Below are 60,573 nucleotides of genomic sequence, written 5' to 3' on the forward strand. Positions count from 1 at the left end.
TCCCTATTTGGATGCTTGTTGGGTTGTTTCTTTCTAAACCAGAAGAAATAAAACTCTACGATTTCCAGGACACCATTGAAACCCTAAATTTATCCATGTTTTGAAAGAAAAAAAGGACTACCCAGTGGAAGGGGATAAGTTAGATGTCAAATAGAAACTTTAGTTATTTTGACTAATTGAGCTCTATAAGCCTAGTATGGAACAATAAGAAGAAATAATATTATTATAATATCACATTGTTATTATTATTGTTGTTTTAGATTGAAGTAGTGGAGAAAGAAATAAAGGGAGTTAAAATTTCGTTTAACTCAATTTTTTGCTCCACTTAAAAATTTGAAAGGTTTGAAGAAAAACAAAGAGAAAAGCTTTTCCAGTGATCAAAATAAATTTAATAAATTTATTTGTCTATTCAAAACATACAACGATTCAAATTATTTTATTTTTCTTCCTTGTAAAATAAATAAAGTGTCTTTCTACTTCCTCTTCTATGCATTAAAATTTCTTATCTTTTTTTCTCCTTCAAACTAAAGTACTAAACCATTCATTAGAACCTTTCAAGCTATTTCTATGCTCTTAATCCTATTTTGGCAGTGGAAGCCCATAAATTTAATATTTTGTACCCCTTACTAAACTAATTATTTTATTTTACCTTCGGGATAGATATTGTTTTTAGTTTTATAAATATGAATTTTTAATTAATAATTAAATTAAATATTTAATAAATTTGAATTAATTTTTTTTACTTGACCGTAAACATAATATTCACTCTTCAAGTATTTAATGCAGTTGAATATTTAATACTCTTAATTAAACTGAAATAATTTCAAATTAATTGATCCATATATTCAGAGTTTTGAGTTAGTTTAACCTGCATATAAAAAATTTTATTGAAATGTTTTATCCCAAAAGTAATTTTTAAATTTTAAACACACTTTTTCAATTTTCTCAAATATATAAAAAAAAATATTCATAATTTACTTTAGTAGTCATATTACCCATATATTATTTATTTCTAAATAATATTTAGTATGGTATCTAATATTTTTTTTTAATCAAAGTTAAATTACAATTACTCTAGACATTACTCTCACAATAGTACGTAGTAGGGAGAACATAGTACAACTTTTTTCTTTTACTAACGAACAAAAAATTTAAAGCCTTACAATTACCTTTATTAATGTAACATAATGTGCATTGACCCTTGGTTACAATATCATGTATGTATATTCCAATGTTTTTAGAATGGATTCATTATCAAACTAGTTAAGACACTAGTTTAAGGGTCAATGATGGAATTGAAGTCAAACATACTTTATTAAAATATTTTTTAAAATATTTTAATATAATATATTCCAGTAATATTGAATAAAAAATAACATAATATGCATAAATTAATAATAGCAAAAGGTAAATTTTCCTTTAGTGTCATAAGTTATAATATATATTATTTTAAAATCAAAATGACATTATTTTGAAAGTTTTTTTTTAAGAAAAAAGTTTTAAGTGAAAATTGGTAAAATTGATTAACTCATTAATTTTTATCGATCTGTGACCGGTTCAGCGGTTTTGAACCGGTATAAGGACGTATTGGTTTTTAGAAAGCCTTGCAAAATGAAACCGGCGTGTTCGGTCCGAGTTTCAAAATAGTAGTACATTCTAATATTTAAGTACTAATAATATGTTTTAATTACAATTTAAATCCAATTAGATAAATTAAAACTACATTAGAAAAAGAACCCAATTAATATCAAACCACTAGTGTGTATATAGAATTTCTTTTATAGCGATGTCGAACCTTGCTAACCTCCGCTCACTTGGGAGAGTGAAAAATAAAAGAAGATGGTTAGGTTGGTAAAATAATTAAATTATTTATACTCCTTCAATTAAAATTTTAAAATAATTAGTAGTTCATATGTTATCTGCCTTCCTCTCATTGAATTCCAATTACATGCAATTATTACCTACAATAATTTCTTGCTCAGATAAGTTTTTAAAAGACATAATAATTACATTGATTGTTTTTAGATAAACACAGGTTTAACCAACTTTTCCTTTGTATTTTTTGTTCTTATTTAGATCTCATTTGGTGTTTTTTTCTACTTAGATTTCTATGGGTGCCAACACTTCATTCTACTCGATCTTCTTTTCCTTTTGTTTTAAGACAACACAAGAAAATGAAACGAAGGATGGGTGGGGGAACAAGTCCATACCCGTTTGGTCAAGTGGTAATGTGCTTTGAGGAGGTTGTGAAACAAAGCACATGGAAACCCAAACAGAGTCTTGTGCCTCCTCTGGACCACATAGTGATGGACTCAGGGCCCTCTATGCCACTTTTAGCTTCTAGTAGCCCACTCAGTACTTGAAAATATTTATAATTATGTGAGTTGATTCAACAGAAAGTGAGGTGGGACTAAAGTAAAAACTAAAAAAAAAAAATCTTATACTTTAAACAAAAGAAAGATATGTGGTTTTTTAGTTAATATGTAATTTTTTTACTTTAAAAAATTAATAACAAATATTGATAAACATAAAATTTAAATTTTAGTTTTTTTATTCTTGCACCATTCACATTCACATGGTCGAGTAAATAACTTGCATTGATATATATTGAACCAGTTTCTTCATTCTTGCCCCCTCTTTCCTTCTTTACAACTACACCTCTTAACGGGTATGAATCAAAGACTAACAATTTAAAAGGGGGGGGGGGGTAGATGATCATGTCATATGTGCTCGTACTCATAAGTTTAAAAAAAATCATTAAAAAGCTAATGACAAGTGCTGGAATCCTGGTTGACCCTGGTCCATGATGGTGACCATACATTAATCGATTCAGCTTCTTTCTTTTCCATGTCTCTCACAAAAATCGAGTACTTAGTCCCACTTACCTAAGCTACGACTTTATATTTCACGTTTTAATTGCTATCGGATAAGATTGATCATCACTATAATTAAATTTTGTCATGTCCCACGAGATTATATAACTTTCATGGTCTAAGTATTTACAGATCAAGGGATAATTATGAGTGAAAATGCTTAAGTGGATCGATGTCTCTTCAAAGTGATCCATAGACATATATAACTAATCTTCACTGACTTGTTGAATGCTTACATATATAAAGTCCAATTTGACCAGATAACTCTCATCTCATCTCATTATGCTACATATGGTCTATGAGACTATATGTGACTATTATCTTGCTTTTTCTTTTCTTCCCTATCAAGGTGAAACTTGAAAGAGGGGTCCAAAATTCCCACCTAAATGGCTGACACGTACAAGATGAAATAACTGTTTCTCCATCAATTATTGAGTGGGTCATGCACCTTCTTTTTTTTCTTTTTTTTACCATCTGTTGTATATACCTAATTCCACTATTTCTTAGTAGGATGAGAACTGAACAAGAAATGTCATATAGATGAGAACTGAACTTGAAAGGTTTTTCATTAGCCATAATTTTTTTAGGGCGTTAAAAGTTTCAGTAGTAAACTTGTTTGGTCCAGGGAGTAGGAACTCTATTATGGAAACCCTAATGATGGGATAGACATCTAAATTAGGTTATTTAATTTATAATATATAATTTTTTTACCATCAATGTAAGACAACAAAGAGTTTTCTATTTTTTTTCTTTGTATGAAAAAAATGTAAGTGAGAAATATAAATGACAATATAAGATATATCATTTGCAGTGTCAATTCGCTAGGGATTCAATGGAACTTATATATACTAATATAGGAAATAAATTCTAGTGTATTTGAATTTTCATATAATTGTATTATATAATTTTTTTTTTACAAATTTCAGTAATTAAGTCCAAATTATTTGAAAATTATAAAGAGAGACGTAAACAAAAAATATTATTTTAATATATGTAGTTACATAAAAATATTTAATACATAAAACATTTTTTAATGTGTTGTATTTTTCTTTTCTTCCACTATCTCCCGTACTAAATAACTAAAAAAAATCTTCAACCCAACACAGGGTTAGAAATTGAAAAGGAATTTTATTAATAATTAATTATTTTAGTTTGTATTTGTTTGATTATTTAAAAAAAAACTCTTAATATATTATTTTCGAAGAAAAATGATAAAAAAAATAATTATCTCATAAAGATAATCTTTTATCAAACATATAGTTTATCTTTTTTTTAATAATTCTATAACTTCAGTTGATTTCTTAAGAAAAGAAAAACTCTAATGACTTTAAGTAAGACCTATTCAATTTTTACAATATGATGGTTGGCTTGTTTCTTTTATTTGAATTTATTATTTTTAAATTAATCAATAAAGAACATGATTTTAATACTTATTTAATAAAAATTTACATGCTCTAGTTTTTATCGGTTCAACAAAAACTTATTTTGTATAATTAAATAGCAATATAATTCTAATGCAATTGTTTATGTTGCTTCTAAAAGTTAAGCAACTTGAAATATTATTCAAGTAAGTGAGATTCTACAAAAGTTACTTATATATGTATTTTTTTTTAAAAAAAAAACTAATATATGTAAGTACTAGCAAGGTTGTCTAACAAATAAAAATAAAAAAACCTATTTTCTAAGTCAAAATGAGATCCTAATGTGAGTGAAGAAATAAAATGCAATCCACAGAAAATAAAGTAAAAATTGAAGTTGAGTTTTATTATGGGAGTGAAAATTAGTGAATATTCTTAAATTTCATGCAATAATAAAGAAATCACTTAAAAAAAAGTTAAGAATCTAAATTAAGTTTCGAGAAGCTCTAATAATAAGAACTCTTTTTGTGGCCCTACATGCAGATCAGGACAATTGGTTTTTGCCCCGTCTATGACCATTAATTTCATTAATAATATATATTTTATAAGAAATAATTTTACTCTAAATATAATTAATCAGATATTAAATTTGCATGTCTCTTTTAGACTTTTAATAGAGATTAAAAATTATGTATTACAATTAGTCTGTTTCGTGTTACCTTACTTGCATTGATTCTGTTGAACACATTCCTCTCTAGTGCCGGCGCAGTGTCGATTAATTTCTTGTCCTTTATGTTTATACCATTTTCCATAATGAAATGTTAGTAAGATTACCGACAATATTAACGAGTCTGCTCCAATTTCTGATTCTAATTAGTCAAAATGTTCTAGTGACCCGTGACTTACTTCTTTATATATTTTGTCATTTTGATGTGTTTAGAATTTGATATCCAATATCACTTGTTTGATGTTCTGTCTAATAATTTTCTTAGTTAACTTAGGAAAGATTCCTTTAGACAATTTTTTTTATTATTAAATGTCACTGAAGAATCTAATTTATGGGCTAAATTAAAAATTCAAAGAAAAAGAAAGGATTAACCCTTTGTTTGTTTCAATGAGGTTGAGAAGAGAAAACTGGGAGAGAAAACAATAGTTTTAATTTTTTATTTTTTTTGGAAGGCAAGTGTTATATATATATATATATATATATATATATATATATATATATATATATATATATATATATATATATATATATATGGGTTAGCAAGTTTTATGTTGATTGATTAAGGAGAAAAATGAAGAAAATAGAAAATAAAGTGTGATTTCATCTCAAAATAAAATATTTCCTTTGATAAGAAGAAAATGGAAAAATAAGAAATAAAAAAAGTGAAATTCACACAAAATTATGATTTTAATTTTGTTATTTCTTTTCTATTTCACAGGATCAATATATATTAAGGTAATATGTCTTTACAAGAAAACTCTTTTTATTTTTCTCTACTTTTCTAACCAACCAAATTAATGTAGAAAAAACTCAACTTTAGTCTTTTTTTTTTTTACTTATTTCTTATTCCTTACAATCGAAACACGTTAAAAGTATGTTCATTATTTATTCATTCTGTATTCTCTCTTATTTTATTTTTCTCATTATCCAAACAAAACAAGGAAGAAATGGCGATGAATGATGTGGGAACTTAACAGAAAAAGATATTATTAATTGATAGGCTTAAATATGAATTTTATTACATGTAAGTTCTCCTTTTTTTTTTTAATATTGATCTCTATAAGTTTTTTTTTCTTCATTTGCAATTCATATAAGTTTATATTTTTTCAATTTTAATCCTTGTAATTTTTTTTAGTCCTTGTAAATTTATATTTTTTTATTTAATTCAATTAAAATTTCATTTTTTTATTTTTATTCTTATAAGTTCATGCTTTAGGAAATAGGGACTCAAATTGAAAAAAAAAATTACAAAAATTAACTAAAAATAAAAAATAAAACTTACAATAACCCAAATTAAAAAAATATATATAAATTTACATCAGCTAAAAATAAAAATAAAGAAGAAAAGAATTATTCCAAAAAAAAAAGTGTGAACTTACATGAACTCATTTCATATTTAATCCTAATTATTATTATTATTATTTACAGTTTTGTTGTGGTCAGTCTTTATGATTAATTTAAAGTAATTTAAATTAATAATAATTGTTAAGAATATTTCTTATACTTCAATTTTTATTTTTATATTACTTTTAGATATCAAAGTCAATTTCGAAGACTGATGTTCATATTTTTCTAATATCATGTGGTTGTCCTTCCCTGAATACGACCCCACCATATTCAGTGATTATTCAGGGCATTTTTGTCCTCCCTGAATACGACCTACCATATTCAGTTCATTTCAATAAAATAAAAATAAAATATTTTGTTTATTATTTTAATTCACTCAAACAGTTAGCTAATTGTCCATCTGATTCTTTAATTGCGCAGATGTTGTATTTTGTTTCTTTATCCAAATACATGGCCCTTTGAGCAATCTCTACTGTGCCCATGGAATCGCATGCCGTCTATTTGGGTTTAAATTGATTTTGTAAAATGAAGTTTGACTAAAAATGAGTTCATAGAAAAGTAATTTATATTTTTAAAAAGATTTAAAGTAAGTTTTATTAAGTTTGCATGTAAAATTATTAATTCTATGCAAAAAATGAGTTTTTTTTATTATCTTTCAGTGGCTGTTTTATTTTACACTCTAAAGTCTAAAAAGTACTTAACATACACCAAAGTTAATAATTTCTTTGAACTTTTGTAAAAAAATAAATTATTTGAACTTAAATGTGTTTTAAATTCTTGTGAATGTGGTTAAAGTTTATTGTATTTTTAAAATTATTTTTGTTAGTTTTCATCTTGATAACTTTTACTTTTTAAAATGGTTTTTGTTACCATTTAATGATAATGTAAGATGAATATATTTAAATATGTTATATGAGTGACCGTTGTGAGGTGGCATATGCCGTAAAATATATATAGGAATCATATAAAAAAGTTTTAAAATTTATGAAAACCAAAATTTAGGGAAAAAAACTAAAATCAACTTAACCATATTTAAAAATATGAAAAATATATTTATTCTTTTTTTTATAAAAATAAAAAATCTCATATTTCATAAACATATATTTTTTTATGAAATTTCATATATTCTTTCTAGAAAATAATCTTGCTCAGGTTAATAAATTACGATAAGTAACAAAATGTTTTCTTAAAATATTTAACACAATTATATAATCAAGATTTGAATTTAAAATTATTAATTAAATCAAAATAATTTTATGTAAGTTGATTCACGCATTTAATAATATTTATATTTTGAAAAGGATATTAAATAGAATTGTTATGTATGTAGATAAATAAGGAAAAAACAGTAATAAAACATTAAAAAAAATTATTGAGTCAATGATCCATATAAAACATCATAATATGATCCATATTAAATTGTTCATTTGGTCTCTCTTTTATTTTTATTATTTAATTTGATCTTTTTATTTATAGAATATTCAATTTTGCTTTTTGATTTTTTTAAACAATATTCAATGTTGCGCTTTATTTGTTTTCTTTAGCATTATTAGTATCAACCTGGACGGAAGGTGTGTAAAAAAAAATGGACGGAAGGATAACTTTGGACTTTTTTTATAGAAAAATTACAAGACCAAATTAAAAACTTTAAAAATAAAATATCCAAATTGAATAATATAAATAAAAAGAGAGAAAAAAATTAATTTAACCTATAGTTTAATTAATACAGTGAGATTTGAACCCTTAATTTTTCTTTATAATATAAAAAATTAACAAAAAACACAAACTTATATATAATGAATTATTCTAAATTTTTTTATAAGATAAGTACTGAATGCATTTCATATTTCAAGACATTAAATATTTTTTTAATATTAACTATGAGGAGAAATTATAGAAAAATATATCATTACTCATAAAATTTAAGCAGGGCCGCCCCAATTAACATTCTCGCCTTAAGTTCCAGGAAAACATTCTTAATTAGTTGTTAATAAAATTTTAAAAAATATCAAGCCTCACTAAAAACAATGATATACATGATAGTTACCTAATTCGGTTGGCTTATGTTGTGTTTAATTTAAAAGATGAAAAAAAAAGGATGCAAATACATTTTTTTAATTAAAATAAATTATAAGAGATATGAGACACAATAATGATCACACATTTTTTTTTCTATTTATCTCTTCTCATTTCCTCAACCAAACACAGCATACATAAATGTGTCTTAAAGAAGCTATCCATTTGGTGGTCGTTTTACGAGCCACATTTATCTCTAAAAACAAGAAGTGTACCTATTGACAAAATATTAGATAAATTTGCAAGTTATTGTCGGACAAATTTTCAAACGCATGCATTCAGGTTAGGAGACAAAGTGTGTGAGCTGTTAGTATAAAATGCAAGTAAACAAATTTTGTAATGTACAACAAAATGTGCAGACATTTTTTTGCAAAAGTCATGGGATTTTAAGTTGGGAAAAAAAAACTTGCGGCTCAATAATTTTCGATAACAATTGCTTCTCTATTTTTTATTCTTTTTTTTAAGTCGACAATTGCTTAATTTTAAAGTTATAATATCGTCATAACATCCTTATTGTTTATATAATTGTATGCATGTACGTATATAGACATTTATATTGTAAATGCTTGTCACGTAGCAGATTAATGTAAATAATTTAGTTTAAAAAAATGAATAAGGATTGAAAACTGAAATGAAAACTTGATTGGTTTTGATTTTTTTATAACAATAAACTAATGTTCATAAATTTAATCTTGGTATCTGATTTCTTGAATATGATTTTTTTATAAATTTGTTTTGAATTAATAAACAAGAGATCTTTATCCCCATTTTTAGAGTCATGTATTGGTTTTTTACTACAATATAGTTTACCAATTTTGTGTTAAAAACAAAATTTTTTACTTGTTACCGAATTGAACTCCACGTATTCATAACAATTTTGTTTTCTCCTCTCAATGTTTACTTTAGAGTCGACACATATAGTGTCGGCGGCAAGATGACGCTAATGTTATCGTCGAATAGGTAGACACTAATATTAGTGCTAACAATTTTTAATTTGACACAGCTTTTAAACATAACGTCAATTAAAAGAGTCAATTTTTATTACTTAGCGTCCACTTTTAACTTATGTTAATTCACATTTTTTCTTATAATTTTAGTTGATGATAGTGAGTTAATAAGTATACCAATTATTTTTAAGTGAGGTGAGCTTTCTTTTTTAGAATTTCTTTTCAGTTACCAATTTACAATATTAACTATATGAATAATAATTTAATGAATTAATTGTATTTGTTTTTGTCAAAAATAAGAAATTATAAACTAAAAAATCACAGAGTAAAAGAAAATTAATAATTAATGCATCTAAAATTTGATATACAATTTGTCTAGTTTTTTTTTATGAATACGTTTTTATAGTTAAAGACAAAACAAAGTATCAATTTATTTATTTATTTAAAATTAAGCTGTAATATATCTTTTTCTAGTTACCATCTAAATTAATTTGTTACATCATTATTTAATGAATTAAAATTAATGGCATATAAACAAAATATTAAATCTTCACTTAACGAATTTAAACTAACCACATGCATCAAAATTAAAAGTTTGAATTTAGGTAATAAATTAAAAAAAATACATATTACTAGTATAAAAAATATATTTAAGTCAAAATATCTATAGGTAATAATATGTTAAATCTAAATAAATATTGAACAGTGGTCACTGCTAAAAAATATTAACTAGGAAAATAAAATATTCTTATTAAAATTATACATATTGTAGAAATATTAAATCCGTTTAACACTCATTCTTTTAAATAATTAAGCATAGTCAATAGTAGGAGTATTAGTCGTACAAATATGACTGAAAATTCAACCATTAACATAATAATAACTGCGGAAAGTGTATTTATTTTAATATAAGCTGCACTCGAACGGGATCCAATCAAAATAAATAATCTTGGAGTGCGTGTTAACACTTTCTTTTTCATCTCGTGTTGACCACCTACATATAACCTACTGTCCTACACTACAGTATAATGGTGGGTTAGGGCTTCTTCCTCTTCTTATTTCTTCTAACTAGCTTGGCACCAGCTGTAGTGTAGTTGACTAACATCAACGTCCCATTCCCACTTGCCCTAAATCAAATGCCAATCTTTTTCTTAATACAACAAAATCTTACTTAAGCTTAAATTATAAATAAACCCCCTCCACATTTTTTTCATTTCTTTCTAAAATAAAACTAAAGTGTAGAATTTCAACAAATTAGAAACAATGGCATTTAACTTAAGTACTTAACCATTAAAAATCAAAAGTGAATACAATTGAAGTACTAGTAATCTAGTAGTATAATTATAATTAAGTAGAGTTGTGTTTTGAATAAAATAAAAATTTGCTTTACGTGTCCAGAAATATCCACAAGTGTAATAAAGAAGGGGCGTAGGGAAGCAGAAAGAGATCATAGGACAGATACCCGTTCACATAAATAAATGAGAATTATAAAATCATCTAACCAAGACACACCTTCCAATTTTAAATATCTGAACCCTAATTTAATTGGGTGGGATCACAAGATAGTAGATCTGAGTGTGTGTCTTTCTTTCTCTGCCAAATGAAAGAATAATAAGATCCACCCCACTCAACCGAAGAAAACGCGTCTTCTTTTGGCGTTTCTTTGTTCCCCCAGCCTCTCTTTTTCTTCTTCCTTTCCCCCGCTATATATACAAACACAACCTGCGATACTCACATTCACACAAACACAAACACAAACATCATTATGCCTCCATCATCACTGTTTTCAAACATGCATTTCTTGTTCTTTTTTCTTCTCTCCTCCATACACCTCTCTGTACAACTCAACCACACCACCACCACCACTAACAACTCAACCTCATTATTCTCACTCTCTTTCCCTCTCACATCACTCTCCCTCTCCACCAACACCGCTCTCAAGATGATGCTACGCAACTCACTCATTGCAAACACAAACAACAACAACACACAACTTAAATCACCACCTTCTTCTCCTTACAACTACAAGTTGTCTTTCAAATACTCCATGGCTTTAATCGTGGACCTTCCCATTGGTACCCCACCGCAGGTCCAGCCCATGGTGTTGGACACCGGAAGCCAGCTCTCGTGGATTCAGTGTCACAAAAAAGCACCCGCGAAGCCTCCCCCAACGGCGTCGTTTGACCCTTCTCTCTCCTCTACCTTTTCTACCCTTCCGTGTACTCACCCTGTCTGCAAGCCCCGAATTCCCGATTTTACCCTCCCCACCTCCTGCGACCAGAACCGCCTCTGCCACTACTCCTACTTCTACGCCGACGGCACTTACGCCGAGGGCAATCTCGTCAGAGAAAAATTCACTTTTTCGCGTTCCCTTTTTACCCCCCCTCTCATCCTCGGCTGCGCCACCGAGTCCACCGACCCCAGGGGCATTTTGGGAATGAACCGTGGACGCCTCTCCTTCGCTTCCCAGTCCAAAATTACAAAATTCTCCTACTGTGTCCCCACCCGCGTGACCCGACCTGGGTACACTCCAACCGGGTCGTTCTACCTTGGCCACAACCCGAATTCCAACACGTTTCGGTACATCGAAATGTTGACTTTTGCTCGGAGTCAACGCATGCCGAATCTCGATCCTTTGGCCTACACTGTAGCCTTACAGGGGATAAGAATCGGAGGAAGAAAACTCAACATCTCGCCGGCGGTTTTTCGTGCCGATGCTGGTGGGTCGGGTCAAACCATGCTTGACTCCGGATCCGAGTTTACTTACCTTGTTAACGAGGCTTATGATAAAGTGCGGGCTGAAGTAGTTAGGGCTGTGGGCCCCAGGATGAAGAAGGGTTACGTGTACGGTGGTGTTGCGGACATGTGTTTCGATGGGAATGCGATTGAGATCGGACGGCTAATAGGGGACATGGTGTTTGAGTTCGAGAAGGGGGTGCAAATAGTGGTTCCCAAGGAGAGGGTTCTGGCTACCGTGGAGGGTGGGGTTCACTGCATCGGGATTGCGAACTCTGATAAATTGGGTGCGGCCAGTAACATTATTGGGAATTTCCATCAGCAGAATCTGTGGGTGGAGTTTGATCTGGTCAATCGCAGAATGGGTTTTGGTACGGCTGATTGTAGTAGATTGGCTAAGTAGAATGGGGGAAACGTTAGATATGTGTTGGTGCATGTAACTTGCGTGTGTCAGCTGTTGGTAACTAGAGATTTTTTTGTACCAAGGGAATATCAACGTGTCACGTGTGTGATCAGGCATATGATCATGATGATGTGGTTGAAATCCAACGGTCCAAGAGCGAGGAAGAAAAAGAAAGTTCTACAACTGTTGCCATGATGACGCCAACTGCTTTTGGAAGATGTGTGAAGGCACACAAGTTATATCTTGTACACTGAGAGACTATTGTATATAATGAGGATTAATTAGAGGATGTGTATTATTTACATATATTAATTAATATTTAATATATATGAACCATTGCTTTGTTTTTTGAGATATAATATAATAATGTATACGAGAATGTGAATGTCCTCCTTAAAACATTTTATTTGCATAGGCTGTGCAAATATTATGTAGTCCCATTTTTATATATGTAGTTAGGGTAATATTTTTAATTTTTAGCTTTTAGCTATTCTTATAGTAGTAGTTAACTACTAATTTGATACTCAATGCTCACATTCGTTTACAGAATGGAATACTATCAATCAATATTGGGTGGCTCTTTAGGCTAAAGCATGATTAGCATGCTAAGCGTGTTCTGAATGTCATGCTAAAGGATTCACTTTTCGCGACCCTCAAACGCGTGATTTGAATGAGGCGCAATTGTACAAACGGGTAACCTAATACTAGTACTACTTTGTTTGGTTTGCCAACCCTCGAACTGGTATCACGTTAACATTGTAATGCAAGTGTAATTATAATGCTCATTAAAAACAAATTAATGTTTTATGGCCTTTATGTTGAAAGAAAGCGAGTTTTAATAAAAGGAGTAATGATATATAAGATTGAGTAACTGAAGCACCCCCTCAATCTCTAATAGTAGTTGATACAATCCCTTCCATTACATTTATTTTTTGTCCTATGCAGTTTTTTTTTTCTTTCTCTTCAATGGCGTTGGCTTTCTTGAAATTAATAACATGTTTGGAACTGCGTTAGAATCATGTTGAATGAAAAAAATACACTTTCCGATATAAAAATTACAAGGAAAGAGTTGTTTTTGCATTGCGTTTAAGAGAACACAAACACACTATATATATAACATTAGCGAGTTATAAAGTGGCGGTCTTGCGGATTGAATATGACTCATCTTATTTATTTATTTACTATTTAGAAAAGTCTTAGGGAGACACCACCAGTAATAGGCATTTATACATATTAGGGTTCAACATTCATTCATACACACATATATATATATATATATATATATATATATATATATATATATATATATATATATATATATATATATATATATATATATATATATTAACTTCGGTATGATTATATTTAAAAATAAAAAAATAAAAACTTCTATATGTTTGTGTGGAATTTATTTTTTTATATTTTATTTTAGACAAGAAAAACTTAAATAAAAAAGGCCACTTTTTCCTTTAGTAAAACAACTGTAATTTAATTTGTGGGTTATGTATCTTTTCATTTTTTTAAATCTAATTAATTTATTTTATTGATTCTCTCTGTCTCTCTCATGGCACGTGCATGTCTCTATCATCTCAATCTTTAAGCCTTCAATTTCACGTTGCCAACACTTGCTAATTGTGAGTAAAGCCAAAGTTGTCATATATACGTTTTGTTTTGCAATTGTTTTTTTTTTAATGTATCTTCACAAGGAGGGAAAGAGGTACAACTGGAGCGAAAAAGAAAAAAAACTACTGTATGAAGAAAACTTGTACATTTTTTTTTTTAAAAGATGAAAGACTTATACCTATTATCTCTTTTACTTTGTATATTATTCTTATATGTACGTTGAGATATATTAATGTTAAAAATATTACAGGCAACTATCATATTTTTTGATAATTATCATCATGCTGACACATAGAAATGAAAGGCAGTGTAGCTTTTCAATTAAGAAGAGTGAAAATACAATATACCAATGTAAGAAAAAGTTAGTATAATGATTCCTTTTGTGAGTAAAATAATGTTTTTTTAATCTCAATTTCAATTTTATTAACCAAGTTTTCTCACAGAAGAAAGACCATGCCATGCCGTGCCGCCACAAAAAGTGATTTTAACAATACGAGAATAGTATAAAATTAAGATGTACCCAAAAAGGTAAAAGAATATTATTGGTTTGATAAGATGAAGACAAAAGCATTAGTACTAGAAGAAGGAGCAAAGTGAAGAAACAAGATTTTACGATTACGAAGAACTGAGCTGGAATGGGACAACAACAGCTGCTTTGTTCGCCGCCCAAGACACTAACTGCTCCTTCTAATTCCCGACAATATCTTTCGTATGATTAAAGTCGTTAACAAAATTGTTACTTATATATAGGAATACATAAAGTGGTCGTCGTCACTTGCATTTTTTACTATTTACTAACCTTCAATTTGATATAGGATTAAAAAATTAAAAATTAAAAATTAATATCATATAATATAATTGATAAATAATTTTTATTTTTAAATATGTGGTTAATCTTTATAGTTCTATTTATGTATTTAAAAAAATATTTGTTGAAAGAAATTAAATTTAATATCTTAAAAAATTAATCTTTAACTTTTTAATATAAATATAGTTTAATCATGATTAATTTAGATTCATCACTTTATTATTAGAATTAGTTTAGTTAGTCACAGATTAATTATTCTTTTCATACATCCATGTATTCTAATATAACTTTTGATATATTCTTATTAAAAAAATACTTTTATATGAACTTTGACTTTCCTTTTTATTTTTTACCCAAACAAACACATTAACTCTCATTGGTATTTTTTTCAGTAAAAAAATCTACCATTCGTATTTTAATTTTCATTAGTCATCCAATATACTTTAACTGTCCTTTGAGTAATACTTATGCCCAGCCTGTAATTATAGATAGAAAAAATAAAATTAAATATGAATTATAAGGGAAATACAGTAATGTTACCTACACGCACAAAAATCTCCTCACACATGTCCCACACAAAAATAGAATGAATGGTTGGTTTTATTTTTTGTTTATTTATTAATTAGTATTACCCTACACACCTAACTTGATTTTTGTCATCAAATCTTTTTTATTTGTGTACGTTCAATGTGGTTTTGCTATTGTGAAACAAATAATCCTCTAATTAAGCAAAATGCTTCAACTCTTTTTTTTTTTTAGTTCAATAAACCAATCTATATATTTTCTATTGCAATTATTGTTTTATTTTTCTCGTTATTATATATCAAGAAGCACATGCCTAGAAATACAATCAAACAAAAGTTAAGATAGCATTAAATTATTAAAAACATTAAGATAAATTATATTATTATTTTAGTATATCTCGAGTTTTAAATTCTATATTTATACAAAATTAATCGAACTCTTAATAAATTTCGTTCACGTGGTGCTTATTAGCATAGATTAACTGCATTTTTGGTTAATAAATTTTAATCTACACTGTAGTAAAGTAGAAACAAGGAGGTCTGGTAACAGTGGTAAGGATGGTAACAATATTAATTTACAATTAATAGCAACTAATTAGAAGTGGCACCACAACTCGTGAACTTGTGTAGCTCTTTGTTTTTTCCTGATGGCATCTTGTAAATAATTTTTGCAAATATTAATCATTATTTCTAAGAAAACTATTTTTACATTTCATTGTATTTAAAATGTAAATTTATTTATCAAAATGTATTTAATTCTTTGCAGGACCTATAACTTTTCTGTACTATGTATGTATTATATAGACTAAATTTGCATGGTACTACCACTAATAAACGAAAGATACTTTCCAACTGCCTAGTGTCCCTAGTATTTAATGCTTTGATTAAAAATGATTTCTCAAGAAAAAAAAATCTCCAAGGATCACCCAAATTAATAGTTATGGTGAGTGTGAAGAGATGTATTGGTCCGGCTTATATTTTTTACAGTCTTTTGAGTATTTTAATTTATTGTATGATATTAATTTGCTATTTTTCAAAAGTAAAGTATTAATTAGTTTTTCACTATATTTCAATTTATTAAAATCTCTTATAAAATATTTACTCTGCCTTTGTTATGACTTATGAGTACATGTGTTATTTTGAGTTTTGATCTAGGTTGTGTCTAGGCTTACCTTTTGCTTAATACAATCTTTCTATTTTTTCAGTCTAAATTGTAATTTTAATTCTCATTTTTTTGTAATTTTGGTTTTTCTTCTTCAATTTTTTAAATTTTTGTTCAATATTAAATTTTGGATTTTTATTCATTTTAATTAACTAATTTTTTTATGATATCTTAATTCTCAAGTCAATATTTTAGATTTAATGTTTAATTAAATAAAAGAAATATATATATATATATATATATATATATATATATATATATATATATATATATATATATATATATATATATGTAAAATTAATTATTTAACCAAAATTTCTGATTTTCTAAGATATAGAAACTAAAGTCTTGAGAGATTTTTTTTTTTGAGAAATCAAAGTTGTGGATTAAGAATTATAAAAAGACTAAAAATATAATTTAACTTTATCAATAATTATTAATTAATAATAATAATTGATTTATTAATTTTTATTAACAATAAATTCAAGAAAAAATTACATTTTGGTCCTTTAATTTGTCTCTAATTTTAATTTTGGTTCTCCTTTAAAATTATTGACAAATTTTGTTCTCTTATTTTATGCAATCATATAATCTTGATCTCTCATATCAGAATTAGATGTTGACTGTTATAAATGAATGTTAACTGTCATATAGATTCAACATCCAATTAGAACATGACACGTGACAGTCATCATCCAATAAAAACGTGACACGTGTCCATTAATATTCTTTTGTAATAGTCAACGTTCAAGTCTGGATTAGAGACCAAAATTATATGATTGAATAAATTAAGAGGACAAAATTAATTAATAATTTTAAAGAAAGACCAAAATCAAAATTAGAGATAAATTATGAGACAAAAATATAATTTTATCTCAATTCAATCAAATTCACCACTTTTTCTTTTTTTCCTTCTCTCTTGACCGTGGTGTCACCGATATATCCTTATTATAACCCCTAGTACAATAATCCTCCTATTAGCCTGCCCATAACTCGACATAATGTAGCTCGATGTGATACTCCATCTCTAAATGCATTGACCAAGACACTGCATGCATGACAATCACCTACTCACACAATGAGCAACGCCACATGTTATTGTCCAAAGATATATGTGCATCATCTTCTACATATTATACAACTAGAAACTTATTTACAGCCACCACTCGTAAAGCTCAAAGCCAACTTCAATCCCTCACCAACATTGAGTTTGATTTGAACAAGTCTTTTATATTATTGTAAAACATACATGTCATTATAGAAAAATAAAAAAATAATTAAATATGAATTTAGAGTTTTTATAAAAAAAAATTGTTTATTATTAGTCATTTTAAGTTTGTATTTTTTCTAATTTTAATTTTAATATATTTTTTAGTTCATTTAAATTCTTATAATTTTATATATATTTTTTAATTTTAGTCCTTAAAGCACGGACTTACCGTAACTAAAAATGAAATAAAAATTAGAATCTCAAAAGAATTAACGTAAACTTATAGAAATTGAAAATGAAAAATTTACAGGGATTAAATTAAAAAAACATAAATTTATAGTGAATAAAAATAAATAAAAATATTTACAAAAATCAAAATTGAAAAAGCAACATGAATTTATGAATTTATAAGAACTAAAATTATATTTAATCCAATAAAAATATTTTTTGTAATGATATTCGTTTTTTATTAGTATTTCACTTTAATAGTTAAATGAATTTACAGTTGCATCTTATCATTTTCAATAAAGTATTTTTGTCAGAAAAAAACTATTTCGCTGTAATAATTTGTATAAAAAATATTTTTCTTAAAACATGTACATATTACCTTGAAAGATAAATAATATGAAATGGAGTATGTGAGTTTACAACTATGTTTTAACTTATTTAATAATGATAAACTTATTAAATAAAAATATTTTATAATAATAAATTGTCTAATTAATAAAATTTCAAAAAACTATGTTACATTTAAAAGATAAACAATTTGAGAAAAAGGAGTGTATATTATAAAGAAAAGTTAATGGAAATATAGGAAAGTGTATATATATATAAATTGCCGATGCACAAATTGTTCAAGTATGTCAGAAATATAGTGTAGTATAAAGTTATTATTAATTTGGAATTAATTGCATTTGGTTATTAGTTAATTGACATACCTTTAAATATAAATTATAGTTCCCCCTCTCATTCAAAAAAAAAATATATAGTTAGAGCTCCTTTTATAACCAGTTTAATCATTTCACCACTTCAATTGTTTTTGTATACAAATCTGCATTTATACGTAATACACTAAAGTATAATACACTAATACATTGCTGAAAAGTTGAAAATAAACTATAAGAGTTATTACAACATTTATGTGGTTTTGAAATGCCTTTGTGCCATTTTTTTTTATTTCTATGGACCCCCTTACTATTTCATTTTGAGACTTCTGTTCATAAATTAATTTGTCTTACCCTTTTTTTTTTTATTTCAGAATCTTGTCTCAACTTAAAAGGTACTAGCATGCAGTGGATTTTTTTAAAACTAAAACGGCTAATTAGTTAGGAGCAATTATTTCAAGGGTTGCGTAGAAACAAATAAGCTAGAGGAATTTAAACGATTTCTTTTTAGCAAATGTTAACTCTCTTTTTTCATGAAATTGGAAATTAACACAAGGAGACCTCTTTTTGTGAATAAATGCCAGAAGGAAGCCACTGGGACATCTTAGTCGTAAGGATTATAATTACATAGTGGGTCAATTGGTCAAAGAAGCAAACAGGGAATGGCCCATAGCCATAAATGAGTTAGAGAGGGATTAAATACAATAGTCCCTAGTTTTAGATTTTATAATTATCCAGACTTTAAAGTTTTGATTTGCTTAAATTTATTTTCAAATTAAGAAACTATCAGTTATATTCAATTTTTTTAATATTTTTATTAGAAAAAATAGACTACACACTCATTATCTAATTATATTATAATTAATTATGCATGATAAATTTATTAAATTTTTATAATAATTATTCTAAAAATCATATCAATCATGACTTATAATTAAATAATAATATAAAAATGTTTTATACTGTATATTTTTTTAAAAATTATTAAATAAAATAGGAGAGTCTCTTACATATATAAAAATAATTCAAAAGCAAAAATAAAATACTGTAATTGGGATTTATTTTTTGTGAATATTAATAAAATGGCAGTAGTAATTATTAGCAAATATTTATCTAACCACGTGTAGACAAGGAATAGCTGAAACTGAAAAAGGTAAAGGGTTTCTTCCAGGGGAGAATAGATGGAAAGTAGGTTACGTCAGAATCACAATAGTATTTAGAGGAACATTATTTATAGGAGCCAGCTGGCCATGAAAATCGTGGAGCAGACTTCACCCCACTGGAGTCTCGAGAAAAATAAAAGTGCAATCCCAAGGCAACGTTATCCGACCCAGTAAATAATTACACAAACAATTGGAGTGCTATTTATTTATTTTACAGCTATGGCTAAGTTGGAAATTAGAAGAATCTCTCATTTTCAGCTCAAAAGAAACAAGAGAGATGACCAAAGTTAGCATATAATATTCCACATGGGTACAAGAGACACTGCCCAATTCCTTGAAAAAGGTGCAAATTTAAATTTCAAAGGCTGAAGTGAATTGATAAGGTGGAAACCAAAAGGGAAAAGGAAGGGCCAATTACGTTATGTGCAGGGGAGTAGGTGTGTTTGGGGTTGCACATATGTGGGAATGGTCCCAACCCTTGCCCTCGGCCTTCTAATTTATCACTACAATTATTTTATTATTATGATAAATGATAACCAGGATTCCTCCAAACATTACTTAAGGAATTAAAAAAAAAAATATATATATATTTTTTTTTTTTTATAATTTTCATAATTAATATTTTTTTTATTTAGTTCTTTAACCATAATATTCTAAGAGTATTTGTTAGCCAGATCCTTTTATTATATATTTCATTCAGTACTTACTGCAAGCCAGCTTTGGTCTCAGATTTTTCAGTTTTTCATGATGTCTTTGTGTTTTGTATTATGTGCTGCTTCATTGCTTTAGCCTTTAGTTGGGACTTGGTTGGGAGAGAGCCAGACAAGGAAAAGAGATAAGGAAAAACTTTGCTTTATTGGCATTACATTACAGGTCATGGGATACACGAACACCGACGATATTTTAACTTGAATTCACAGCATAGCTTATTTTCTAATGGATCAATATTAAAGAAATTATGTAACAAAGATATGATTTCCAATGAAAGATGCTTGATTAATTTCTTACGATGATTTTTGTTGTTGGAGAAGTCTAGTTAGCATTGTGGGTTTTTTTTTTTTTTTTTTTAAGTTTTGGCATGAATATTTTATATAAATAACTCATCTTTAAAGTTTTTTAAAAATAAAAAATAATTTAATATGCTCTAAAATACTCATACGTATCTTAAGTTTTGATCATTGAATGTGTCCTAATGTCAATTGATAACGCCAAATAATAAGAGTCAAATAAAGGTAGTTATGATCAAATTTTAACAGGTTGATTTAACTATTGGAATATTGGACAAGCATTAGATATTTTCTAATTTTCAAGAAATAGAATTTGGGACCTTTGATTAGGAGTTCTGGCCTTATTATTAAACGCGTAAATCAAATGAAAATAAATTATTTTGGTTTAAGCAGTTAGTTATTTTGAATTTGAGATCTCAATATACTATTGAGAAAAAAATTTATCACTCAGGTTTAGAGAAAATTTAGAGATATTTATTTGAAGAAATATTATTTGGAATCTTGGATGAGGACTTTTGCTCTTATCACAAAACATGTAAATTAAATGACACAGAATTATTCTGCCTTTTTACCCCTCTTTTTACATTTTTTCCTCCATCCTTGTTTTTAAAATGAATAATTAAGGATATATCAAGTATTTACTTTTAATATAATAAAAATATATTATGATAGTAATTCATTAAATAATTTGATACTAATAATTATACCCTTATTTGCTTTAACATTTGGCTCCCTCCCTTGATAGGTGCTTTCCATTTCAAGTTGTAATACAATTACAAACACAAAAAACTTGAATTCGTTGTTATTGTTCTTCATCTGGGTCTTGAATTGGTCGCTTCTTAAACGAGAATGAAAAACATGGTCCCAGCCCAAATCACCATCAGCCTCAAAATAGGGCCGTAAATAGTATTAGTTTTGGCCCACAACAGTTTACACTTTTCTATTTTTTCTTCTTCTTTGATTTGCTTTATTTATTATTATTAAAATTAAATAAAGTCGTTTTCATCTTAAAAAAATAAAGCCATGTTGATGCTTAATTGAGTTCAGTTTAAGTATAAAATACAAATAAGCGTTTCTCTAATAAGATGCTAGACGCTGGTTACAACCCAGCACTTGCTAGTAGCTACTTTTGCTCCCTAATAAGCACTATTTACTAGCAAATGTAAAAGAATAATGTTCATTATCACCTTTCAAAAATTAATGTTATTATCATTTACCAGTACTTGCTAGTTGCTACTTTTGCTCCTTGATAATTACAATTTACTTGCAAATAAAAAGGATAATGATAATTACCAGTACTTGCTAGTTGCTACTTTTGCTCCTTGATAATTACAATTTACTTGCAAATAAAAAGGATAATGATAATTACCAGTACTTGCTAGTTGCTACTTTTGCTCCTTGATAATTACAATTTACTTGCAAATAAAAAGGATAATGATAATTACCAGTACTTGCTAGTTGCTTCTTTTGCTCCTTAATAATTACTAGCAAACAAAAAAGAATGATGCTAATTACTGAAAATTAAAATTATTAATTAAAGACTAATTTAAAGGATTAAAATGTTTAGTCACTATATATAAAGAGGTCAATTTAGAAACTAATTAAAAATTGAAAATATTTAATCATTATCAAAATTGATTTAGAGACTGAATAAAGTCCATTAATCATTCTTAATTATTTTTTTGCCACAAATTTGAAATGTGATTAGAACCTGCTTTCAATCGATAAACAACTTTATTTGTTTAGAATTTTTTTTTCCTTGTACAAGAGCATCTCAAATGAGTATAATCTAAATAATTCATTTTGAGTTTTTTTTATTTTATGTTAATTGATTCTTACAATATCACATCATAATTAAGCAACTCATATATTTTACTCTAATATTATGTAATTTTTAAATTACTCCCTTAAATGATCCTTAAATAACAAGAAAATATTTTTTACTCATAAACAATTGTTACTTAATTTTAATACAACTAGGGACGATAATATTTTTCCTTCAATTATTTAACACCGGATTCGAATGAGAAATATCTAGTTAAATTAAAATAATTTCACGTCAGTTGATTCATATTTTTTATGGTGAGAGCTGGTGTCACTAAGAATTAATTATTTTTGAGTTTTCACAAAGTGCACTTTAAAAACTTATTAATGGTGAATATCTGAAAATATACCATAGGCTGTGATATGTGAGAAATGAAAATGAGAATTCCTTCATACGAAGTAGCAAGCAGATTGTTGAAACATGTTGCTTGCTTCTGCATATCTATCACCACCACTTTGGCATCACACACAGCTCAGCACTTTCTTTAAAAATCAACTTGGGCATCCATATCAGGTAGTTAATGAACCATCTTGTTCCCCACTTAATCATATATATTTCAGTATCTAAAGTTAACAAGTGACCCTAACTTCGTCTTCTAGCATTTGCAATTGAAACAATTTGTTTTATTTATTAAGAAGCACTCCATTCGAATCACATATATATAGGGGACTTATCGTGACTTTGTAACAACCATCAGAGAGTTATCGTGACTTCGTAACAACCATGCTAAGTCATCCTTTAGTATAATCATTAACAACTCATCGTAAATGCTGAATCTATCTTTTTATTGTCCGATGTCATAATAAAATTTAAACTTAGTGTATAATGTATTTGATTTCACGTCAGATTCTTTGTAATCAAATTGGAATATCAGTTAATTAACGTGATTTTAATTAGGTAATTTTTCTTTATATTTAATTTTACGTTAAAGAATTAATTAAGGAAATAGAATTCATTCTGAGTTAAAACAATTATAAGTCACTTTTATATTAGATAAAAAGTTTACACTAAGTTTAATATTAACTTATTTTTATAATAAAAATATTCATTTTGTAAAAAAATAATATTAAAATATCCAAATATAAATTACATTATTTTAAAATCAATATTCATTCAAATATACACTAAAAGGATCTTATAAAACCTACCTAATTCCCTCACCAAGGGCTCAATTGTTGTGACTTATGTTAAATCCATATTTTACCTCACAAGAATTCTTCACCATTATATCTTTTTCTTTTTTATGTCATTTTAAAAGAGCACGAACTTCTCTCAATTGTAATGTATAAGTGCAAATGAAAATTATTGAAAGAAAAATTGTGCATGACAAGTCCAATTAGTAGTTTTGATAACGGAAAGGTTTTGCTCTTGCCTTGGCAATAGACAGATTCTAGAATAACATAGCTAGAGTAAAACCTAGATCTTAATAAGCCACACGAAGCTACGTACTCTCTCAGCTTAACTAATAGTAATTAGTATGTAATTATCTATATTGGCAAAGGAAATTAACCTGTCATGACACCCACCCCAAATTGAATTTGCATCTAATAGTGCTAATTAACAAGCTTAATTACTACATAACAAGAAACCATTAATTTCCTTCAAGCCAGTACTTAATTTCTAGTCTACCACAGACCCCATCAGATTTCTACAAAGCAACCACCAAATTGTTTCCCCATATATACAGTTTCCCTATATATTAATATTGTCGAATCTCTTTCCATCTCTATGCTCTCATGTGGTACCAATATGTCACATACTTACAACTGACCATAATAATATGGTTAAAATTCAATATCCTCCGTCAAAATACGGCTTTGAGCTTTTGCACAACTATATATCAGACTCGAACATGCGTGACCAATTCAAAGAGTAAAAAATTACGTGAATACCATTTTTAACTTTTTTTTGTATGCGCGGGCGTGCGTGAAGATATATGTGTGAACATAAGCTAGCTCAGTGTGTGAATGTTCGCCCTAATCTTAGTAGTTTCATTGATAAAAGATTAATTTAAGTGATGTTCTAAAAGAGAAGTGATTACTGTAAAACCAAACTTGATTAATTTAACCTACTGATAGATAGAGTTAACAATATGAGTGGCAAATAGTGATAGAAATCAAAAGTTGAACTGTACACGTAGCCATCACATTTGTGCAGACTGCAGAGTGATGAATCTAATAGTGATTAACTCAATTAGGACTATTTTTCATCTTGAACAATTGCTAATGTACTAATTTTTATTTTGAGAGAAGGAAACATCTGACAGCATTGAATTCACGTACTTTCAGTACGCCGAGGTAAAGATTATCAAATATCTTTCAGTTATAATATGCCCTACATGGAAGGTTAGGCTAGCAGACCCAGAAATCACATGACTGGGTCCAAATTAAAAGGCCTTTTGACAAGCTACCATTCACCAAAACTCATTTAATTACACCGACTCCTTTGAGATCTTACCCATCGTCCAAGAAATCAAAACTTTTGTTATTTATTTTTTCTTGTATGAACATGTTCATCCCAAATGTTTCAACATAGATAAGCTTATAGCTAAAATTTCTTATGTATTTACTAAAAAATATATATCTATAATAACATTGATGGGTACAAGCAGTTGAGATACTAGACATGCCAATCGATCACCAAACTAAAACCTAGTGATGGAAAACAAATCATTATCACAAAGCATGGAGATATAATGTTGATTGGATGGTAAAGAGAGAAGTTAAGAGGCAAAGATAACGGGTTTGATCTCCTTTACTGAGAAAATTACCATTTTAACAAACTAATATTTGTTGATAAAAAAAAATGATCACAAAGCATGATTGACCCCTATTGGACACTTGGTCAGATGAACCACAGGTACACACTTGGTTGACAAAGTAGTGCAACCCACTACATTACCCCCTTTATTGATCCTTTTATTCTTTGTCCTTCTATTACCATTATCCTTACCATCATTATTATTTGCATTGTTGTTGTCATTGTCACATTTGTTGCTATGGCCAGACTCTATAATAAGCCTATCCAATTGCCTTGAAATGCATTGAACTTCACATGTGTCAAGAAGAGGTTTATAATTATTGGTGTAAATTGAATTTGAGGGTGCTTCCTTTGCCATTCTCATAGCTTCTAACTTGTAATGTGAAGGCCTTGCCACACGTTGAGTTCTTGTGACATCAAACTCATTCTTAGCATTTCCTTCATAGCCTGAACCATGTTGGAACCATGCCGACGCAGTTGCTTTCAAAATGGCCAATTCATCTGTGGTTTTTTCATGAGGCTTCTTTCTAATCTCAACTAGAGAGTTTGGAGAAAAGAACTTGGATGACATCAGAATTGAGACCACTTTCTTTTTTTGAGAAAATGTCAATGTGTTTTTGGAAATTTTATGTTCCACCATGTAATGCAATGTGTTGTGGTTGAGAATTTCACATGTCTAAATTTTTTGAGGTGTTTCACAATGGTGGTGTCAGAATTTAATAACATCATTTATTGAAGATATGGGTATTCGGACCTACTAGAAGTTTAAAGATGTGTGGTAGTTTGGCTCTTGTGAGAAATTGGTTTGGCCTTCTGCAATGTATTTTTTTGACTTGTGTACACCAAGAAAGGATTATTCTCCAACATTTTTTTTAGGCTTCCAGGTTCAAAGGAACAAAAGTTGTTGTCAAAAGTGGTTTGGGACTTGGATTTTTTAATCAAGGTCTAGGGTTCAATCATCGACTTGAGCATGAAATCACAAATAGCAATACTACTTAATTTACTCGCAAAATGGACTGACTCGATGAGAAAGGATTAGATTAGTTGAATGTCAAATAAGAAACTTCAAATACCTCTAGTTAAACTAAAAAGAAAAAAACCACTTCAAAACTGTGTTATTTTCATATGTCCCACTATAGTGTGGTGGTTTATTGAAAGTTCACAATCAATGCTCCCTTTATGCTTTCATCATAATCTCTCTTTTGGTGATTGCAAAGCTTGTGAGTAGTATCTTCTTTTGGTGATTGCAGAGCTTTAGAGTAGGATCCATTTACTTAAATGTTTTTTACGAAAGTAAATTGGGTTAATATTCAATTTAGTCCTTGAATTTGTAAGATGTTAACACTTGGATCTCTGAATTTTGAAAAAACAAAATTTTGTCCCTCAATTTGTAAAAAGACCAACAAATTCATCCCACCACGTATTTTTTTCGTTAACACAAAGGACACAATCTACGTGACATTAAGGGACCATTTTCATAGTGAGAAATTGTACTGAGTGGGATGTTGACTCGAATGGACTAAATTGTCACTTGAAATTACGATGTAGCAATTTATCAGTTTGGACGAATTTTCATTTTTTTACAACAACAAAGTAACCGCTAATATTCTTCTCCCCCAACAACTTCATCTTCTCCTACGCTCATCCTCTTCTTCTCCCCAACCAAGGTTTATATCTTCTCCTCCTCCAATGTCCATCCCCTTGTTCTCTTCTCCCATTGTTATCCTTTTTTGTTGCACAAATCTTCTTCTTATGGTGGTTTGTTTATGGCTAGTTTAGGAATGGTGAATGGGTTGTTAGATAGCATGAAATGGAAATGTTTGTAGGTGTACACGTTGGACTAATTTGTCAACAACTTGTTAGATTCATGTATTTAATTAACATCAAGTAATATTATTAAGAGACTGATTTGTCACTTATTTATAAAAATGAGATGGTCAGATTATATCCCTTTTGCATGGTGTATATTGGCAGCTTTGTTGTATAATGGAAATTGAAAGATTTAGTGTAATATAATATTGAACTTAAGGACTTTAACATTAATACTAATCATATATAGGCTAAAACCACAATGGACTAGGTTCTTAAGTGGTCCAGTGTGAACTAATTTTATTAATGGATGGATTTATCTTATCCATATGATAGCAATCTATCCAATCTACACTAGATTTATTCCTTTTGTTACCCCTTCGACAACCTTCCGAGTCCCAACCACCATTTGTTGCCTCCAAAGGCAGTTTCCGGTGGCAATGTTTTTTTTTTAATTCTTTCCTCCCCACCATCGTCTTTTCTTCTCCCTAACAATCCATTTTCGTTGACAGCCATTGTCTCTTTCACAGATTACTAGTACCCTAAAAACACCAAATTAGGGTTATTCCAGGGTCAAGAAGTGAAATGCAACACACGACATTAAAACTAATAATATAATCCAAAGTAAATTCCACTTAAAATCATCACAACAAGAACCAAATGGAAATGTAAAAAAAATCTCAAAAAATTAGAAAATTCATAACTTGATTGATTAAAAAGAGAGCATTTTCATCGCATTCTTATTTTTCTATTACTGAACTTTGAATCCTTAATAGTAAAACTCATGCCTCAAAAACCAAACCTGTAAACAAATTTACAAAAAGGAATAAACTTTACATAACTTTACAATAACATTTGAGGAAGAGCTTAACAGGTCAACAAAGCAACCACCGCAAGATCACATGTTTTGTTTCGTTGTCATTGTCCACTGTGGTTGGAAACCTCTTCCACCACGACACTATTTTTTCCATTGTCGGCTCCTCCTTGCGCTATTGGAAGCCATCAAAGAGGTCCTCATCCAAATCCCTGGCGATAGTGGTGGTCGTAATTCAAACGCCTCTGACGGGGCAACACCAATGTTGTTGTGTAAGCATGCAACACTGACGAGATCTAATAATCGTTGGTGAGGGACATGACCGTCATCAACATTGATGAGGTGCACTAGTTTTCTTGTTATGTGCAGCATCCCATTTTTCGTAAAATAAATTAAAAAAGATTTTATTTAAAAATAAATAGAGTTTTAGAAAAATAATAAAGTTTTTATAATTAAATAAATAAGGAGAAAGAATTTTATTAATTAAAATAATAGTTTTAAGGTCAATAAAATAACTATATATCCTTAAAAATGTTTTATTTATTCATTTGATAGGGAGTAAAATCAAGTTTCTTTTTATAAAATGATAAAATGAAGAAAAATAGAGTAAATAAGAGGTCCTAAGTACCCTAGTTATAAATAGATACATATTAGGTCAGTTTTCACATTGACGATACATCTCTATACTTCCTCTTTCTCTCAATTTCGTTTTCCCTTCTTTCTCTCCCAAAACCCTCTATTTTTCTCGCATACACCCAAATCTATCTCAGTAAAACGATGACCCCGAACTTTTAACCGTTGGGTCGTCGTAAAATTTGAACACCATGTTTGGAACTTATTTTTTCACATAAACACCATTGGGATTTTTAAAATAATATTTGTAGTAAGGGGAATGTCCCTTGCATATATCTCTTTGTTTTTCCCGCATATACCCAAACCTATCTCAGTAAAACTATGATCCCGGACTCATTAACCGTTGGATCGTCTTGAAATTTGGACACCATATTGAAAATGCATTTATGCACATCTTCACCGTTGGGATTTGTAACATAATGTCTTTGGAGGGAGAAATTATCATCTCACGAAGACAGTGAACTGGAGGCTCCAATCCCTTCTCCTTCTCTCTAACGTTTGGAAATCCTAACAGAGCAGACAGAGGAAAAACTTGAGGAACCTTAGAAAACCTCTAGAGATGTCACTATCACTATTGGACTACACAGGTGAGCCCGCTTAGAGGTAATGGATGAGTTTATCACAATTGAGATTAGAATGAACATGTCTAGGGATTCTTAGAAGATTAAATTGAGATTTATTTAGGGATGTTTATTGTATTGTAATTCTTCATGTATGATTATAATTATGAGATTTTTATATTGGGATCATGAAATTGTGATTGAAATTGTGTATAAGTGAAAAGTTGAACATGTATTAATTTATGAGATAACGTAAACATGTGATGATGAATTATGACATTATGAGATTTTAAATTGTGGACATAGATATGGTTGTGAATAAGTGTGGTTAATACTTGATGTGACAATACTTGTGTTATGAGCTGTGAATTATACAATAACTCGACTGGTGTTTACCTTGAGAAAAATGTTTATGCGCAAAGTGTTAAAAGGGAAAGTGTAGGGTTCCAAATTAGGAACCTAAAGTGTTAAATTGTAGCGCAATGTGTTAAACGTATTTAAAACACGAGTATGAGATCGTGGGTATTGTATAATTCATTAGCAGTGTCTGCGTGCAAAAGTTGTTATAGGGGTTAGACCTGAATCGGGAAGGTGAAGCCCTAACGGATTCTTCAGAGTCTAGGCCTTAGGGGTAAAGACATTCAGTTTGAGTGCTCCTTTAAGCCTATGTTGATCCCATATGGTTGGAACATTCTCGCAAAATAGAGTAACCCTGATTGGTCACTTTATGATTTTACTTAGTGAGAGTGACCTGGCATACCCATGGTGTGGTGTGTCTTGTTATGTACTCCTAAGCGCCCCAGTGTGGTTTTTCACTAACATGGTACCACATTACATATAGGTTTGAGTCTTAGTATAATTGTTGCATAATGTCTGTGAATTGTTTATCATGAAATTGATGAGTGTTGTTACGTCTTGACTTGAGTGTGTGATTTATGTGTAATGTGATTGGTGATTGAAAAATGAATTTTAAATGATAAAGTAGTGAAGTAACGTGGATTGTATTAAGTTGAGCTATGTTATAAATATTTCTATAATTTATTTTGATTTTGTCTTTGTTTATCTGTATTTTTTTTAGAAATGTGATAATTCATTCTTTGTGTATTGTTTGTGTTTGGATCCTGTGATGATATCGAACCTTATGTTTATGGAAGCAAATGACTAGGAGGATGACTTTAAAGAACCTCGTGCTAGAGGACGCTGAGACACAATGCTCTGATAAGATGTGACATTGGAGCATGAGTTTTTATTTCAATTGCATGATGTTATTTTACTTTATTTTATTCCATTGTTTAACAAGATTTCTTTTATAAACTTTGACGGCCTTGTTCTTAGTCAAATATGTTTTTAATAAGTTTTATTTAGTAATAGTGAAGTGAATGTGACCCTTTACCACATGAATTTGTGTACGTGATTTTGATAAAATTGATTTAATTAAATTCTGCATTTTATATGTTTTTCTTATTTGTATGTATGTCGGGATAGAGGGTGTCACATTTTGTGTCCCAAAAAGTTTTGATCTTGGCAAGGAAGTCAACAGTGGAAGATGTGCTTGCTATAAGAGATGTCATAGGTGATGGCGGTGGTGGCGAAACCATGGTTGTTAACTACGGTAATGATGAGAATGACGAATAGAGGAAATGGATCGGAAGAGTGAACAGTGTTAACAGTGAAGGGTGGAGAAAGAGTCGGGAGGAAAAGATCCAATGGGGTGAGTGTAGAGTGCAACACTATGAATAAGATAAATCCAACCATAAATAAAATTGGTTCATTATGGACCACTTAAGGACCTGGTCCACCATAATCTTGGCCTCAAACATAACACAATTAATTTCATTCTTAAACTATTAAAGATAAAAAAAAAATTCCGCTACGACAATACCAAAAAATAAGCAAAAACTAATAACTATAGCACCGCCCAAAATAAACAACTAACGGCCAAATGACAACAACAAAGATGTCATAGTGGAAATTCTCCAAAAAAACAAACCATCATAACACTTGTTGAAGTTCCAATTAGCATACACATAAAAAAAATATAAGAACAATAAATATTATCACTTCTTCTTGTTTTCCCTTTGTGGCATCCCTGGTCTGAGAATGAAGCTCATGAAGTTAGGTTTTATCATCCTTGGTGAAGGTCCAGCTAGGAATGGTATCCTGATAGGTGCAGTAGGCCTAGTTAGAAGAGGCCTAAATGTAGGTGTTGGCTGAACAGACACGAAATTTGGTTCCTGCAACTAATGAATTTAATGACAATAATTAGTGTAGGTCATGCATGCTACAATATGCAAAGAATAAGGGATTTAACTCAACTTGTGGTAGAAGACTTGTTTGCACTGTTATAGGCTTAGGTTGACCTCCAGAGTCAACCATTGACACTGTTGGAGGTTGTTCTGCAGTGGATGCAAATTGAGAACAATCAATCTCATCCTATAAGAGTTAAAGACAAATATAAGTAAAGCTCCAACATGCATAATATAACAATAACAAAAACAAAAAACAAAATTTATTTTTACAACTTGTTAAGATTGGGTGTTATCAGACTCTTCAAGTGGTGGTGGTTGCCAATTTTTGGGTCTTGGTGGAATACCACCATTTGTACATCCCCTACAGTTGTGACCAGAAAGATTACATCTTTTGTCAGTGGTTTTCTTGTAAGTTCTTTCGAGTCTACTACTGTTGACTTGACCTTTATTCTAATCCCTTCTAGATTTCTTTAGATGCTCAAGTCTTCTTTTCGTGGTATGAGAATGATATTAATTTGTGAATCTTTTCTCATAGAGTCATTAACTTGATTCTGAATTTGGTTAACAATCCTTTCAATTTCCTTGTCAAGATCAACATCAATATCTTGAACTTCATCCTCAGTTTGATTCACCACAACCTTATCAGGCACACCACCTACCAGAATTGGGAAATCATCCACTATATGTTCAAAGTGTATGCACATATTTGTTAGGGTGAGCAATACCCATGTGGCACATGTGCAAGATATCTTTATCATTCTCCAACTAAAGCAATGCATAATCCTCATTAATGCTAAGATAAAAAAAAAAAGCACAGTTGCACAAGTCAAAAATAGTCCACACTGTCATCTTTCATAATTCTCCCAAACACAGAACTCACCGTCCACATATTCCAATGTGTCATATCATCCTTGTTGAATCTACCCTTGTGGTGCACAACAAGATCGATGTGATCAGAATTCTACGACCCATGAAAAGAACAACATGATTAATTTCTTCACACACAAGACCATCTACTTAAGCACCAACACAAAGACACAATTTTTATAACCAAAAACATCATGATTTCAATATCTAAACTAGTATCAGTACCCATTGTCAAATTTTTTATACCAAAAATAGAGTGCACCCACACTCTAACAGAAACATATCAATACAAACCTTAAACCCTAACTTTGTTCTAGAAACGAAAAACGATAGTTTTTTTAACATCAGAAAAACTTAAGAGAAGGAACAAACAACAACGAAAAAAACTCAAGACATAGCTACACACAACCAAACAACTTCCACAAAAAAGGAACAAAAAAATGTGAATAGTCCATTATCAAATGCTTACCTTCTGACCAAATCAATGGAGAACGATTGGTTTGGTCTTCAAAAGTTTATCAAAGCACAATCATTGATGGCAACTTCCACTCGTCGAAGGGTTTCTCTCTCCCTTTGACTCTCGCTCTCACTTAGAGAAGGCAAAAACACCAGAAGACACAACCAGTAGGCATTGGTGAGAATAAATAACAAAGATTTATTTCGTTTTGTATTACACATGCGGTAAAACATGGAAAATTTTTCAAACTAACAAATTTGTCCATCAAAATTTCAAGTGACAATTTCATCAATCCAAGTCAACATCCCACTCAACACAACTTCTCACTGTCAAAATGATCCATTAATGCCACATAGCATCATTTGTGTTAACCGAAGAAATAAATGGTGGAACCCAAATGTCAACGCCTTACAAATTCAAGGACTAAATTGAGTATTTATCCAAATAAATTTGATAAAAATTATTTTTAAATCATTAGATGATATTAGAATATATTTTCACATTAACTTCATTAGAATGTGTTACAATCAGGGAAATTAATGTTGCTTATAAATCAAATGGATACTTAGTGTCATATTCTTTCATGGTCTCCATGCAACTTTGCTGACAATAAAGGCATCTTTATATTTGGATTTCCGTAAACTTCTTCTCCTCCCACCTATAATGAAGACATTATGGCTCAATCACCAAAAAATTTAGCACTACAATTTTCCCAGCATGGAAAAACATGATTTCTTGAATAAGATTAGCGGGAATTAGTAACAATTAATTACCAAAAAAGAAGAATTAGTAACAATTGAAGTGACATCAAAGAATAATACTGAGCATAGAACAATCCAATATCAAGGTAATGTATTTAACATCCACACCAAGTGTGGTTTGACAATAATTATGACGCCATGGCTAGTGGCATTTGACTTAGTTATCAAGCTTGGTCTATTTATTTCTTCTGAGTAAAAAATTCTCTTTAAAATTATTTTCTTTATCAACAAAAATATCCCTCCATAGAAAGAAAGAAAAAAAATCAATCAAGGTGTTTGATTCAGCGATCGGAAATCCTCTTGATTGCTTGGCTATTCATCAACTTTATGACCAAACAAATTTTGAGCGCGCTTTAAACATGAAAGATACTCGTTCTTTATTTCAGGGGTATCAGCAATTGACCTCTTATGTACAAACTGCAAAGGAAGAGTGAAGTAGTAATAAATTTCCATAATCACATGTGAAATAATGGAAGATGTTCACTCCCTTACTTTCTAATTCTGAATGTAACTATTTGCTAATACTAGTAATCTGTTATCTGTATGATCTCTACAATCCAAGTATAATCACTAGTACTAACATATGCATAATTCAAGTCTTTTAAATTAGTGAAATGAATAGTCTGAAATGCAGGTAAGTAAATGAAATACAAGCCAGAAATATTAGGTGATGTTTACATGCTACAGGTAATTCATAAAGCAACAAACTTGTATACGTTTTGGTAATGACTTCATTGCTCTCAAAATATTAGGGACCACGGATGGTATATTGATCAGAGTCGTTCATTTTATATTAATTAATGAAACAAATATTTTGTAATGTAAAATGGACAATCCTCATTTATGGACCATTCACAATCCCTAATATTTTGGACCATTGTAAAAGCTACTACTAAGCACACATCCAAAGTATTTGAGTTTAATTTCTACGTAGGATCAATGTGAAAAAAATTTACATTGTTAACTAATCAGAAACATGGTAAGCATGACTTTAAAGGTAATTATTGTAAAAATCAGAAAATTTACCATACATAACAACAAATTGTTATTAGATAACAGTGTAAAAATTCTTTACATTATCAATGCATAGACTAACTTTTTTTAACAGAAATAGAACCATCAATTAATCAACAGAACATTTCCCATTGCATATGGTAAAACTTGTTTTCTATAATACGGTTTTTTTTTTTTAATAAAACCATCTTGCAGTTGCAGGGATTGCTACATGAGATCATGAATAAATTGTGGCACTCACCGTAACTTCTGTTCTGGCTTAAAAATAAAATGTATAATCTTGATGCAAGTATATATAAATGCTTTCCTCCGAAAGAAAAAATATAAACTTTTGATTTGAAATAGCGTTCTATTACTAAGTAGTATTCCATAACACTAAATTAATTACTTATGAGGAATAATTCACTAGAAAAATTAGCGTCATGCAAAGCTCCCAAGAAAAATCATCACACAAATATGTTTACCTCCTTGTAAGTAGAAATGCATTGAAGAAGTGCCTCCTGAGCCTCGATGTTAATATTATCTCTTTCCTGCTTTACAAAAGAACACTAACACTTAATCAAGTAGAAATATGATATTTGCAGTTTTTCTCATTTCTCTGGGACTTGAACCTAATTGCACTGCCATCAAGGCTGGTAATCTAACCTGAATCTCCTGCAATTCTTGCTTATCTAACTCCACTGATGACAACGTATAGAGTGATTGCAACTGTAAAAATTACATTTCTACTTTAATAAACAAATCATTTTTATTCGCAGAAGAGTACGAATCACAATCTTGTTTTAATATACATGCATAAGAGGAGTGTAACAATCCGGGGAGGGGGACTGACCAATATGGCCAGTGCTACTTGGCCTTCCTTTCTAGAATCTCCAGGCTTACTGAATTTCTTTAACTTGTCCTTTTGTTTCAATACCTTCTCCAAACATTGACGTGAAATCCTGAGATGGAACAAGAAATGGCCTATCATAAATGTGCTTTATTCTACAAACTTATAAGATGTTCATGAACTTTCAGGAGATGGCTAGTAATTGCTGGCCAAGCCAAGCAAAGGCCTAGACCTTAAACCAAATATTACCCTTCAAAATTAAAAATTAAATATAAGAACAATCCAATTCTTAATGGGGAAGTTACTTGTGTAATCCTTTAATGTTGGGAGGAAACTAAAGCACAAAAGTTTTCTTCAGCAAATATAATTTAATAAGGATCATCAGGTTACAGCACAATAAGTTTCAGCCAAAAATTAACCGAAGCAGGTCCAAGGAGGTTGAAAGCATAATGGCTCACTGCGGTGAGGTAGTTGATTGTTCTACCAGGTTTCTCCCTTTCAAATGAGGTATTTTATTTATCTGCATGGTCTATTAGTTGAATGTTCCTTCACATTCATTAATATGAATCATGTTAAAAAAGGAATAATAAAATAAATCTATTTCAGAACTAAGTAAATATGTTTTTTATCCTTTCCTTAAGTGAACCAACCCAATCTAAATGCTGTACATGAAAAGATTGAGCAATTGTATGTATGACATCAAATTCCACCTGTCCACAAGTCATGGACAGAGAAATAACTGATAAAAACTGCATTGTAAAAAGAAAGAATAATTTACACTGAAAAAAGAAACAAACATGTCAAATTGATTGAGTTCTGATATTCAGAAGTAGTTGAGAAAGAGACAGCCATGTCAAACTAATCCAAACCTTATGGAATTATACAAATGATTCTTTGCCATATCAAGCTCAGCTTTAGCTCTAGAAACATCCAACTTTTTATGTTGACTGCAATCAAGCATTGCCACTCTTGCTAGATGAAGTAAGTTTGCACCTATCTGACCATGAATAAAGAAAATATCAGCTTTGCATTCAATATGGGATTTGAAATTTAAATAGAATTGGAATTTGGAACTACCAAAATCCCTGTCAAAGAACATACCTGAATATGGTCACTGGGAAGTAAGTCCTTCCGGACATTAAGACATCTGCAAGGAAAAAAAAAAAGTGAGGATTTCATTTGTATAAAATAAAAATTAAATGAAGCGAAAAGAATATAAAAATTAATTTCCCAGGTTTCAAGTATTGTAATAACCTTTCAAGAAGCTCTTTAGAATCTTTTGTATTGCCAGATGCTTGCAGGGTCAGAGCCAAAGATTCAGCTGCAATAACAGTGTCCAAGAAATACCATCCCTGTATTACACCAAATGCATCATGTTTTTGACGATGACAACAGATTTGTGACAAAACTGTTCTTGCAACATTTTCTAATTTCATTGAGTAAGATCAACACAACTAATTCTAAATGAAAACAGAAAGTAGCAAATGGAAAAGGAAGATTAAAAAATGCCAGCCAAGGAACATCATAAAATATCAATCTGTCACTAGAGCCAGTCATACTACTTTCCACGATTGTCAAGTAATAATAATAGTTTTATGAGTTATGAAATCATGATTGTTTTGTGAGAAATCCAACTCCTAACTTGTTCAAAAATTACAGCCCAATTATCTATTATCACCATACTGTTATTTGATCAAACAAATTAAATATGCTAATAACAAAAATGTCAATCTACATAAGAATAACTTAAAAGACTTTAATAGTTATTCAGCAAGAGTAGAAACAGCATTCTATCACAACTAAACTTAAGAACAGAAAATAATAGTGCTCAACCACCCTATCTATGGGCCTGCTCAATGCATCAGGAAAAGAAACCAACTTGTCTTGCCCATCCCTATACCCCTAAACCATGACAATGGCACGACACTAAAAGTGACAGAAAAAGTAGCAAATAAGATGCAACCACTAATTCACCCAAATGAAGAAACTAAATCAACTTAGACAAATTGTATTTGACGAGGATAATTTCATTAAGCAGAAGTTTCTTTCACTTAACCACTTTTTAAAAAATAAAATAAAATAAAATCCACTTACCCAGTATTTATAAATTTATAAAACATGCATGCATCATGGTTAACAAGAAAGCCAATTCAAAGCAAAAGACAAAGAAGTTAACAAAAAGAACCTTTGACAATTCCATAACATGCAGGATCTTTCTCTGGACCATTTCAGCTTCAGCAATTCGATGTGACTTCATATATATCTAAAAGAATATAGCAATAACTTGATATAAGTAAGAAAGTTAGGATGAAAAAGTAAACAGAAACTTTGGAACAGACCCACTTTGAGGGTGGACAACGCACAAACTCATTTTAGCTTAAGCTGGAATTCATAATTAAATTATGAAGAATGCAAGGAATATCAAACTCCTTACCAATTGGTAAAAAAAATCCAATACAATATCAAGAACCAACTCTTCCCAAAGTTAAAATTTTCAGGTGGAGAGAGAATAATTTTTATTTATCTAATATCTAGTTTTGTGTCTGAACACTTATATGTAACACTATTTTACCACTCAAGTATACTTGGATTGTGTGACATAGGTTTTAGGTTCCCTTTCTCCACCTATAGATATTTATAAAACACTAAATGAACAGTATTATTCAATTTACACCATAGCTGTCATCATAAAAAATTCCTTAGAATACAGCAGTATTTGATGTCCACTTACAAAGATTAGTTCTCTGTCCAACTTACAAGAGAAACACATGTATTATTCTATTTACACAATAACACACATTTTAATAATATGCAACTGCTCCTAACTTTCTGCCCTAAACTGTCAACACAATAGTTACTATTGAACATATTATAATAATACATAACTGTTAATGACAGTTATTATTACACATATTCTGATAATAAATGATTGCTCCAACTTTCTACCAATAACTATTATAACTGACCCAAACTCTCGATTCCCATGAGATAGCATAAGTTTCTATTAAGATTAAGTATAAAGGTTTTTTATGTTGTTATCCAATCATAGATTATTTATCAACAAAGAATTGGGAGGAAAAAGGATTAAAAGGCCACCTGTGAAAGGTATCGTAGTCTTCTAATGCATACAAAAGACTCTCCTTCACCACCTTCCTAGATGCGTAAACAAATTAGCTTAAGCACAATAATAACAACAACAACAATAACAATAATAATAATTACCAACCCCACTGTGGGGGGAAATTTAAGTTACAAAAAGAAGGTTCACATACCTCTAGCATCCTTATAGAGTCCTTAATAAGGGCCTCAGCATCCCTTTCTTTTCCTTGAAGATACAGTACCTGAACACAATTATTGTAGAATAAAATCCTCATTTGAGCAAAAATTCCAACTTCGGAAAAGCAGCAAAGAGAAAAATAAGTCACCAATGAACAATGACATTCTGACTGAACCCAGTAAGCATAAAACCTAAAAGAAGCAAGAAAATTATTCTATCCTAGAGAAATTGCATAAGTTATCCTTTTAAATCTCTGATTCTTTAATGACTACCAAGTTATTATGGAGCATTGCTTCACAGCACAGACTGAAAATATATGTAAAAGAAACTATTCATTCAAAGAACACAAAGTAGAAATCAGAGAAAAGAATAGAAATACTCTGTTATGTCAAAATAAGGAAAAGCAAACCTAAAAATATATGTTTGTCAAGCTTAAGACACAAAAGTACCCCCATAACTTTATGAAAGAGGAGGTACTAAGAATATCTAAAACAAAGTTGTATCTCTCTTCTACCCTACATTCTAAAACAAATAAATGATCTCCCATCCACATTTTCACTCATTTTTTGGGGGAAACAGATGTGGTAGCATGTCTAAGACTCTTAAGTTATGTGAAAATAGTAGTGACTAGTGAGTGACTCTCATGCATCATGCTCCTTCGTTTTTAATTCTGACATATTAGACTACTTTAACAAACAGAACAAACAAGAATAAAAAATAGTAGTGTAAAAGGACAAATAATTACCACTCCTAGATGATACATTGTATCTGAACATTCTGAATGGCCATACCCCAGAACACGCCTTTTTATCTGAATAAATAGTCATTATCACATGCTAAAAATCAAGACAACATACAGCCTCAATCATCAACCACAGAAATAACGTCAAGAAATAACAATGAAATACAAAGTGATAGAGGAAAATAATTGTCTCTCCCTGATAATAATAAGTCCATACCTTCAAAGCACGCTGTCAAAAAACAAAAAATAAAAGGAGGAAAGTGGTCACTAGAACTGAAAGAACATAAAGGAATAAGACTAACTACAATATAAACCATGTCAGTGTCACAAACAGATTACATGTGAGAGAGGAAAAGAGGAATAACCGAAAATGAACAAACAAAAATACCAACATTCAGGATCCAAAAATGATGAAATTTGGTTCCATTACATAAAAATGCAAAAATAGAATGAGTAAATGGTCTAAGATATCCACATTCAAAAGATTCTCAACTGCTTAGAAAATTGGAAGAGTGCTTTCATTTCTTTAGGTTATCATTTAACCCTTTTTCAGGACCTTTTCTTATAGAACTTAATACTTATTAAGAGTTTTGATCCAACTTATTAAGGGCTTTTATCTAACTTTTGTCTTCATTAAGAGATTCTCTTTAGCCACAAGTAGGAGATAAGAGAAGAGACCATGTGTTCGGTTGTGGAGTTTGTTGTGGGCCCAAGAAACAGTGAGGCTTAGATTTTGTCAATTTGGTGTAGAAAAACATTGCATGGTTGGTAATAGCAACGGTGTTTTCCTCAAGAAAGTAATGCCCCACGGCACCAGATTAAAAAGTGTCCCTGAAAATGGGGTAATTTGTGGGATTTAATTGCTAAAGTTGAAAGTACAGGACAGTTATATGAGAGTAGGGTAAAGTTGGCGGGGATTAATTAGAACTGTTGAATGAAATTATCTTCTTATCTATGCAATAATGGGGCAAAAAACATATCACCAAGACAAAGATAGCTGAATTCAACAAATTACCTCATAGCTAACACGAGCTTCTTCCAACTTCCGCTGTCCAAGGTAGAACTGCCCAAGGTTGTGAACAGCAACCCCAACCCTGCAAGATCAAAGATTCAAATTGAAGCCATCAGGCCCAATGAAATTCATCATACTAAAGGCTACACACACACATATATAGTTTAAATACATTTTCTACCCTAAATTACCTCAATTTTGGTTTTAGTCCCTACTTTAATTCAGAATAAAGAATGTTGCATTTATCAAATGACAACAACACCATATTTATATGAAAGGTTGAGAGAACCAATCCAATAAATTTAGAAATTAGAATCAATATATCTAGAGAAATAATGGAAAGAGGTACTTGCCTGATGTTCCCTAATTATACCAAATATCTCAACACACTCTCTCAAGCTAGAGCATATATCTCATATCATAATATCATATGCATTCAATTTATCAGATATATACATTATGCTAGGTTCCCACAAAGATTTTGTGAAAACATCAGCAAGCTGATCTTTAGCCGTGTGATTCATGTATCCAACCTCACCTAGTGGGATAAGACTTTGTTGTTGCTATTGTTGTTAGCAAGCTGATCTTTACAGCAGACAGACAAAATCTTGATGAGTTTCCTAATTCCACAAAGCTTAATGCAGTGTTTTCATTTATTTGATACAATGAGATTAAGATGAAACTTTCAAGTACATTTCTTATCTCTTTTTGTTCCTCCTTTTCAGAATTTTATCTTTCCAAGACCCAAGTCCATGCAAGCCCTAGATCATCATTTATGTCCCTTTACTTCATGGGCACTATACCTGATTGATGCAAGCTCTATATCATCTCATTTCTATTCATTTACTGTATACACATTTTTGGTTCCTAGTAATGATCTTCAACTTATACAATTGAAAGTAGATGAAGCATTATTTATGATGGTAGCACAGTAATTGCACCCTACCGTACATCATCAGGACCAAAAGATTCCTCTAATATGTTGATAGCTTCCAAATACAAGGGTTCTGCTTTGTCAAATGCCTTTTTGACCCTGTACAATTCTGCCTGAAATAATAATAATCAAAATGAGTTGTGCATTATCAGCGTCATTTACTTTCTCAACTAGCCTAAACAACAAAGGATCATTCATGAATAATCAGCCAATTGGACTGCTTTACAAAAAAGAAAATAAGACGATTAACATTGCAATAAGATAGCTCAAAAAGTGAGGATTGCTCCCCCATTTATATACACTATTTTGGCTATATCACTAGTCAATGTGAGATCTTTAACACACCCCACACTGAGGACAGGAACCAAGCGTGAAGTTTATGTGACTGGACATTTGTCGAGGGTTCAACAATGGGTGACCCAATAGGCCAAACAACAATTGCTAGAATAGGCTTTGATACCGTTTTAGAATTTGGATTTGAAACTTACTCAGCCCCAAAAGCTACCTCATGAGATAAGGGTTGCCTCTCACTTATATATACTATTTTAATCGATGTGAGATCTCCAACAAACATCAAAGAACTAGAAGACTAAAAATACATTTTGAAAAAGAAGAGAAAGGAACAGACTCAAGAAGTGTTTCCAATAATTAGAAGATTGTGTTTTCAATTTCAGCCTTTATGAGGTGCACTGATGATTGCTTTCATGGAGAGTATCCCGTCTGATATGCAGTGAGCTTGGAAAGATTTACTGCATACATAAATAATAAGACTATTGATCTCTTTTCTTTTAGTTTTTTTAAGTAGGAGGTAACCTTGTCCTCCCCTAGTTGTATTCTTACCTTTTTCTCTCCTACAAAACTCCTTTATCAAAAATATAATAAATTAAGAAAGAAAAAATCTTATCAAAAATAGAATAAATTAAGAAACAATCATCAACTGCAAGTAAAATGACCAGATTGTTGCATGCAGAAGCAACATGCGGGTCTTTCTCGCCAAAACCTTCTTTAGCTTCTTCTATAGCAGAAAGGAAGAGTTTTTCAGCTTCATCTAGTTTTCCCTGGCAGAAAATGCATAAATAAATAGTCAACAACAACAATCTTTTCCCACAATGTGAGGTGTATAATAGAACTTAATAACAAAGAAACAGGAAGAAATAGCATGCCTGAAGAAAAAATTGTCTCGCTTTATCTGTAAAGACTCTCCATTTTGCTGTATGTATGTTTGATACTACAGAGTCATCCTCAATTTTTCTCAATCCGATTAAGTCACCCCCTGGGTCATTATCAGAAGATGCTTCAGTTGTTGCATCTTCTGCAAATACAGTGCTGGCACTAATTCCTAAAGTCATTGCTGCACAAAAATCAGATTAGTCAATTTAAATTATACGAGAATAATGTTTATAACTTTCAATGTTGATAATGATTAATGAGTGCTACAATATTAAATAGTTTTCCATGGGATAAAATTCTCAACAAATATTCATCAGGTTAAATGATTTAAATTTCATATCAAGTAGATCATGCCCTTAAAATTTATTGTTACAGTCTTAGAGATGTCAAAATACAATCATTCACGTGTCTTCACTTAACCACTTAAGCTTTTGGGATAATTGGCTCAAGACAAGGTATCAGAAAATCTATGACCAAGTAATCTAGAGTTCAATCCTTGTTGCACCAATTCTTCTAATAAAAGTTGAACTTCAATACAAGGCAGGTGGGTCTAAGCATTGTAAGCCCAAAGGGCTCAAGTAAGGTGGCGTGCACATTAGAAATGTTAATTCATTTGTGTTCTCACCTAATAGTTTAAGCTCTTGAAGTACTTGGTTCAAGACATTTCACATTAGCTTCATTCCATCACTATATCATTAGCTTTTCATTAGGCTTCGTGGTGAAGCTTATCAAAATAAGCTCACCTGATAAACTTCTATTAAATAAGCACTTAAGTTGTTTACTCAAACATCAAAAACCATCCTCTTCATGCTTTAACATCTTAAAAGTTTTGGGTGAATTGTTTCCTTTACACAGTATCAAAGAGTTGTCAGAGGATTTCAATCGTCACAGTCCTTACTATCTTAATTAAATCAAATGTTAACATAGGAGTGAGTGCATGCTTTATCCATGCTTCAAGCTTGAAGCCTTTAATGCGGAGCATCTTAGAGATGAAACCAATCTTTGGGCCTGCACCTAGAAAGCTAACCTTTTGGTTTTGGGTGAACCAGTTTTCTTTCAACTGTTTAACAATATAGGAAAGGAAGCTGATTAAGACTTCTGTTGCATTTGTTCTATAAGCATGTGAAATAGAAGCTAGAAAAAGAAAAACAAGATTAAGGAATTAACATTTAAAAAGATCAGAAACTTTCCCCTTGACCCTCATTTAAAAATGAAAAGGATTCAACTTTACTATCTACCTATCAAATGGAAGAGCTCTCTTCATAAAAAATATATAATTTCTTTTTATTGCTGCAAAAGATAGGAATAAAACATGGAATAATTATCACAGAATTACAGATACAGCATCATTACAATTTGAAAATGTTTAAATGAGAATATAACATTTTTATATGTTAGTTGTTAGAAAACATGGCTCAAGAGATGTAAAAATAAAAACATACCTACATGTCCAGACATAACAATCCATAGACAAGGATCCCTGAGATCTATCCTACAACCATGTGCACCAGTTTGATACCAACGGAAAAGTTTGAGTTTACCTGGAATAACATAAAAACAACAAGAAAGTAAGGATAGGCAAATATCATCTTCCTTGCAGGATAACAAAATCATTGTCCATTCACAAATTAATCAACCATGAATCTACCTATGCAGCAAAAGTCAACAATGATGTGTGCAAAACCTGTAAATATGTAAAATTTCAATTTCAATGTCAAAGGGAAAGAAAAAAAAAAGTTCATTTCCTTAAAATTAGGAAATGGGTGTAAGGGTAAGGGGCTTTGTGGGAAATCTGGAGTAACAGTTTTTCTGTTTCATTTTCAATTCCAATAAACACCAAACTCAGAATGGACACTAAATAAGGGAACTCCTTTTTGGAAGTAGTATAAACTAGGAAGATGCAATGTTATGCACCAAAGTTCCCATTTTGATTTTTCCTGCCAATTAACACCATCATGATATATTAATAAGAGTGAAACTTTCACAACCATAATCTTGTATGGATTATGCCACTCATTTATACACAACCCATCATCTAAAATTCAAAAATAAAAAGGTATGACCCTAATCACCATAAGAGTTTAAAACAAACAAAACCCAGAAGAGACATGTAATAAGAGAATGAATGTAAAGGGAGTCATCAAATTTCAATGGTTTTGCATACCGGAAAATGCATTTGTGGTTGCTGTAGACGCAGCAAAGAAATGTGAAGCCGGAAAGCGAAGTTTTTTTAGCAAACTTGCTGCCGCCACACGCAGAGACATCTTTTCTTTTCCACCGGAGAAGATTAACAACTGATCAGGTAGATACTGCAGAGTTCAAAGAGTTTTGGTGTGGGTTTAAGCTTCAATGTTTTTTTCTTTTTTCTTATTTATTTACAGAAAAAAAAAATGTTATGCAATAAGATCATCATGTTCGTTTGAAAATAAAAGAAGATGAAAATTAAAAAAATAAACATGATATGGGGATTCATACTTTTATTGTATACTTTAATTCTAAATTTTCATCTTAATTTATTTATTTTTCATTTATGTTTACTCTACTAAACGGATGCTAATAGTTTAGAATAATTATTTTAAAAAATATTTGTGATTGAATTTTTTACTGTGCATAGTTACTAATCTCATTTATTTTAGTGTCAAATTTTTTTTTGTTAATACAAGAAAAGTATCAGGATTAACTTTTCCCTTATTAATTTTAATGTGTCAACTTTTTTTAGTTTATCATTTAAAAAATTGTTTTTAAAATTAAGAAAATTTAATCTTTTATTTTACTCGAAGCTTAAGTTGTCGAAAATTTTACTCTACTGAAAATTTCATAATTAAAATATTGAATTTTACTTTAAAAAAACTAATTTTTTTATCTTCAATTTTTAATCACGCGTTTTATATAATAACTATTTAAGTTTTACTAATCTGTTAGGTTTGAAACTTTTAAAATTATTTTATTAGCATCAACTTAAGATCTTTATGTAAACAAAAAAGTATGTCACAGAGTTTAATTTGTTTAATTTTTAAACAAAGAAATTTGATTTAATCGAAAAAAAATAATCAAAATTAAAGAAACTAAAATACAGTTATATATCTTGGCTCTGTGTAAGATAACACATCACATCGCAATCAATTTTAAAAATTATGTGACTTCTACGCAAAGGTAAAGTTTCGTTAAATGTTGTGAAATATTATTCAATGTATTTATACTTTTTTAATGCTTTCTCATCTCATCTGTTAAAAAAAATGTTTTTAATTTTACTTTTTTTCCAAATGTAATTAAGATTTTTATATTGACAAATTTGTTCCTCAAATTTTAAATATATATATATATATATATATATATATATATATATATATATATATATATATATATATATTATAGCAACTATTTACTTTGAAAATTATGATAATTATTTTTGGAAAAAAAAACCGACTAAATTTATTTAATATAGTGACTTTGTATCTTTTAAGGAATAATTTAACTAATTATTCTCATTCACCAAAAAATATTAACCAATTATTCTTTTATTTGGCTTGGTAAGTTGTTGTTGGACTCCCAGTAATACATTGTTTGTGTTAGTGTCATCAAAATAACTTCAAAGAGTAAAGTATTTCTTAAACTAATTATTTTTTTAATATTTTAGAATATGTTTCGGACCTTACTTAGTTTAGGTCAATTCAGCCCAATAAGCCAGGTTGGAAGAAAGTTTTCTCAGTCTAACTTGATAGTCCCAAGTTAGTATTTCTAACAAGATTTATTATAACAAGTAACAAGAGAATTTCACCCACTATTTTATTATTAAAATATATTTAAGCCTATAATTATATTTTAAATATATTTTTAATCCTTATAATTTTATCTTCTTTATAAATGTTTTTGTTTTATTCTTAATAGCGTTTTTTGTCCAATGTTTTAAATGATACTTTAAGCACTAAAAAAATATTATTTAGGCAGAGATTTAAAGGACGGAAAAACATGTTACATTTTTAAAAAAATTGTAAATTTGATCCTTCTCAATCACCAAATCCGAACCCGGAAGATGAAAAATGTAATTTTGGCTAATTTTTTTATCATAATTAATTATCATTTATCTTTTTTAAAAAATACATTTTACCTAATTTTTCATTTATTATTCTTTATAACGTAATCTCTCAGCCGTAATCTTATTTATCTCGTAATCTCTGAACTGTAAATCAGTTCACAAATCAAATTATACCACGAGACAAATCCAGCAACAGAAACAAATTCCTACTCCAATGAACATGACAATTTCATATATTATTATTATACTTCACAATCAGCATTTCTTTGTTCAAGACTGATAATAACCATTAAATTATTGTCATTGTAACAATCGGAAAACGAGGGAAAGGAATAGAAGAAAACAATGAACAACCCTTGCCAGTTAGTTGCACCAACCAACAAGGCACCAACCATAGTACCAATCAAAAGGTAAAAAGAGAGAGAGACCAAATCCTACTAAGAAAAGCATAACTGTTCCTTTCCATCCAAAGGGAGAAAACATGCAGGTTTTGCTCATGGCTTCCACAGAATGGTTGTGTCTGCAATCATGGAAGTAACCACGTATGGGTCCATGTTGGAAGCTGGCCTTCTGTCCTCAAAATATCCCTTCCCTGCTTTCTCTGTGTCTCTCCCAACCCTAACAGAAGCTCCACGGTTTGCAACTCCCTAAACAATAATCAAATCAAATAATATAAACACCTTATTATAACTTGGTCTCAAGTCTAAACAATGAGAAAACTTGTGACAATTTGGTACATGAAAATATTCTTTTTATTTTCAATCTTAATTACAAAAAATGACGCAGAAAATTAAGTGGTGGCTGTGTCTGGATTGGTAGTAAAAATCCACGTTGAGGAGAAAATCACAGTGAGATCAACGCATTACTTCAGAAAATTACGGTTGAGTTCAAGCCGCAATGTTACCAATCATGGTGCAATTAAAAGAAAGTAACAATTTTGAAAGTTAAAATGAAAACAAACAAAAAAAAGAAATATCTTCTCAAAGGGTCCCCTAAAGTTTTTGTTTAGGTACAAAGGGTCCATAATGTTTGGTCTCACATGGAAAAAATGTGTCAAGTTAAAGTTAGTTCAAAGGAACATGGTATGGGTTTGGTCATTTTTATTTTTGTTTCTTACCCATAAGAAGGTGTTGATGTCAGCGGTTTCGTGGCGTCCTGTCAAACGACGTTCGTTGCCTTCTCCATAAGCAGCAATGTGCTCCTTGTGCTTCTTCCCCAACTTGTCAATTGCTGCTTTGATCACTTCATAGCCACCATCTTCTCTCATGGACTTGGTGCTGCAACATTATATTAATAGTATGCACTGGTCAAGCATGAAAAGCAAAGAGAATTTATCTTAGTTTAGTCCTTTTGGTCAAGTGAAAAAAGGTTACCTGTAGTTTGTGTGAGCACCAGCACCATTCCAATCACCCTAATTTTGTAATGACCCAAACAACAATAGTCAACATCATTTGAACAAATAAAATGCCTAAAATACCTATGTTTTTTCATGGGGTTGGAACAAATGTGATGGGAAAATAACTTTACCATAAAGGGGAGAAAACTTGAGAGAGAAAAAAAAAATAACCTTAATTGGCTTGGGGTCAAAGGAAACCACCACACCAGCAATCTCAGTGATCCTCTGTTTGTTACCATAGAAAAACAAAGAATGTTAGTTGCAATGTTAAGATAGGTACATTAACACTAGTAAGTCATCATGTGCTACCTACCTCCAAGATGTAACGAGCTGCCCAAATCTCATCACCAGCTGAGATTCCAACTGAAGGTCCAACTTGGAATTCCCACTACATACACATTGAATTAAATTTAATACTATCTTCATTCTTTTTTTTTTTATAAAAAAGCAAGTTATAGTGTATTATACAAAATCATAGATGAGATTTAATTGAAATATATTTTGCACCAAACAATAAATGAAAATACTAAAAGGGTAATCAACGATTAGAACGAAAATAAGTGCATAATATTATTTTTCTTTCCAAATTACCTGACCGGGCATCACTTCTCCATTAATTCCACTGATGTTGATGCCAGCATAAATACAGGCTTTGTAGTGTGCGTCAACAATGTCACGGCCAAAAGCCTTGTCAGCGCCAACACCACAGTAGTATGGACCCTGTTGGAACAAACAAAACAACAATGTTGTTCCTAAATATAAAATGTAGAACAGCTGTACTATAAGCTAATAGTAATAAGTAAACAATATGATTTTTTCAATAAAAGACACTCAAAGGCAAGCTTAAATTGGGTTCCAACAAACTTTATAGAAGTAGGGTTAAAGACAAAGTTTTGATATTGCTAAGGGATTATAATCATTGTCTCTATAAGAGTCCCAATAAGTGTAAAAATTGATAATTTGAGTTAAATGAGTCAAATGGACAATATATGAGCTTCATATGTGTAAAGTAACAACCCTAAAAATTAAAACATTAATGAAAGTTAGTATTCACCTGAGGTCCAGGGAAACCACCAACAGGCCACCCAAGAGGCCATTGGATATCTTTCTGCAACAAGGTGTATTCTTGTTCAATACCGTACCTAATAAAAAACCATGCACCAATTGGTCAGAGAAATGAAAACTAGTGAGAAAATGTTATTTCAAACAGCAATGAAACAACAATAGATACCATGGCACTTCAGCAACAACATCAGGATGGCTGAAAACCTTGGCAGCAGCGTGCCTCTTGTTAGTGGGAATAGGTTCTCCAGCAGGAGTGTAGGCATCACAGATAACCTAGAATAAATCAAAGTTGTAGGCATCAAAGATTTTTTTTAACCAATATAAATAATTTAATTGTTGATTTTTATAATAATTACTTTAAAAATCATGTTGGTGTAATCTTTACACATTGTAAGTGTATAAACAAAAAAAAAAAAAACAAGGGGATCTAGCTCAGTGGTGTGAGTATTGTAAACTTTTTAGGAAAACAAAGTTGTAAAAGCAAAAAACCAAACTCACCAAGATATTGTTACCCCTTCTGAATGGATCCCTGAAAATGGCTTGTGGGCTGTATTGAATCAATCCCATATAAGTAAATAATGGAATATAAATAAAATGGAAAGAAAAAAATACAAATTTGTATTTAAGGGGGAGATATAGTGATTAGATAGGATTAAAAAAACCATACTATAAAATCACTTCACTGTCTTCACCAGGAGCTTGACCTGTGCTGGAACCATCATAGTTCCACTTGGGAAGCTCTGAAGGGTCGCTAACTGGTCCTGGGAGAGTCTATATGCCAAGAAAATTTTTACACTTGCATTAGTTAAACAGAAAAACGAATGAACTTATTTTATTTTTATAGTTTGCTACAAAAAAAAAAAGTGAATTACCCTTGCTTTGCTCCTCAGGTCCATTCCTGATCCACCGATCCTACCATGGTGAATAATAAAAATGTTAGAATGCATCAAAAGGGAAAAATTTTATCCGAAAAAATATGGTCTAACAAGTTGCTTTCATTTGATAGTGAGCATGAAGAATAATTTAGGTTGTATTTTATAAAAGCAAGAAACTAAGTAACAAGCAACAAGAAAGAAACATGGAAAAAGAATCTTCCTTTCTCAAATTAATTCCAAGCAAACTCATCTTTGAAGTGATCAAATAGCATAACCACCAAAAGACAAAGTCAAAACAGAGGAAACATTCTTATAGATTTAACACTTCAAAAGCGGAACGACCCCAAAAAAAATCAAAAAGGAGGCTGAGAAATCGAGAGAGAATAAAATACATCTCATAAACACACAAAAAATGGAACACCCGCAAAAAAGAAAAGAAAAAAACAGGGGAAATCATAGAAGAAAAAGTAATTTCAATTCCTGCAATACTCAAGTTAATGAGATATATCATGAATTCAGAACTCAGAGATCAAACTTCTCTAGGGTCATTTTAAAAGGGGTGGAACAAAAGCAAGTAGTAGAATAGAGTAGAGTGGAGTGATGGATCAAATAAAAATTTTATTTCTTTGGTTCCTCTCAAGTGGGAAAGACTAAAACTTCAGCATTTTTCCATCAGAAAAATTGGAAACTTTGATCTGTTCATGTAACGAGAGAAACAGACTAATGTCTTCCGTTAGACCCAACTTAGTGTCAGTGATCAAATAAAAGATTAGTAAAAATAAACCACACCCAACATGAGAAGAAAAAAAAGCATTTTTTTTCATCCCAGAAAAAAAAAAGTTCCTGCACACGTAAAAAAACCATGTACACACTAACAGACACAAACATAAACATTTTCCCAGGTTGTTATGTTGGTGTTCGTACAGAACCAAAAAAAAACTTTGTGAGACAGAGAGAAACAGAGAGAGAAAAGAGACTAACCATATGTACTCTGCGATCACCTTCTCGGTGGTATCGGAGAGGTTAAGGTTGATGAGATCTGAGAGCAGAGACATCTCCAAAATCAAGCAAAGACCCTTCTTTCTTCAAAGAGCAGAAAAAGATCTCTTTTAGAGAATTCTGAGATTCAATACGTAAAAGAAGATGTGAGAACAGCGAGGCAGGGGTGTGGGCATTTTATAGTGGGTTTGTTCTCTCCCTACCAAATTCTACTCCTCAGATTCAATACGTAATTGACTATACCAATAGTTTTTTTTTTTTCCAATCAAATCATTTCTATATTGAATATTAACTTATTTTAATGTTTTCTTCCTTTAGTAACTCAATAATAATAAGTCAAATATTTTTTATTTGTTAAAAAAAATGACAAAATCCAAATGCGAATTAAAATAATGGATTTTGAAAAACAATTAAAATATAATAAATAAAGGACAATTTAGAAAACAACGAGATAAAAAAAATTATACATTCACATCATAAAATATCTTACCAATCATTCTAAATAATTCATCATAAATATGTTGACTTTAATTTTAATAAAAAAATTATATATTAATAATATAAAATAATTTTATATAATCATTTATTACAAATCTTTCATATAAAATAATTTATTAATTTTTATAATAATTATGTCAAAATTAAAATAAATATAATTTTTAATTAACTTATAATATAAAATCATTTTTCCGTACATAATCATTGAAGTCTTACTGTTACAATCAACGGATAACATTTAATGCTTTGTTTTTTCATAATAAGTTATAAAAATTAAATCACAATAATAACCATGATATTAGGTGGAATTGTTAAATAATATAATAAATTTTTCAATTGGCAGCTGCGTTTCAAAAATGTGTTTGGAATTGTTTGGGAGAAGAATCTACGATGGTGGGTCCATTAATACTCATTCACCGGGTAACTGACACGTTGGATTCAGTGTTTTTTTTTTCTTCTTTTCTTTTTGCAATAATACAGGTGTAAATGGTTGAATATTTATTGAATTTGTTAATTTTATTTTTGTCAAAAATTTAACTGATTATTTTTATTATAATTTTTTAATTATATTTTTTATTTACAAGACTTAATACTAAGCATTTATTTAAAAGATTTCAATTTTAGCTTTATAATTACATTATTTTAATACATTCATTACATAGGATAAAATTAATAATAAATAATTTAAATTATCATATTAGATTATTTTTAAAGCATGGACAGAAAATTAAGAAAAATAAATATATAATTAATTTTCATATTTAGCTCCTCTCATTCGTATGAATCAAATTTTGAATATTAAAATTTGCAACTCACTTACATTATTCAATAAAAAAAAACTCACATATATTATTCAACTCGGTTCATATCATATTAAAATGGAATAATCTTTATGTGTATTTTATTTCTTATCTTATCACATTTTTTTCACTTTAAATCAATTAAAAAAACATTGTATTATTGTTTTCTTAAAGAAATATATTATTACATCTTACTTGAAATGAAAACATTAAACATGGAAAGAATTTTATATTTGACTAAAATGTAATTTTTGTTTTTTTATAACAGTGTACACAAGGAAACTGGAACATGACAGTGTACACCACCACACCCAACAATTCAGTCAACGGCACAAGACATGGCCTAGGCCTTCCATGTCGGTGAGCACCTTCGTCGCGTAATGGGTAGCAAGGATTGTTCCCCTGACTAGCGGGTACAGTTCTACGTGTCTCCCTACGCTCACACCCGATTGATGCTCAGCGAACTTAAACGGGTGTTTCTTGAAGAAGAGGATCATCAGTATGAGAGAAGAATCGTGAGTTCGAAAACGAAATTTCGAGACGGAACCAGAACATGACAGTGTACACTACCACACCCAACCATTTAGTCAACAGCACAAGACATGGCCTACGCCCTCCACGCCGGTGAGCACCTTCGTCGCGTGATGGGTAGCGAGGATTGTTCCCCTGACTAGCGGGTACAGTTCTACGTGTCCCCCTACGCTCACACCCGATTGATGCTCAGCGAGCTTAGACGGGTGTTTCTTGAAGAAGAGGATCATCAGTATGAGAGAAGAGTCGTGAGTTCGAAAACGAAATTTCGAGAACTTTTAGGTGGAAGAGAGGATGAAGGTTATAAAGGATGAAGAGAGCAAGGTTCTTCTATCAAGAAGAGAATTTTAATTTCTCACATTTTAGAAAAAAATTGAAATTCTACATTTTTAGTTGTTTAAAATTCTGTTTTAAAATTCCAAAAATTTAAATTATTCATAAAAAAACATCCAAACAATGAATTTTAAATTAAAGAAATTTAAATTCTCCAATAAATTACTTTTCTTAATTAAAATTCTTTATCCAAATGCATTCTAAGGGTTACCTACAGAAGATTCTAACTAGTTGAGGGTTCTGATCAACATGGAAGTTAAATAAAATATGATAGTGTAAGAGAATACGAGAAGTAAAAGATTAGGAATGTTACACTAGTGGTCATAATGGTGACACCTAGTTATGATAGTGGTGACAACAAAAAATGTTATTATCAAATATTAGTTTTTTTAAAATTAAAAATCAAATTCACAAAATCTTTTTTCTTAATTTTAAAAATAAGTATAAAAATGTTTCAAAAATGATTTAAAAATATTTTAAACTCCATTTTTGTCACACCCATTTTGTTTTAAAAATTCTATTTGGAATCCGAAAATCAAAAACTCACAATCAACCCAAACCAATCTTTAGTTTTTTATTTTCAATTTTCTATTATTTGGATTTTTTTGTCTTTTTACACGTTTACATCTTCCTCTACACATATTCTTTAAATACTAATTTTTAAAATTATTTTATAAAATAATTTTAAAATTTAAGAATTAAATCAAATACACCCCGGAACACTCGCTTCGAAATATCTTGACATCTTATCCATGCTAACTTGAAATATCATTGTACCTAAAGAAAATAAATGCTATGTAAACATGTTCAAAGAAAAATCGATTCAATTAATGCTTAATGTATTTTAACTTTTAAATCATTTTAATATAAAATTCAATTTGAAAATCAAAACAAATTCATTTGACTTAACTTAGTTTTTCTATAAAAAAAATTGTGTTTATATGATATGTTATATATTGTGAGCTTTCAACCACTAATACCACATAATAAAATGGCATGATTATAATTTTAGATATAGTTGACAGTTGGCATAATGATGGAGACAAATAATTATAATTAGTGACATTCTATTACGAGGTATAATACTTTATTCACCAAAAAAAAAACGAGGCATAATACTTTAATGTATTATCAAAAAATTAGTCACCAAAAAAAACATGTAGAGTCTAGATCTAATAAATTATTTCTCTGCATAATCTTTTCTTTTTTGTTTCTTATGCTATTTTACGAATATTCAAGTGACCATTTAAGGGAATGTTTCTCCCAATCACCATCTCATCCAACACTGATGACTTTCACCTACCCGACATTCCGTTTAAACATTTCTTAATTAGGTTTAGTTGAAATAAAATTTTCAACTAACATCTAAGAACCCGTAAAAAACGAAGAAAAACAATATAAAAAAATCAATAAAACTTATTTCATATGTTAAAATTAATTGATATATTTTTTAGAAACTCTTTTATCTAATTTCTCTAAGAAGATGAAATGTATAATTTAAATTTAAACATATAAGAAAATTTTGATTCATTTTGTTTTTTTTCTTTATAAGTGTTTACGATAAAATTTATCTAAAATATATATACTTTAACCTTAAATTGTCTGTCATGTTAATTTTGATTCAATTATAAGTTTCTTTTTTTAAAAGCAAAATTATAAGTTTCTTGAAAATATAATTTAATTATATCGATCAAAAAAGTTAGAACATCCACTTATTACTAAGTAAGGGACCTTTTGTCAAAAAACTTTACAGAGAAAAATATTAGTTATAAATCGACACACGCATGAGCTAAATCGCTCATCATTTTAATGTAATGTGAAATTAATTAAAGTATTCATTGTTTTATTTAACTAATATATCATTTAGTTCCTCAACTTTAGAACCCACTCAGTTTAATTATATACGTAAAAAAGCCAAATGCAACATGTGTAGTATATCTTTTCATTACTACTTCTATTAAATACTTAACATGATTATGCATGCGGTATACACCTTTTCCCCCGAATGGTGTATAATATATCCATACAAGACTAATTCTTTAAATAATAAAATACCCACGTATTAAAAGGCTCAAGCTTTTGTCTTTCTTTGCTAGCTAGTTAAAAATGTCCTTTTGTAAACTCGGAGTTGGTTAGCATGCTTTTGTATATACATTTTATTTCATTTTAATTGAAGAGATTGAAATATAAAATATTAAGATAATAGATATTTAATGTATGTTTTGAAAGTATAAAAAACATTAGAATATCATTTAATCATAAAATATTATAATCACAAAATATTATATATGATAAGTGTATTAATTTTTATAATAATTATTTTAAATATTATAACAAAAATTATTTGTTATTAGTTGATAGTGTAAATCTTTTTACAAAGATAATATATAAAAATTAAATTAAATTTGAAAAAAAATGGAAGACAAAGTTCATAAAGTTTAATTTTTGTACGATGTTATTATAAAAGATTTATGCTATCAACTAATTAAAAATTATTATTGGTATAAATTTTAAAATAACTATTATTAATGCCAATAATTTATTATATATGAGAATTTATAATTAAAATATTATATAAAAAATTATACACTTTATACTTTTTGTGGGTATCATATTATTGATACATAATATCAATTTGCATACCTTAAAAGAAGCTAATCGGATAGCAGATAAATTAACAAATTTTAGTTTACCTTAAAAGTTGATGTAATGTCAATAGTGTTTTTTTTAACGATTTTTAGGAGTTTCTTTTCTTTTATTTCACACGCACACAAATCACATGAAAGTTTAGTAATCATTTTTTAGTGGAGTATTTTTTCTTAATTATACTAGTATTATTTTTAACCACAGCACATGTTAGCCACTACTAATCATTCACAAATTTAAATAACAAACAAGAATTGGACATATAAAATGTTTTCTCTACTAGATTGATTTCTTTGTTAAATGCAAACCAACGTGACAATCACGAGGGGTGAAAAAAAGTGAGAAAAGAGAGATGGACAAAGAGAAGTGGCCAATAGGATGAGTTAAAGTCTTGACCAGATAAAAGTGAACACTAGACCAATCCATGATTGCGGTGGTGTTAGCTTCTTTATTTTTTATTTGGCAAATGCTAACATAGTTAAAAAAAAAAGTTCTTTTTTAAGAGAACACAGTTAAAGAACTTAAAAAGTTTAAATATAAATTTTTTTATTAAAATATATAAAATTATGCTATTTATAAATTTTTTTATACTTTCTTATGATTTTATAATAAATATTTTTTTTTTGGTAATCAGTGTCTTTAAAATACTAATTAATAAGATATTTTTTATTAATAACATTTAGCTTAAACATATTTTTATTTCTTATAAATTATGTTTTTATTTTATTTTATAGTAATTTATATAACATTTTTAATTGTGCAAAGTGCTCTTAAAGTTTTTCGACAACTAAAAATAAAACAAACATAGTTTATAAAAACTAAAAAAAAAATTATAAAAACAAAATGCAAAAGAAATACTAAATTATAAAAATTAAATATATATTTAAACCATTATACTTTTTATAGGTTTTGATAATCAATAATATAAGAATATTGATTAAGGAATTAAAATAAAAATATTTATTACATGAATTATATGAGAATACAATAATAATTATGAATAACACATTTATTCGTCTTTTAATCAAAATATTTATTTTTTTAAGTTTTTAACTAATGTGATAAAGACACTAGTTAGCATTTAATTTTTTGTATTGATCTTTAAAGAAGTAAAACAAAAAAATATTCATTGAAAAATAATAAAAAAACACCTAAAAAATATAATAGGGCAACATTATTTTTAATTTTTGACTAAAAATATTTTTAATTTAAATTAGGAGAGCGATTATTATTTGCCTTTTGAGTTAAGGGTTGGTGGGTAGGTTGATACCTAAATAGTGTGGCGTGTAGTTAAAGGAGTGATGAGCATTGGGATTTTGATTTTTGAGGCAGGAGATTCTGTCACAGTTGAGTGTACGGCTAAGGACGCCACCACTTGAGCTTGAGGGTTTTTACCGACACGTGTCTTGTGCTGCAAGTGGCTCATCTTCAATAAATATTACGCAGTTTTACATGTGCGGGACCCACCGAGTCTCGAGATTCTCACCCACTCCCAATTCGCAACGCGGAGTCCTTGCCAGGCCCCACCGCCACTCAAACAATCTATAAATAAAGTCTAAAATATTTGAAGTAACTTTTTTTTCTTTGACCAAATTATGCTAAGTTGAAAAAATCAGGAGAATGATTTTTTTTACTGAAAAAACGGAAGAATGATAATAACCTATCAAAATCATTTTAGTTTAATTTTTAATTTTTTTTACTGGTTAAAAAATTAGTTTATTGTTTTAATAAATATTTTTTTTAAATAGTTCTTAATGTTTTTTATAAGTTTTTAGAATTTTTTAAAAGACTACTTGAAGAATTATTTTTTAAAATGTAAGTTTTTAGTTTTTTAAATTTTATTTTTAAAAAATTTATTTAATTTTCTTATTATCATTTTTAAATATATTATTTATACTATTTTATATTTTCTAACTACTTTAATAATTAATTTTATCAACTAATTGTGATTAATAATAAACTGACTTTTGAGCTTTCAGTTAAATTGTCAAAGATAATCTCGACCATAAACATTGAGCTGTTCGTGATTTAGAAAAAAAATACTATAAAATACAATACTAGTACTTAATAATATTAATATATTTTTATCATTTTTTATTAAAAAAATATCGAGAAAATAGTATTGATAGTGACCGGGGTTAATGAAAGGGTGGAAGACTCCAATACACTTTGTTTGTTAGAAGGAAAAATAGTGTATAAATTAAATGGACAGAAAATAGAGAAAATGTTCTAAATAAAAGTCTTTTGATATAGTAATGAAAAGAAATAAAAAAAAAGTTGGTGGATCTTACTTAAAATTATTTCCACACTACAAGATGAAAAATGGCAAACAAATCGAGCACAATGACAAAGAGAGACTAGTTTTCTATGGCTCTCATTTGTTTTACCTAGTTTTTTTTTTGGAAAAAAAAACATCACTAATTGATTAAGGATGTGTTTGATTTGTAAAAAAAAAAATATAAACAAAACAAAACTTGACAAATAATTGAATTACAGGATAATTTGATATTGTACGTTATTTCATGGTCGGTATACACTACAAGTAATTTTGTATTATATCTTGTTTGATGTGTTTGTACACTGGATAAAATAATACAAATTTTACTATAAAATCCTAGATAGATTAGTAGCACCTTCACGGCATAACAAAAGCGCGAGGCTGCCACAGGGTCACGACGATGGTAGTGGTAGCGCGATGACATGTCACGGTCTCGCCAAAGTTGGCCAAAAGAAAAAAAAAACATACCAAGAAGGAGGAAAATAATGATGAGAACATTTGAATAAATTAACAATGAAAAAAAATAAAGAAATAATAAGCAAAAAGAAAACAACTTCAATCTATATAGCCATCGTTGACGATTAAAGTATGCCATTTGGAGAGGGAGATTTAGAGAAGGAGACGCATATGAAAAAAAGAAAAAAAAATGCGTGAGATAACGAAAAATTAGGAAATAGGGATAATATTGTATTTTTACTTTTGTCAAACACTGAATAAAAAGTTGTACAAGTTTAATAAATTACAAATTTTTGAGTATTTATCCGGTTCATCATTCTTTATTTCGTAGTGTCCTTCACTCATTTTTAAAATTAAACATTAGACAAATATTTTTGTGTCGTTCATTCCCTTATTTTTTAGGAAATCAAATGCACCTTAAGTGTTGGAGACAATTGATAACCTTTGTGTATTTTTTAGTTGTGCATTTCAGAATTCAAAAGATTCATATTCATACTTATTAGTTTTAGGATTAAATTGTAATTTTAATCTCTTAGCTTTGTAGAAAAAGATTAAATGAATTGAAAAATAAAAAAAAGTCTTAATAAGAATTGAACTCATGAATTTTTTTATTTATAAATAAAATAATAAAACACTAACAAACCTGTTTTATTTAGTTAATTATATTAATCTTATTTTCTATGTGTCATTAGTTAAGAGTTATTAACTTTTAAAAAAAATTATCAAAATTTATAATTAAAATATATTTAATATATAAACCTTTTTAATTTTATTTTATATCATTTTATATGTTTTTATTTTTAATAGTTTACATATTTTTATTTTTATTTTACCAATTTATAATTAATTTCATAAATTAATATGCAAATTATTTACATTTAAAAAAATTATTTTAATATACAAATTATGTTTATTCTAATTGTTAAGGTAAAATTAAAAAATATTTATATATTAAATATTTTTAATTTATAAATTTGGATAATTAAAAATATTAATAACTCTTGACTAATAATATATAAAAACCAATGTTAATATAATTAACTAAATAAAATAAATATCTTAGTGATTTATTATTTTGTCTATGAATAAAGGATTTTAAATTTGATTCATATTAAAATATTTTTTATTTTTCATTTTATTTAATTTTTTTACATGATCATTACCTCAGTTATCTACATAAGTTTCATGTCAGCATTAATATATCACATCATAATCAATATTTAATTTTAAATCAATTAACGATTAATTGATGAAAGAATTAAAATTGCCTATTTTTTAAAATAAAATAATTAAATATCTTGATTTTAAAAAATTCAAATCAAGATAAATTGGAATCAAACACACTTAGAATATGTTTGATTAAAAACATTGATGACGCCAAACTTTAGTTGTTAAGATATTATTAGAATCTTTTCTTTTGTGTTTATTTTACTTTTATTCAATTAAATTTATCTTAACATTTGTGTCACAATAATTTAAACTAAAAATTAAACATGCACTTAAACTCTAGTATATATACTTAACATGTATCTTCAATTAATTGCTTCGATATCAAATTCGCGAGCTACTTACTTTTCCAAAAGGTATGCTAAACGATAGTCAGTGTTACATTTTTTTTTTCTTCGGTAAATGATTCTTGAATTATCTTTTCTTCTAAGTTGTGTTAGTTAAAATATATAAAGTATCTTTATCGGATTTGACCAAATTACATCCATGCAAAAAGATTTCAGTGTACGGCAAAGATCATTCAACAGGCCAACACCAACCACTATTTATTCTCTACATTAGACTATTACACGAAGACCAAGTAATAAAATTAGAAGCTTCCTGGAAAAAAAATAAAGAAAGAAATATATACACTTAATTTAGATGAAAACTAAAGCAATGACAAACAAAATTAAAGAGATAAAAACAAAACAAAAATTTCATATTTGGATAGACAAAAAGAAAAGGAAAAAAGTGACAATTTAATACATTTTTTCAATAAAGTATAATAAAATAAATAATTTTAAAAAATTCTGTTTCTATATAAAGTAGAATAACTATCTTAAATATGAATCCAAAAAAAAAAAAACAAATACTGTCTTAAATGAAGGTAT

At 29.3% G+C, this 60,573-nt stretch overlaps 3 protein-coding genes across 6 annotated transcripts; 1 reads left to right on the top strand and 2 right to left on the bottom strand.

The window, feature by feature from the left end:
- The first annotated feature begins 10,884 nt into the window (after positions 1 to 10,884).
- On the top strand, positions 10,885 to 12,794 carry LOC100803089 (aspartic proteinase PCS1). Its single transcript, XM_003538342.5, has one exon. The coding sequence runs from the start codon at positions 11,094 to 11,096 to the stop codon at positions 12,465 to 12,467; it is 1,374 nt and encodes a 457-aa protein (XP_003538390.1). The 5' UTR covers positions 10,885 to 11,093; the 3' UTR covers positions 12,468 to 12,794.
- Positions 12,795 to 33,624: 20,830 nt separating this feature from the next.
- Positions 33,625 to 44,971, bottom strand: LOC100817145 (kinesin light chain 3). 3 transcript variants are annotated; one of them, XM_014764210.3, is made up of 18 exons: positions 44,726 to 44,971; positions 44,004 to 44,102; positions 42,555 to 42,742; positions 42,345 to 42,449; positions 41,404 to 41,504; positions 40,461 to 40,539; positions 39,663 to 39,674; positions 39,449 to 39,514; positions 38,699 to 38,767; positions 38,523 to 38,579; positions 37,612 to 37,689; positions 36,681 to 36,778; positions 36,528 to 36,573; positions 36,296 to 36,423; positions 35,430 to 35,538; positions 35,243 to 35,305; positions 35,062 to 35,130; positions 33,625 to 34,000 (listed from the first exon to the last, which is right to left on the bottom strand). In XM_014764210.3, the coding sequence occupies exons 1-18, from the start codon at positions 44,823 to 44,825 to the stop codon at positions 33,896 to 33,898; spliced, it is 1,572 nt and encodes a 523-aa protein (XP_014619696.1). In that variant the 5' UTR covers positions 44,826 to 44,971; the 3' UTR covers positions 33,625 to 33,895. The 3 variants fall into 3 exon arrangements, with proteins under 3 accessions (XP_014619696.1, XP_014619697.1, XP_014619698.1); XM_014764211.3 differs by having other exon boundaries at positions 35,062 to 35,127; positions 44,726 to 44,968; XM_014764212.3 differs by having other exon boundaries at positions 44,008 to 44,102; positions 44,726 to 44,881.
- Positions 44,972 to 46,800: 1,829 nt separating this feature from the next.
- On the bottom strand, positions 46,801 to 51,145 carry LOC548082 (glutamate--ammonia ligase). Of its 2 annotated transcripts, NM_001251602.2 has the most exons (12): positions 50,915 to 51,143; positions 49,931 to 49,970; positions 49,726 to 49,829; positions 49,557 to 49,605; positions 49,225 to 49,331; positions 49,048 to 49,135; positions 48,585 to 48,713; positions 48,307 to 48,381; positions 48,165 to 48,218; positions 47,971 to 48,008; positions 47,715 to 47,874; positions 46,801 to 47,244 (listed from the first exon to the last, which is right to left on the bottom strand). In NM_001251602.2, exons 1-12 carry the CDS (start codon positions 50,986 to 50,988, stop codon positions 47,092 to 47,094), a joined length of 1,071 nt encoding a protein of 356 aa, NP_001238531.2. In that variant the 5' UTR covers positions 50,989 to 51,143; the 3' UTR covers positions 46,801 to 47,091. The 2 variants fall into 2 exon arrangements, with proteins under 2 accessions (NP_001238531.2, XP_006590378.1); XM_006590315.4 differs by lacking the exon at positions 47,715 to 47,874 and having other exon boundaries at positions 47,124 to 47,184; positions 50,915 to 51,145.
- Between the last annotated feature and the right edge of the window lie 9,428 nt (positions 51,146 to 60,573).

The sequence above is a fragment of the Glycine max genome, chromosome 11 (assembly GCF_000004515.6).
Source record: "Glycine max cultivar Williams 82 chromosome 11, Glycine_max_v4.0, whole genome shotgun sequence".
NCBI lineage: Eukaryota > Viridiplantae > Streptophyta > Magnoliopsida > Fabales > Fabaceae > Glycine > Glycine max.

Coding starts and splice junctions, on each gene's coding strand:
- LOC100803089 (XM_003538342.5), top strand. CDS start 11,094: ATGCCTCCATCATCACTGTTTTCAAACATGCATTTCTTGTTCTTTTTT.
- LOC100817145 (XM_014764210.3), bottom strand. CDS start 44,825: ATGTCTCTGCGTGTGGCGGCAGCAAGTTTGCTAAAAAAACTTCGCTTT. Junction 42,450..42,554: donor CGAGACAATTTTTTCTTCAG/GCATGCTATTTC, acceptor ATTTTCTGCCAG/GGAAAACTAGATGAAGCTGA. Junction 35,539..36,295: donor CATTTGTATAATTCCATAAG/GTTTGGATTAGT, acceptor GTTCCATCTCAG/GATTTCACGTCAATGTTTGG.
- LOC548082 (NM_001251602.2), bottom strand. CDS start 50,988: ATGTCTCTGCTCTCAGATCTCATCAACCTTAACCTCTCCGATACCACC. Junction 49,332..49,556: donor GAAGGGGTAACAATATCTTG/GTGAGTTTGGTT, acceptor GATTTATTCTAG/GTTATCTGTGATGCCTACAC. Junction 47,875..47,970: donor GGTGCTCACACAAACTACAG/GTAACCTTTTTT, acceptor ATAATGTTGCAG/CACCAAGTCCATGAGAGAAG.